Source organism: Hylobates moloch, unplaced genomic scaffold, assembly GCF_009828535.3.
Source record: "Hylobates moloch isolate HMO894 unplaced genomic scaffold, HMol_V3 SCAFFOLD_5, whole genome shotgun sequence".
Lineage (NCBI taxonomy): Eukaryota > Metazoa > Chordata > Mammalia > Primates > Hylobatidae > Hylobates > Hylobates moloch.
The window spans coordinates 90394941-90467029 of NW_026652280.1; the positions used below are offsets into that span (position 1 = coordinate 90394941).

A 72089-nucleotide genomic window follows, 5' to 3' on the forward strand; every position below is an offset into this window, starting at 1 on the left:
GAGGAGGAGGAGGAGGAGGAGGAGGAGGAGGAGGAGGAGGAGAAAGGGTTCTGGGAAAGGATGCGGTTCAAACTAAGTCCTCAAGCGCTGGTGGGAGGTTCAGCTACAGGGCAGTGGGAAAGTCCATCAGCGGAGCAGCAGGACACACGGGGTAGCACAGCGGGAGGCTCCGGGGCAGTTGGAGGGAGACCAGGGCTCTGGTTTCCACCAAACCTGCACCTGTCTCGGCGCTCCATCAGCAACCCCGGGGCTTGGTCCTCAGCAACCCCTGGTGGATTGGTCCACCAATCCCGGGCCCCGGTGGGTGGTGCCTCACAGTGGACAGTCCACTAGGTGCCCATGTTCTTCCAGCGCCCCTCCCCCACCTTTGCCCCCCTCCTGCCATCCCAAGGACAGTTCCTCTCTGGAACGTTTGCAGACCTTCTGATTTCTGGTCCTCCCCAACCCAGCACCCTGTCCCTGCTTCTGGGCTGCTCCTTCTTTCCTGAGCTCCCAGGGATCCTTATGGTCAGTCTTGGCTGCTTAACATAAAAAACAAATGATGGCAGGAGGGCGGAAGAAGCTCATACACGAAAAGAGTGGGAGGCTCCACAGCCCCTCTCAGCCATTCATATCCTAAGCGACAAAACACCAGTAGGATGCAGAAGGTGCCAACAGTAAACTGTCTCCATCACGTCCACGTAGCCATCCGTCCATCATCCTTGTATCTCGGGAACAACTGTTGGAGAGACATTCATTTTAAGCATGCATGGTACACTTACAAAAATTAACCCCACTTATTTTGTTCATCAAACAAATCTCAATGTATTTCATAGGACTCAAATCACGTAGCATGTTTCTGATCATATAATTGTGCCCAAAGTCAATGATAAAAAGCTAACCCAAAATTCTTATATGCTTGGAAATTCAAAGTGCCCTTCTAAGTAAGATATAAACCTAAGAAAGAATCCCAAATGAAACAAGACTGCCTTTGCACTCAATGATAGGATCATAACATGGCAATAAAATGTCTCCCTCTGGCCTGGGAATTCTACTTTGTGGCACAAGGTTGTGTGGTGTCAAATCAGCCGTAACTCAACTAGACATTTTAACATCTGAAATGGGCTGATGATGCCACTTATCTATGTCATCTTACTGCCTGTGAGCGTGGACTTTAAATTTTGAACCCTTATGAGGGGAAGGAAACCAAGTTGACTCTCATGGTTGACCTCCCAGGGATGTCCAAGGAATCTGTGCATTTCCAGAGACAACGTTCATCACTTTTCTCCTAGGGGATGTGGCCATAATACCCAGAGGGCTTGGTAGTGCTAGGAGTGATGGGTGGGGAGTGCCAAGCAGGTGGGCAGGACCCAGGGGCCCAGTGAACAGGAAAGACCCCCACTGGCCATCACCTTTCCTGGGCCTGTCCTCAGCTGAACTTCCCAAAGGCCTTCTTCTGCCTGATCACACAGACTGCTCAAACTCACTCGGGCCTGTGGCAGCTTAAAACCACTACTTTAAATCTCTTTACCATTTATTATGACACAGAGTTACTGTAAACAGGAAATATTCTATTGATGCTACCAGTGGAACGCCTATACCTTTACCATAAATAGAAAGAAACCCTAAGAAACAAGCAAAAGAAAAACAAAACAGGGACCACAGAACAATGGAATTGAATTCTATTTGTATGCTGTCGCCTGCATACAGAGCTCCAGATTTGGGTTGTCTTGATTGTAAAAGGAGAGACCAAGTAAGGGGTGGCTGAAGTCAGATTACCTTCCAAGTGAATGGCAGAGAGGACCGTGATGTCCATGAAGGGATCCCGGGGTCACCTTGGTTACAGCCCAAACAGAGACAGGCAAAGGAAGGAGATGTGAGCAGAGTTTGGGGCCTGAAACAGGGGAGGTGATTCCTGCAGCCCAGGAAAGGCTCCCCAAAGCCAGGGTCAAACTCCCTGGCAGGCAGGTCCCTCATGGAGGCAGTGCCAGGCACGATGGATTTGAGACCAGCTGTGCTGCTGACCTGCTGTGTGACCCTGGTCTCCTTCCATACAATAGGAGTGCCAATGGCTGCATGCAAAGACTGTCTGAGGATAGAAGGAAGCGATCCATTAAGCACCTGTGTACCTGAGTGTCATCACCTCCCAAGGGCATCTTTCCTTCCAGAGCTGGCACCTTGGAAGGTCTTGGCCACTAAAGACAGTGATGATGATGACATCAGTAAATCATGATTTACTGCTGCTGAGGGCGGGCCAGGAGGGTAGGGCTTCTAGGTCGTGGACAGGAATGAGGGTCTGGGCACTTCTGAGACAGCTAAGTGAGTCCTATAGGATGCATGGGTCGCCAGAGGCAGGTCCCTGTTCAGGGTTATTGGGCCTAGGCTGGGATGCTGAGGCAGCCACTGGAACCTCAGCAGCACAAGCAGGCACAGAGGCAGTGAATCCATCAGAGGTGGCAGGTTTGGGATGGTCTGGTGAGCAAGTAGAGTCACCAAGCCTGGCTGACCAGTACCCCCGACAGACGATAGCCTGTCCCTTGCCTCATGCTCCAGCAAGGCAGAGGCTGGCACCTGGGGCCTCATGGAGCATTCCTCTGACACCTCTGTGTCCTGGTCATTGAATGGGCACTTGAGTCACCTAGGGCCGTTGGAACAAGGAGGAAGAATCAGGCCCCGGGATGTTTTGGGAAAGTGTTTAGCACAGGCAAATGCACAGAACACATGCATGACACAGGGGCCCTGTTGGTGTGGGAGCCAATATTTGATGACCTCCAGCCACAATCTGAGTACTCTCACCTGTGCAATCAAAAAGGAACAGGGGACTTGCAGGAAAGATGATGCCTGGATTTAACTTAAAGGAACTACAATGTTGGAATTTGCACACTCCTGTTATCCTTCCAGATCAACTCTTCCAATGCTCCTAACCTCAGCGCTGTCACAGGGGGTAACTGAGGCAGCCAGGGATTGACTTACTCAATGTCATTCAGTCGATTCTGAGTTCACTGCTGATTACATCTGACCAAACTCCTTTTTCCGAAGTTTACGACGTTTAATCTTGCTGGTGATGATTTTGTGCAGCTCTGGGACAAACTCCACCTGGTTGAGGATAAAGCAAATCATGGTGACTTAGTCCTGCTGTCATTTCTTACCACGTCCCCAGTCTCCTCCTCTGTCCCCCCACAGTCTCCTGCACAGGCTGACACCATATGGTGGCCTTAACGGAGTCCAGCAAGGAATTCATGTTCTCCCCCGACCCCTTGAAAGTGGGTGTAGCCTTGGGATTTGCTTTGACCCAGATGTGAGTGGAAGTGAAATGTGTTGCCTCAAGGCAGAAGAGTTGGGAGCCATTGAGACTGGCCACCCTCTCCCCCATCTCTTAGAGCATCTGACAGATTCCACATGGAGGCTGCCCCTTTATCCTGGTGGCAGGATGAGGTGGTGTGGAGCCCAGGGCCCAGGAAAGCCTTGGTGGACGTGCAGCATGAGCAGGAAAGGAGCCTTCGGTCGTACTTTTCCATTTTCCATTTTCTGGGGCTGTTTGTTGCCTACAGTGGTATCTAGCCCATCCCAGCAGGCACGCACCATCTACTCCATGCTCTGTGAAGCAGACCAGCCACCATCAGAACACGAACTGGGTGTCAAACACACATAGGTTTCAGTTTCAGCTCTGCCTCTTACTGACTGCAACCTCAGGCATTTAACTTTCAGTCTCTGAGCCTCAGTTTCGTCTCTGTAGAATGAGAGTTGGCTATATTATCTTGGGCTGTGGAGAGGATTAAATGAAATAAAAATGCATGTAGAACATTGAGCCCAGGGCCTGGCACACACAGTGAGTCCTCAATCAATGTTAGCCATGTAGCTTCAGAATGCATATTGACTGTCAATACTCAGTGCAGCAAAGTATTACAAAAAAGGAAATGTTAATTTTTCTGCGTATATATTCCTTCAAACTCTGTTTTCAAACAGATAGGATACAACTGTGTATCTTCTTTCATAGCCAGTATTTTTCTCTTAATAGTATATTGTTAAAATATTTTTATCTCAAAAATAAAAAGATCATTTTTGAGATTATTTTAAATTACAAGATAATGTTCAATTTCATGAATAATTTAATTATTGCTATTGGACTTTTCTAGATTGCACAAAGCATTTAAAACAAATGAAGAATAAAAAATAAGACTGTATTACATGTTGTAAAATGAATACGATTTTGTTGATTCTTTTGTTCATATATAAAGAACATATCTATGTGTAATATAGAATGTATTTCTTATTATGAGCCATATTAAAAAAATAGTTGAGAAGCTGCTGATTAGGATTCCTTTTCAAATTTTGCAGGATTATAAATAACCTTTCTAAGTATTGCTGGGCACTTGTCTGGCTGTTTCTTTAGGGTAACATGCCAGCAATGATTCTTTTTGGGTTTCTGACACAAGATACTGATTTTCATCCAAATAAGTCAACTACTGCATCCCATCCCTCAGCCCCTTGTATGGAAGGAAAAAGGAGGAAAGGCCAGTACTGTGACTACCTAAGCATCCCGCAGCATGGCCACCCTATGAGACCTGGGGCAGCCAAGACGCGGGAACTGCTCCAGGGCACCAGGCCCCATCTGTCTGCACTCACTCACCTTCCTCGGGTGCTCGCATGGGGCTGCCACTGACTACGAGCTGCTGCAGCTCCTTGGTGATCTGGTCCTGGTCATGGGACAGGAACTGTAGGGTCAGGACCATAAGGAGCTTCACCACCTGTAGAATGGGAACAGAGGCTCATGATGAGTGGCAACCTATTTCATAATTTAAACCAATCGATTTGTTGAATGAATGGAGAAACAAGGTGAGGTTTGAGTCCACAGTGGTCAAGAGCATGGGGGCTTCAGAAAAGGGCAGGACCAAGTTCAAATCCCTACACTTCGAATTTCTACTTCATGCCATGCAAAATTACTTTACCCCTCCTAACCTCAATTTCCTTCTGTGTGAAATGGAAACAATCAACTTTCCCTCCTCATTCAGTTTCTTTTTTTTTGGGAGACGGAGTCTTGCTCTGTCGCCCAGGCTGGAGTGCAGTAGCGCGATCTCGGCTCACTGCAAGCTCCGCCTCCCAGGTTGACGCCATTCTCCTGCCTCAGCCTCCCAAGTAGCTGGGACTACAGGCGCCCGCCACCACGCCTGGCTAATTTTTTTTGTATTTTTAGTAGAGACGAGGTTTCACCATGTTGGCCAGGATGGTCTCGATCTCCTGGCCTTGTGATCCACCCGCCGTGGCCTCCCAAAGTGCTGGGATTACAGGCGTGAGCCACTGCACCCAGCCCCCTCCTCATTCAGTTTCTGTCAAGATTTCATGAGATAATACCTGGAAAATATCCAACCTGTTTACATGGATGATCATTTTTGTCATAATTAGTAGTGGGATCAATTTCACTGTTATTGTATATACAGTTCTGTGCCTCAAACCTACAAAAAAAAGTTAACTCTAAAAAGTACTAGTGGTTTATAATGCTTATATTATTAATCATAGCCTTATTTAATCGCACAGACCTTGTACACAGCAGGTGCTCAATAAACACCTGCTGAATCAATGAATGTGAGCTCTGGAGCCATGCCGTGTAGATTCTGTTCTGCCTCCACCACTTATTAGCTGTGTGATCTGGGCAAGTTAATTCACCTCTTTATGTCTCTGTTTCCTTTTCTGTAAAATCTATCTAATACGAATCCCTAGCTTATTAAGTTGTTGCAAGGGGTGAATGATTTGGCATATAGTGGGGGCTTGTTAAACATTAGCTGTGATTATCTCCTTCCAAATCTTCATTTTCAGAGCCACAACGAGGCCACAGTGCCACCTGGAGTGTAAGCACACGAGATCACCAACTATGTTCTCTTTCCACCATGGGTCCAAGGCTGGGTAGTGAAGGCCTGGAGGTTTCTCCTGCCTCTACCTTCTAAGTGCCCTCGTGGAGACTTTTGTATTTTCCTCTTTACATCACCACAGATAGGGTCCAGGTTGCCCGACACAGCTGGGCAATCCACAAGGCAGTGACCCCCTGTGCCAGCCCTATGAAGTAGCTGGAGGATCATTGTTCCTTCCTTCTCAGGCTCTGGGCAGATGCCATGGCTGGGGTGAACCACGCCCTCAAGTTTCTTACTTTGGAGAGTCACGTTTTCCCTTGGGAAGGAGGGTAAAGGGCAGAGGGAGCCAGAGACCTGTGACCTGCTTGTGCCATGAGCCCAAACTATAAGGAGCTGAAGACGCTACATTAAAAGTCCAAGGCTTGGGGGCTCCCCAGAGCTTCTCACCTCACGGCCTTTGCTGAGGGAGGATGAATGTTTTGCCCCCCAGAGCTTTGCAAGCTTGTAGCACGCAGCCTCCCCAGCACAACATCTCTTGGAAACCTCAGACTTTGTCTGAAAAATTCATGCAAATTTTGCATCTTATTTCCCATTATGTCAGCGTGTTTTAGAAAAAAACCTCAATTTTCCTGAATATACAAGAGAATTTGACGTTGTAGAACATTGTACCTTTAAAAAAAAAAGGTGTTATTTAAAAATTTTCCCCACCCACTTTCTGCCCCCCAAGACTGCCAAATCCTTGTTGAACAAATATTAGGAAATGCTTATTATGTGCCAGACATGATTCATGGTCTTGGGGATATAGCAGAAAACAAATACCTGGGTATGAAATAATCTGTACAATAAACCCCGGTGATGTGAGTTTACCAACATAACAAACCTACAACTGTGTCCCTGAACTTAAAAGTTAAAAAAAAAAAAAAAGCAGTGGTTTGGGGTCTGGGCCACACTCTATTCCCCCAGAGACCTTTAAGCCACAATGTTGCCCAGGCCCCACTCCAGGGATTCTCATTTAACTGGCCTGTGGCAACTTGGGTTTGGGAAATTCTAAATGCCATCCCCCCCAGGTGATTTTGCATGCAGCGGGGGTGAGAACAATTGATTCGGGGTAAAGAATACATTCACTGTAGCTGGTTTCCATGCATACTGATGGGATTTGCCACATAGGGGCTTGAAAAATAGCTCTTCCCTGTTAAAAATCAAAGGACACCTACAAGATGTACTTAGCTGTTTGGATAAATTGCTGCAGAAAAAAAAAAGTCTTCTCAGCAGACGTATCTTTAAGTCACTTGATTTCAGAGTAAGAGGTTGTTTCAGTCACAGTACTTTTAGTCAGTGTTGAAAATTATAAACAGCCTACAAATACCAAAAAGGAACGAAAGCATTTACAGACATATAGGATACATTCTGTTTTAAAATTGCTCCTCTGTTGTTGGGCTCTGATTTCCTAAAGTCATCTATCAGCCATTTCCCCCAAATTATTCCATGTCTTTCCAAGAAGCTTCTGCAATTTCTTGAGATGACTGATTATTCCCAATGGTAAACAGCACCATATGGGCCCAAATCTAAAAGGAATTCTGCCTCTATTGCAGAAGAGCCACTCTCCAGAACCTCGCAGGCCTCGGGAAGCTGCGTGAGCAGTGTGGTCTATGCAGGAGTAAGGGCTGCGGAGCCAAGCAGAGTTGATCCTGAGTACCAGCCCAGCTGCTTAGTAGCTGTGGGGCTTTGGGCAAGGTTCTTGACTTGGAGCAGTAATATAAACCTCTTCTGCAGGAAAGGGTAGAATAACACTGATTGCAGAAACAGCAGCAATTCTTCATTCCTCTCTGTATCTACGCTCTTCATTGTGTGCTCTTACAGGTCCTCCCATCAAGAGGCGGAATGTGTTTCCCAGACCTTGCATCTGGCTGGCACTATTTGCTCTGGCTACAGAAAACTGTTGTATTAGTTTGTTTTCACAGTGCTGATAAAGACATTCCTGAACATACGAACAAAAAGAGGTTTAATTGGACTTACCGTTCCACATTGCTGGGGAGGCCTCAGAATCATGACTGGAGGCAAAAGGCACTTCTTTCGTGGTGGCGGCAAGAGAAAAATGAGGAGGAAGCAAAAGTGGAAACCCCTGATAAGCCATCAGATCTCATGAGACTTATTCATTAACACGGAAATAGCATGAGAAAGACCCGCCCACATGATTCAATTACCCCCTCTCCCAGCTCCCTCCCACAACACTTGGGAATTCTGGGAGATACAATTCAAGTTGAGATTTGGCTGGGGACACAGCCAGACCGTATCAACTGCAAACGTGACAGCTTTTGTGCTAGTTTTGGGCCTAGGTTCAAAAGGTCTTAAATGCTTCTGTTTTTCTCAGAACCTTGCTATCTTTATGAGATCAAGCCATGTTAGCCAGCTGGAGGATGACGTACCATGGCGGGGAGAAGGAGGGTGCCACTGTTGATATCCATCTTATCCCCAGAAGCAGAGCCACCTAGTCAACCAGCAGCTGGCCATACATACATGAAGCAGTCCAGTTGTGACAAGAATAGCTCAGTTGAGTTCAGCGTAAATGGCTGATGAACTCAGTCATGAGCTATTAAGTTTTCGGTGGTTTGTTATGCAATAGCTAACTAATACATGCACCCAGGGCAGATAGAGTGCCAGGATTCAGTGAAAGGTGGATTCCTAGTTACCTGCAAGAAGAAAGCACTTTATAGGTACTAATTTTCCCCCCTTATTTAAAGTTGGATCTTTTGTAAGATAATGCTCCGTCACACAGGAATGCACGTACACATGTATATATGGGATTGGTGCTTTTACTCACACAGCACCCCCACCACAGGAAGAAACAGACAATCACAGATTGATCATTAGGGCTAAGGCCAAATAGCAAGATAAGTCTGCCTCTAGTCTATTTCCTCCATATCTAAATGTTGGAGGTCAAGGCTGTGGACAGATCTGAAGACGTGTTCTCTCCTCTTGGGGCCCCATTATTGATGGGCAGCAGTCCTCTACCCGTGGATATTTTCTTTTGCTGTCTCCTATGCTCTCTAGGATCACCATCTTGTCCACCCTTCGACCAGAGGAGAGATGTTTGTAGCAAGAGGCTGTTCCCTCGCCTCTGACTGAAAAGGGACATTCAGACCCTCCACTTCTTGACATAAGGGAGGTTAGACCTCAGAGCTGCACTTTAGTGTGGCAGCTATTGATCATGTGTGGCTATTGAATATCAGGAATACAGCTGGTCTGAACTGAAATGTGCTGAAAAGGTAAAATACAGAGCGAGCTTCAAAGATTTAGTGCCCCAAAATATATGCTTCCTTACCAATTATATATTGACCATATAGGAAAATGGTTACATATTGGGTTAAATTATTACAATCAACTTCACCTGTTTCTTAGTGCATTTTAAAATGTGGCTACTAGAAAATTTAAGATTCACACATGGCTCACATTTTAATTCTTAGAGGCTTGACTCCCTTTTGAAATTTCAGGCTGTCTGTTCAAAGGACCAAAAGCCAGGAAGGCCATAAAATATAAAAATTCAAAATGATTGTCATTATTTTCTTTCCATTGGTGAATAACATATATTTATTATTTATAAATGAACATAACCTCAGTCACAAGATGAAATGTAAATATCTTCTAGGTGGGGCCCGACAGCGCAGGCAGGAAGCCCTGCTCCAAAAGACCGCGGCCAGCACCTGTCCTTGCTCTCTCATTCGGCCCATTGTCTGATTACAGCTCCTGTCACTCAGGGCCTGAGGGGGCGGGGCGTGAGGCCCTATCCAGTCAGAGGAGCAGGGGCGGGGACTGTCCAATCAAGCACACGTCTGGAGAGGAGAGGACGGCTTCCGGGATCTGGCGGGGCCTTTGTCCGGACAGAGCTCTACTTCCTGTCCCCGCCGCTCTGTGTCCTCTGCTAACCGTTGGCCGTGTGACCCGCAGGCGCCGGGAGATCCAGAAGTGAAACGCCAGGCTCTCTGGAGGCCAGGAGATGGTGAGTGTAGGGGCCAGGCCTCCTGAGAGACACGGAGGGGCGGGCTGGAACCCGCGGTACCTGCCGGGGAGGAACCGGGCTGCCCGGGTGGGTTCCGGGCTCCGCGAACCCGAGGCCCCTCCAACTGCACCATGGCGGCCGGGCCCCGCGCGCCCCGGCGCATCCCTGCAGAGCGGCTTTGGCCCAAGCCCAGAGCCATCGCCCCCCGGCAGCTCTTCGCCCGCAGACCCGCGTCTCCGTGAGTCAGGAAGGGAGAATCCCGACTCCGTGGGTGGTTTGTGCATAAGAGGATGATCTGTAGCTCGTGGGGGCCCCAGTCCCTCCTTTCTCTCGAGGGAGTCCTTGCAAAAATGTGAAAGAGTTTTATTTGAGCAAAGAGCGATTCATGAATGGCAGAGGACCCAACCATGTTTTTTGGGTTTGGCGGTCCCACCAGCCGGCCTTGAAGGAAAGGCTTTTATCAGGTGCATGAGGAAGCAAACCACATTCATTAATTAGCTCGGTACAGTTACGTCATCTCCTGATTTGAGCCATCTAGGCTGAAATTTTCCGGTCCAGTAATCAGAGGTTAATTAGAGATTTGTGGTTGACGAAGCCTGAATTTTGTTTCTGCAAGATAGTCATTTGCAACAAACGCATTTGAGTTAGAATTTTTTTTAACGTAAGAACCCAGGGCACTAGAGCCACCTCAGTCGGATTGCCTGCTATTTAATTATTAGTATTATTTTTGAGATGGAGTCTCGCTCTGTCGCCCAGGCTAGAGTGCAGTGGCACGATCTCGGCTCACTGCAACCTCCGCCTCCGGGTTCAAGCGATTCTCCTGCCTCAGCCTCCGGAGTGGCTGGGATTACAACAGTGCGCCACCACACCCGGCTAATTTTTGTATTTTTAGTAGAGACAAGGTTTCACCATGTTGGTCAGGCTGGTCCCGAACTCTTGACCTCAGGTGATCCACCCGCCTCGGCCTCCCAAAGGGCTGGGATTACAGGTGTGAGCCACTCCGCTGGCCTATTTAATTATTTTAACACTCCAGAGAAAACTGGTTTTTCCCCTGCATTTTCCAAATGCATTTCAAGCAGGGTCTCAAAACCACCACCTTGTTCTTCAGGCCTAACTCTAGCCTGCAGTAAAATACTAAATTTCCTGTACCTTCCAGACTTTCCCAAATGCTAACTTCCCCTTTCTGAGTCACAACATTATTAACTATTCGTCCTTGGCTGTAATTTTAGACACAGTATTTTAATGAATCATTTTTTCACAATGCATTTGATGGCATTTTTTTCTTTTTTTTCTTTTTTTTTTTTTTTTTTTTTGAGACGGAGTCTTGCTCTATCGCCCAGGCTGGAGTGCAGTGGTGTGTTCTCCACTCACTGCAACCTCTGCTTCCCGGGTTCAAGCAATTATCCTGCCTCAGCCTCCCGAGTAGCTGGGATTACAGTCCTGCACCACCACACCCGGCTAATTTTTGTATTTTTATTAGAGACGGGGTTTCGCCATGTTGGCCAGGCTGATCTTGAACTCCTGACCTCATGTGATCCTCCTGCCTCGGCCTCTCAAAGTGCTGGGATTACAGTCATGAGCCACTGCGCCCAGCCTGGAGGGCACTTTTTGTAAGAGATTTGTTTTCTGTTTGTAATCATTCCACAAGACAGGAAAGCAGAGAATCACCCCCTGATGCTATTGTAAAAAATCTTTGTGCCTCTCCTCCTTTTTATTTTCCCTAGGCACAGACACCTTACCAGAATGTCTTTGGTTTGAGGTTCCACTTTGGAAACTTGACAGGGTGATTTGCTCTCAGCCACCCTCTGGACTTTTTGCTCAGTTTCAGTATTGTCTAGGGATAACACAGGATGCCCACCATGGCTGTGTCTGCTGGAGCATCTAGTGAATTTCAGGCCCTGGGTTATTTCTCAGGGGACAGCCTGAGGTATGAAGTGTGGCCTCTCCAGGGAGCAGCTGGATGCCCTGGGCTGAGAGAAATCTCCTGGTCTACTCTTCTCTAAAGAGGTAACCAGTTAGGACATTAAGATTGTCTTCACCCAACCCAACTTTCAATCCTTGGAAACACATGGCTGATCAGCCAGTCAGATGCCGCTGTCAGAAGGAAAAGACCAAAATCATTTCTGCCCTTTGGACTCTCTCAGATTTGTGAAGGGAGACAGGGTGTTTCAAAGGGCAAGAAAAACTCTCCCCCATGAGATGGTGCAAAAACCTGTAAAGCAAAATTCACCTGGGACACTCAGTGGGGCACAGTGCAGTGTATCATGTGGGGTGGCCAGTGAGCACTTCAGTGAACAGGATGGAGGTGAGAGAATCTCCCAAGGAATAGAATAGCCTGACTTGACACAAGTCATTAGCTGTGTCTGTGTTCCAGTTGGGCTACCACTCTCTATGTCTCCTTGAAATGATTTATTCACTTACTGCAACTTTGGATTTTTAATTGTAAATTTACATTTTATCAGTAGAGCTTGAAAGGTAAGAAAATACTTACAAAGGACATGAAATAGGTCAATTTCAGGAAAAAAGTTAAATATCTAGTCATACATACCTTTTTCTTCTCCAGAGTGATTAAGGGTAGAAAGTTACTTAGGTCTGTTCTTTTGTGGAAGATGATTTCCAACAGAATCCCATGGCTTAGCTTTGGGAATGCTACTAGGGAAAATAAAATGCTTCTTGGATGGCTGTGGAGAATGTTTACATTTTCTACAAAAAAATTATGGTAGATTACTTGGTAAATTACATAGATTCATCAGAACGTGAGCTCTTTTTGCAGGATAAATTTGTTGTCGTGAATATCTCTGTTTTATATCCTATTCTCTAGATGTCTGAGCTTAATGCCAAGTTGTAGGAGATGGAACTTAGCACTTCTAAAAGTGTTCACATATGATTGTTTACTATATGATTTGTTATGGAAATAGTTAAACAACAAGTTCATTGTCTGAAAGCAATAAATAATTTTGCTTTTTCTGTGGAGGTGAAAGTGTAAGTGCCTTACAGTTTCCTTTTCTTCTGTAAACTGAGTGATTTTGTTGGATGTTTCCAACACTGGATATTTTCTTATTTAAAACTAAGTGGATAACCCTGATTGGGAAGTTGAAGCCCAAGAACAGTCATTCCAAGCTAAGGCCAATATTGAGCCTGCAAAAGAAAGCAATCGAAGGCCTGGCTCAAGCTTGTCCAACCCACAGGCCTGGGCCACATGCTGTCCTGGGCTTTGAATGTGGTCCAACACAAATTCGTAAACTTTATTAAAACATTATGAGATTTTTTCGTGATTTGTTTTTTGGTTTTTTTTTTTTTTTTTCAGTTCATCAGCTATCGTTAGTGTATTTTATGTGTGGCTCGAGACAATTCTTCCAGTGTGGCCCAGGGAAACCAAGATTGGACAAGCACTGGCCTAGCTAGTGCTTCCCGAGGAGCCTCACCTGCGGGTGCCCCAGACTGCTCACAGAAACCATGGAAGGAGCCTTTCTACAGAGAGAAGCTACAGAGTCCGGGAGCACTGGGGACCTACAGGCAGATGCAGTTAGAGTTGGGATGGAAGGGACTTGGGGAGGACTTCCTGGGTATGGAATCATTATTATCCTGGGGCTGTTTCTAGACTTCATCAAATAAAATAAATTTAGCTTTAGGTAGGAAGTTATTGAACTCTAAAGGAGGATTGCAACAGGGAGAAGGTAGCAACTATCATACGTTTGAGGATCTCAAAAGTTAGGCAGACATGGGCTTTTTTGTGTTTTTACAGGGAGGAGGGAAGACAGGATAGAGGGTGGGAAAACCAGATTCTAGATCCCAGAATATTTTACTCTGAAATCAGTGTGTTCTTAGGAGGGGCAAGAAGAGGGGTCGTATGCTGGCTCAGACTGAGGGTAGTTCAAAATTCAGGGACTTGAGGGAAGGAGAGAGATTTTAGCAAATTTGGATAGAGAAGTATTTTGTTTTGACCACTGAAGACAGAATTGTTCAGCTGTTTGTGAGAAAAAAATGGGGATTTTCAAGAGTCTGTGTCTGGCTCTATGGTAGGTGACAAAGGGAGCATCATCCTGGTCATAATAGAAAGGGGTTTCTCTTCATTCAGCTGCTCCTGGAGAACACAAAGAGGGAGCAATTCTGCTGCTTGGGGCTTTTGACCAGAATCCCTTAAGCACTCCTCCTTCCACACCGTTTCCCTGGCTCTGTGAGGCTCTTCTGGTTAGTTCCACTATTGCTGATATGTATCTTTTGTAGTAAACCAGTAAATGTAAGTACAACGTTTTGCTGAGTTCTTTGAGTAGTTTTATCAAATTACTGAACTTGACAGGAGGCTATGGGAGTACCCAGTTTATAGGCAGTAAATATCAGAAATATAAGTATTAGAAGTATAAATGGGTACCCAGGCCTTGTGACTGGCATCTCTAGTGGAGCAGTGTTGTGGGACTGAGCCCTGAACTTGTGGGGTCTGGGCTGGCTCTAAGTGGTATCAGAATTAAAATATTAGACACTTGGCTGGGCACAGTGGCTCATACCTATAATCCTAGCACTTTGGGAGGCCGAGGCAGGTGGATCACTTGAGGCCAGGAGTTGGAGACCAGCCTGGCCAACATGGTGAAACCCCATCTCTACTAAAAATACACCACTGGGCATGGTGGCACATACCTGTAATCCTAGCTACTCACATCTGTAATCCCAGCCACCCGGGAGGCTGAGACATGAGAATTGCTTGAGCCTAGGAGGCAGAGGTTGCAGTAAGCCAAGATCGCAACACTGCACTCCAGCCTGGGTGACAGAGCAAGACTCTGTCTCAAAAAAGAAAAGAAAAGAAAAGAAAAAGTTAGACACTCAGTTGGTGTTGAAGAATTGCTTGGTGTTTAGCAAACACCACACATTTGGAGTCTGAAGAAAGACATCACAGGGGCCTGGGCTGGAGGGAGACTGGATGTCTGGGGAAGCAAGGCTATGTTCTGCACACAGGCCATCACATGGCACATTGTCCTGTGATTTCAGGTCCCTGAGGGTGAGAAGGAACTGATAACTTAGAAGGAAAAGTTCTTAGAGCAGACACCCTCCTCCCCAGCTGTCATCACATGATTCCCACCCACTTAGGAACATTGACTTGCCCGCGTCCCTTCAAAGACTAGGCATCCCCTTCAGGAATTCACTACAGCACCTTTGGTTTTAGATTTCCCCTCCCAAAACCCACACAAGTGCCTTCAGGACTCCTGGTGTATCCTCACCCCCAGAAACGGAATCTGCAGGAGCAGCTTCTGCCACCAACCCATGCCCCTGGATCACCCAGTTGTAATCTCTTCCGCCTGCAGCACACAGGGATCGGTCAGATCATAGCCCCACCTGGGCCACTGTCAGTCAGATCATAGCCCCACCTGGGCCGCTGTCAGTCAGATGATAGCCTCGTCTGGGCCGCTGTCAGTCCCATCATAGCCCCACCTGGGCTGCTGTCAGTCATATGATAGCCCTATCTGGGCCGCTGTTAGTTGGATTGTAGCCCCACCTGGGCCGCTGTCAGTCAGATCATAGCCCCACCTGGGCATAGCCCCACCTGGGCCGCTGTCAGTCAGATCATAGCCCCACCTGGGCCGCTGTCAGTCGGATCGTAGCCCCACCTGGGCCGCTGTCTGTAGCACAACCAGTTTTGCCGCCAACTTTGCACTCTGTCACCTGTGGATCCTTGAGAGCACCTTTCTCTCTTGAATTTTTTTGCCCACAAACCCCTTTTATGTGCACATGATGTGCCCAAGGCCACCCCTTCAGTGCCTGAATCCACTGCTTGCTGAAATTAAGATGTTCAGAATTTCAGGTCCATGGCCCTAGACCTGGCTTTTGCAGGAACAAATACAAATTAGAAATAAGAGGCTTAATTCTCTGACTTGAAAATAAGGAAAAAGATTGTTTTCTTCTCCCGTTTCTGAAAGAATTTACTTTAGGACACTTTAACATGTAAATGTTTTCTCTGCTGTTTTGAAATACATGTAAGTCATTTAAACAGCTAAATAAGTCTTTTGTCATTCTTTTTAATTCAGGATTGTCTTCATTTAGGACCTGAGAACCATTGCTTAGTTTTTGTTTTTAATTTGGCAAATATTTATTTTTTTCCATTTTCAGTCTTTTAAAGTAGACACAGATTTGCTTGGAATGAAGCTGATTTTAAGAGTACACAGCATAGGATTAAGCTCAGCGATACGGAAGGAGGAAGGGTAAAGGATGCCAAGTGCCTTTGACAGAAAGCCGGTCATCCAAGGTGATTGCTTCAGGTCTAGAGGCTGAAGGACGCACACTGCCAAAGCAAGGACAGCTCAGTGTGTCAGCTGGACCGTGGGGTTTGCAGCTATACCTTTCTTTCTATTTCTTACTTAGGCATAACTATCATAGTTATATGTCGTTTTTAGTAGACAACTTGCATCCATTTAAATTAAACAGTATTTTCTACAATAGTGTGAATATAAACGCACAGTATTTATTTCAGAAAAATCTCTTAAACAGTAATTTTAATACCAATGTTATTCATTCTTTTGAAATATGTGTTTTAACTGAATTAAAATTACAGAGAATTTTTAAATACCACATACATCATGACTAGTATATTAAAGTTTTCATACTGACATATTTATATTTAATATCCAAAGAAAATTCACTCCCAAATTTTTCCATTTTCTGCTCACAATCAGCCTGCGTCTCTCCTGCCTGGGTGGCCATAGAGGGCATCCGTGCAGGGTCACCAGGAACTCTCTAACCAGCGCCTGGTGTCTTTCGGACATTCAGGAGTGCACTGTGCAGACGGGGCTCAGGCTGACAAAACGGTCTATCTGTGCTTCTGTCGCAGAATAAGAGAAATGAGACACCCAGGGCTTGTTCCTCCCCTCAGAGAAGAAACCTCCTTGTTATCCACATGGGAATTACTCCAGTTTTCTGGTACTTGAGTAAACAACAAAAATGAGATCTGGAGATTCAAACTGATAAACTAATTGATTCCATCTTTTGTAGCCATTAGGAAAACAAAGAAGGCAGCCATGGTCCCTACAAGCCAGAAACTTTCCATTTCCAATAACTGGATAAATCACTGAATTCAGCATCTTGGGGTCAGCACAAAGAAGGGAGTGGTCAAAGGGACTTCGGCTTCATTTGGGCCATTTTCCTGATGTGGTTGTTGTGAGTTCTGATGTCACATTGAAGGGATATTCAGACAGAAAAGGTGGTGGTGGTATTATTTCTGTTGCTTTTGCCCGGCTAAAAATAAATATTTAGCTTCTACCATATATGTCCTAGAAAACCCTAATGGTTTTGGTTAAATTGCTTGTTATTTTATATTATAAAATAGACAGGGAAGTGGCTAACATAGATTAAAATTATACTAACCCTGGGATTTAAATTTTTGAGGGGGCAGTTTTAGGAAAAACAGAATTGTAAATACTCTCGTAGCATAGAGAGCAGAATCCTGCGAAGGCCCTCTCCCTGCCCAGACATGCCCAGACTCCCCTCCTCTGAGCCTCGTCCAGGTCTGGCCTCACCCTGGACTCTCCCCTGACAGAGTTAACTACAGAGTTAAATCAGAGTTTTGGGTTTAACTACAGAGTTAAATCAGAGTTTGGGGTTTAACTATAGAGTTAAATCAGAGTTTGACTCCTGCTGCCTCTCTGGAACTGATACACAGAATTTTCGGAAACCCCAAAGCAGATAAATGGGATCACAGAACTCTCTATTTTGGAGCCTTAATTTTTTTCTTTTTTACTAACACCAGTGCTTTTAGAGACATCGCATCCAGCAACCTGTTTCTCAGTCCTGTGGGTCTAATAGTTGGTTCACAAGCCACAAGAAAGTGAAGATAAACGCAACAATGGAAAGTGCCTCTGCACTATACTTCATCTTCTCTGTATCCCTTCCATTGGTCTGTATGGAGCTTTTATCACTACACTTTTAAAAAGTTAATGATAGGAAAATAGAAGAAGAACCACAAAGCCTGGGCCCTCCGTCTGTATCTTGAGAGTTGCAGGACACTTGGTTCCATCACCCAGGGTGTGATGAGGATTAACTCACATGACGTGAGGTGCCCAGCACAGTGCTGTCACATACTTCTGAGCACCCAGGGCCTGCTTAATCAACACTGCATTCATACATGTGTACACATTGTTTTCCAAATGCAGACAGACTCAGACATTGCTTCCTTCTCCAGCCCTGGAAAACTTTAAAGAGCCAGGAAATAATGTAATCTTTCAGAATAGAGATTGGCTGTCTCCATTTGCACCAGAAGAACTTATGTTGTGGTCAGAGGGTTGGGTGTAACAGACTGTGCTGGAGCTGCTTTCTTTAGCTGAGTGTTAATGATCACAAGTCTTGGGGGAGCAGCATCACCATTAATGGCAGAACTGTTAAAAATCCAACCCATGAACCCCTTTGAAATCTTCAGAATCTCATGACTCACAGTGGGGCCAAAATTACCAAAAGATTCATATGCACATTGAAGCTTGAGAAGCAAGGTTTAGCTAAATGGTTCTCAGCCTGGCTTCTAATTAAATCACATAGAGAACTCAAAAAAAGGCCCTCATCTTTGCCCCCACAGATTCTGCCTATTGGTTTGGGTGGAAGCACCAGTGCTGTTTAAATCACATGCCTCATGGGATTCTAAGATGTGGCCAGAATCAGTGATGGGGGTTTCAGATGCATTTGTATGATTGAGCTCAGCCTTGGTTCCAAAGGGAGGTCACAGGGCCTTCTTTGCCTAGGTTTCAGAGGCCAGCTCAGTGCAGCTTATACTCCAATTGCCGAAGCAGAATTGCTCTTGTTCAGCAGGGGAGGGAACCTGAGAGCAGGAAGAGAGAACACATTTTGATCTCCATGTAGAAGGTTACTTTTCCTGAATCTCTTTTTAAAGAACAGAAAAGCGTGGACTTTTTCTGTATTTCTAGGTCTTTCTGTTGATGGGTGTGGTGGTAGCAGGTGAAGGGGTTGTGCTGACACCTTTAAAGGCATATTCTCACGATGCAGGTGTGCTTTGTCCAGAGAATCTTTCCTAAGAGGAAATCCCAGAGAAGCAGGAGAAAGAGAAAGAAATGGCTGGTGCTCAGGTAAATGCATCTCAGGTCAGGGATTGTGTCCACTTTTGCTCTTGAAATGTCACGTGTTTAGAATTTGGAAGCCTTTACTTCTCTACTTGTGGTGTTTCTGCATAATAAGTTTGTTTCAACTACTTTTTTTTTCTTATAATAATGAAGCGTCTCTGAAAATATTTGTTTTCTATATACCAAAGCTGTCTCTCTGTCATCTTCACCTTGACTTCTTATATGCCATGAAGAATTCTCACCATGACTTTATGACCTGCGGTATTAAAAACATTCACTTCATGTCACTGAACGTGTGGATACCCAGGATTCCCCTTGAGGATGGGGTGCAGTTTTTGGATGTCAGCAAAGAAGGGAAACGTGCACTATTTAGGTTTCATCTGAATGCTCCATAAGCTGCATGCAGAACAGGACTAAGAAAATAAACATTTAAACCAGATGACATTTATTGCCCAGAATAACTCAGAGCATTCTGGAAAACAGAAAAATGAAGAGACACTTGCTTTTTAGAATGCTAAAGAAAGACTTTTAATACACTATTAGAGATTACTGCTGGGCACAGTGGCTCACGCCTGTAATCCTAACACTTTGGGAGGCCTAGGTGGGCAGATCACTTGAGACCAGGAGTTCGAGACCCACCTGGCCAACGTGGTGAAACCCTGTCTCTACTAAAAAAATAGAAAAATTAGCCAAGCGTAGTGGCCCATGTAGGTAGTTCCAGCTACTCCGGAGGCTGAGGGATGAGAATTGCCTTAACCAGGGAGGTAGAGGTAGCAGTGAGCCGAGATCGTGCCACTGCACTCCAGCCTGGGCTACAGAGTGAGACTCTGTCTCAAGACAAAAGAAAAGAGATTACAGAACCTGGGAGATATTTGTCAGAAGATGGGAGATATTTGTCAGAATTTGGGAGATATTTGTCAGAATCTGGGAGATATTTGTCAAAACCTGGGAGATATTTGTCAGAACCTGGGAGATGTTTATTTGTCAGAACCTGGGAGATGTTTATTTGTCAGAACCTGGGAGATGTTTATTTGTCAGAACCTGGGAGATTATTTGTCAGAACCTGGGAGATATTTGTCAGAACCTGGGAGATATTTATTTGTCAGAACCTGGGAGGTATTTGTCAGAACCTGGGAGATATTTGTCAAAACCTGGGAGATATTTGTCAGAACCTGGGAGATATTTGTCAGAACCTGGGTTTGGGAGACCCCCTAAAACTATTGCTACGGAATAAAAGATGAAATGCTCCTAATTATCATAAATACAAAATTGCATGCAGGATTGTGTAAAGACAATGCCAGGCTGGGCTGCTAGAATGAGCCAACAGTGTGTGCTTCCCCTTGCAGAGAGCCAATGAATGGGCATGCAGTCAGGGAGGTTTCACATCACCAAGATTCCTATCCCAGAAAAGCAGATGTTCATAGTTCTGGGAGTGGAATGCGACCCTTGTAGAGAGCCTATAAACGGACACATGAGGGGCGCCTGTTCATATGGACAAGATAGGGCTTGAAAGGCCCTTATCCTGCCACGGCTGTTCTAGGTCTCTTTAGGGTGAAGGCATACTCCCTTCTGAGAATTTCTGGTCTAACCAGTTGTCTAGTTTCACGTCCTGCTTCCATTGATTGTTTGCAGCCAGCTTCTGCTGCAATTATTACTGCTGATTAATATCTTGCTAATCATAGGTTATAGATAGACTGTGTTTCTGTTTTAAGGCTCTGTTAGAAATTGCTGATGCACACACTATATTGTAAATTCTTATCTCTGTATACTGTACTTCTACATACCGATGTTTTGTTAAAAGAATTACTTCATTCTCATGTGACCATGTCACCTCATAATCAAACAACCCTAAATCCCTCACTAACCTACCCCCACCCTCACTAAACTTAATAATTAATGCTGGTATATCCAGTGCATTGGCAGCATCGCAGGACCAGAAGGCGGTGACCCCCCTGGACCCAGCTTTCACTATCTTGTGTGTGTCTTTTATTTCTCGACCTGCCAATCTACCTGGGAAAGAGCCCCATTGCATTGTGGGCTGCTGGCCAGATCCCGCAATACCTGGGAGATATTTGTCAGAACCTGGGAGATATTTATTTGTCAGAACACGGGAGATGTTTATTTGTCTCTTGAACTTTGCATAACACTAAGGTTTCAGTATGATTCGATTCAGATTATAATTGACCTTTTGGCCAGTATCACACCAGTAATATGTCCTTCTCTGTGCATTGGCACGTGATAAAAATCTGTCCTATTACAGTTGATACTAGTTTTATTCAGTTGGTTAAAGAGCTCTCTGACAGATTTTCCAGTATAGAGTTTATTTTTTTCTCTTTAAGTACCTTGAGGAGATTTACTAATTAATGTGCATAAATAATCACATTTAATCTGAAAGGTCTTTGCTTCTTAGATTCTTTTTGCATATGCCTTGCTTTAGAAATGAAGAATCTCATCTCTCTTTATGGTTTAGAAAAACTGGGATAAACCCAGGCTCTGCCACTTACAGGATTTTTGACAAAATATTGTCCTTGGGCCCAAAGAACTGGCATCACTGGCAAGCGCGTTAGAAATTTGGAAACTCAGGCTTGACCTCCGATTTCCTGAAGCAAAATCTGCACAAGAGCTCTAGTTTATTGGACACATGAGAATTGGAGAGGCAGCTTCTAACTCACCATGACTTTTCCACCTGAGAAATATACACACCTTATTCATGTGATGTAAATGTAGCACTCAAAAATGGACATGACTTTGTTGATGCCCTTAATTTTATACTTTATCATCCAGAAAAGTATTGTATTGTACACTGCTTACATGGATCTTAGGCAATTCTCTTTCCTCAGAGAATATTCTTGTGCTAAAAATTACCTTATTGCATAATTCCAGTTGCTTGTATAAGTCAGAACCAGTTCTCTTCACTCGCTCATTTCACCTTGAATCAAGTTAAGAACTCTGCCCAAAGCCACTTGGTAACTATTGGTTATTGTTGTTTCTTCTTCAGACACTGTTGACATTCAGGGATGTGGCCATAGAATTCTCCCTGGAGGAGTGGAAATGCCTGGACCTTGCTCAGCAGAATTTGTACAGGGATGTGATGTTGGAGAACTACAGAAACTTGTTCTCCATTGGTGAGGATAACTTCAATATGTAGTTCCTCATATGCCCTAAAGAGTTCCTTTCGTTCCTTTGCAGAATGTTTTTTGGGAGTTTCTGCGTTGCATGAATGAGTTTCAGATCTCTGCTTTTAAGAAAAACATGGGGAATTGTTGATGTAGAAAAAAAAAAAAATCTTCAAAATGTGGTTCATCTTGACATAAACCTTCCTTTTTTTTCAGCTGACCTGTATCTTTCACTCTAGTGATAATTCCAGAAATTCAGTGGCATGAAATATTGTTGCCCACAACTTAAAGTCAAATTTCCACCACCAGTTTTTTATTTCAGCAGTACTGACTGGTGAAACTAAGAACCCACAGGTTTAAAATACTTACTGAATATTCTAAAGGTTATGTCAGGAAGCATAATTTTGGGATTAATTTTCTAGAATCTTCTATAATGTTCACTCTACTAAGCATAGTACAAGGTTGGTAATTGGAGAATTTCAGCAAGAGTAATGTCACTTTTTTCTAATAAAACAGGTCTCACTGTCTCTAAGCCAGGCCTGATCACCTGCTTGGAGCAAAGAAAAGAGCCTTGGAATGTGAAGAGACAGGAGGCAGTAGACGGACATCCAGGTGGGTGGGAGTGAATGAAGCAGGTAACCCAGGTGAGAGGTCCAGAGGTCGGGGAGGAAGCCAGACCTTAAAATGTGGTTTGGGAAGCTCTGCCCTAGTGGAGATGGTTTCTGAGAGCCTGGGTGTCTTTCTCTTGCTGTCTCCTAGGAGTGTCTTCTGTCTCATTCTCTTAAATTTTCTATAGACTCTGCTTCCTGTTTAGTGATCTTCCTTTATAAGGGTGACAGTAAAAATCAGAGTCCTCCTCCTGATGAGTAAGGGCCTGTGTGGTCTCATGGCATGCTCTGCCACTGCTTTTGGGAACATGCCCGTACCTGCCTATTTTTGAGGAACTCTGTTAAATGTCTTTTGATTTCCTTTGCATCATGTCTGAAGTGTGCGAGAGGCGTGGTGATGGTGTTTGGTTCAGAAATCCCAGAAGTCCTGTAAACAGATGTTGTCTGCTTTCTGCTTTATGATTTCGTATCCTACAGAGGTTTCAGATGGGAGTCTACAGAAATGTATACTCAGCAGTTTTCTCCGAACACTAGGATCTGCCCAAATATCAGATAATCTAGTGTTATTTTACTTCAAAATTTTATTTTTTTTTTTAGTATGAGCTGAGGTTGGTCATTTAAACTTTATATTCCCTAACTCCCAACTGTAATAGTTATAATATTATCATTTTATAATTTCTTCTTTTTTAGTATGAGGCTTATCAGGATTGTGTCATTCATATGTATGTATTTATGTATGTGTATGTATATATGTGTGTATATATGTGTGTGTATATATCATATATGTGTGTATATATCATATATCAACATCCTTTTGAAACGATAAGATTTCATTCTTTTTTATGCTGGATTAATATTCTGTTGTCTATTTAAATCATATTTTCTTTATCCATTCATATATACACACACACATATATAATGTGTCTATATGGGCATATGTGTAACAGATTATTTTAGAAATAAAAATTGTGTATCTATTGTGTACAATGTAATAATTTGATATGTGTATACATTGTGAAATAATTAGTGCAATCACATCGAGGAACAAATCTATCACTTCACGTAATTACCTTTTCTTGTAGTGAGAACAGTTAATGTCTACTGTTGGCAAATTTTAAGCATACAAAAGATTATTAATAGTATTCATAAAGCTACTCATTAGATTCCCCAAACTTACTCATCTTACAATTGAAAGTTTGTAACTTTTGAACAACAGCTCATTATCCCCAACTCCAGGCCCTGGCAACTGCCATTGTCCTCTGCTCCTGTGAGTTCAGCCATGACAGATTCCACATCTGAGGGGGAACGTGCAGTCTCTGTCTTTGGGGCCTGGCTGAGTTTATTTAGCATCATGTCCTTCAGGGTCATCCATGTTGTTGAATGACAGAATTTCATTCCTTTTTTATGGCTGAGTAATATTCTATCGTCTATTTATATCACATTTTCTTCATCCATTCGGCATCCACAAACGTTTAGCTTGTCTTTATATCTTGACAATTGTGAATAATGCTGCAGTGAACATGAGGGAGCAGATAATTCTTCAAGATGCTGCTTTTATTCCCTTCAGTTATTATATACACAGAAGTGGGATTGCTGTGTTGTAGGGTAGGCTTATCTTTTTTTAACTTTTAAATAATGCCCCCCTGCCCTGGTTTTCATAATGACTCTACCAGTTGAGAACTCTGAGTGTTCAGAATTGTTTTTTCTTTACATCCTTATCAACATTGTTATTAGGTTGGCACAAAAGTAAGAATATTTCTGACTATTTAGAAGGCAAAAACCACAATTACTTTTGCACAGCCCTAATATATTACTTATTTTTGATATTAGCCATCCTAGTATCCAAAAGTTTGATTGTAAATTGTCTTTGGCATCAGAAGCTTTTTAGCTTAATGCACTCCAGTTTGTTTATATTTACTTTTGTTGCTGTACTTTTGGTGTTGTATCTAAAAAATGATTGCCAAGACCAATATCAAAGAGGTTTTCTCTCAGAGTTTTTAAGGGTACATATTTTACATTTAAGGCTTGATTTCAAGTTAATTTTTGAGTATGGTGTAAGAAAAATGGGTATTTCATTATTTTTATTGCAGATATTCTGTTTCTCCAGGACCAAGCGTTGAAGAGACTATACTGTCTGTATTGTATATTCTTCGTGCACTTGTGAAAGATTAGTTAAGTGGATATGCATGAGTTTCATTCTGGGCTGTCCGTTCTGTCCCATTGGTCTCTGTGGCAGTTTTCTTCTCTGTTCACATACCATCCTGTTCTTACTACTGTAGTCTTAAAATGTCGCTTGAAATCAGAAAATATTATGCCTCTTGCCTTGTTCTTTTTCCTATAGATTGCTTTGGCTATGCCAAGTCTATTGTAATTCCATATAAATTTTAGAATTCTATTTTCATTACTGTGAAAAAGGCTACTGGAATTTGATAAGAAGTTTATTGAATCTATAGTCTTGGTCTTTAGCAGAATTTTACAACCCCCTCCCTGGATTACAAAGCTCTCTCAAAGGCATTTTTTTGAGATGAGGTCTCTCTGTCACCCAGGCTGGTTCTGAACTTCTGGCTTGAAGTGAGCCTCTCACCCCGAGGTCCTGAATAGTTGGGATTATAGGCATGAGCTGTGGTGCCTGATTCTCTTGGAAAGGCATTTTTGTACACAGAAGACTGACACATTTTTGTTGCCATGGGGGCATATATAACCCAGGGTCCACCTATGTCGCCATTTTTCTATGTCACTTTCCTGTACATTTTCACTTTCTTTTTTGTTCCATTTCAAATTTATCTCTTATTTCAAATTCTAATATGCAGAACAATATGCTAGAATTAACATGTCTGAATTAAATTATGTACTAAGCGCTATTTTTTTGTTTGTTTATTTTGAGATAGAATTTTGCTCTTGTTACCCAGGCTGGAGTGCAATGGCGTGATCTCGGCTCACTGCAACCTCCGCCTCCCAGGTTCAAGCGATTCTCCTGCCTCAGCCTCCGAGTAGCTGTGATTTACACACAGGCATGCACCACCACGCCTGGCTAATTCTTTGTATTTTTAGTAGAGACAGGGTTTGTCCACGTTGGTCAGGCTGGCCTCGAACTCCCAGCCTCGGGTGATCTGCCCGCCTCAGCCTCCCGAAGTGTCAGGATTACAGGCATGAACCACCGTGCCTGGCAAGCACTCCATATTTATTAAATTATCCTATTTCTTCAATCTGTATATAAATAGTAATATGATTTATTCCCAGATACTTATTTTATATATGTGACTTACCATATTTTACATAATTTATATTTTTCTCTTTATTTAGAAATATAAGGCTATTCCTTGCTTCTAAAAGTTGGATGGCAGCATTTTTATTTTGCATAAGAATAGCATCAGTATAGTAAACATATGATAAAAATTATCTTCAGTATCTCTTAGTCATTAAAATGTTCTCAGTAGAGTCTTTTATTAATGATTGTAGTGCATTTTCTGTGAAATTTTACTGCCGTACACTGCATGCCAGTGATTGAAAATACCTATTTTTCATGATTACACAGTCATAGTTGAATATTGTAGTTATCTAGGCAAATTCTTTTATAATGGTACATCAGTGTTTCATAGCAGATTTTATGACTAACATCTCAGTGTTTTGTAATTCCATGTTACTGTTTTTATGGTTGAATAACATTCCTTGTATGTATATACCACATCTTTTGTGTGTGTTCATCACTTGAGGCTTCTCTCATTTGACTTTTCTGAATAGTGGTACAATAAACATGGGTGTGCAAATATCTCTTCTAAGTCCTGAGTTGCTTTGTATACTTTTGATATAGATCCAGAAATGGGATTGCTGGATCATATAATTCCATTTTTAATTTTTTGAAGAACATTTATGCTTTTTTTTTTTTTTTTTTTTTTTTAAACAGAGTTTCACTCTATCACCCAGGCTGTAGTGCAGTGGTGCCATCTCAGCTCACTGCAACCTCTGCCTCCTGGGCTTGAGCCTTCTTCCCACTTCAGCCTCCCGAGGACCTGGAACTACAGGTGCACACCACCACACCTGGCTAACTTTTATGTTTTTAATAGAGACAGGGTTTTGCCATGTTGTCCAGGCTGGTCTCAGACTACTGGGCTCAAGTGATCCACCCACCTCAGTCTCCCAAAGTGCTGGAGTTCCAGGTGTGAGCCAGCACGCCCGGCCTATGCTATCTTTCATCATGGCTGTATCCTTTCTTTCCTACCAGCAGGTTACGTGGTTTTCAATGTCTTCACATCCTTGACAGATCTGAATTTTTTTTTTTTTTACAGTGGCATTCTAATAGGTGTGAGGAAATATCTTAATTGTGATTTTGTTTTGCATTTCTCTACAAATTAGTAATTTGAGCATTCATTCAAGGCTTGTTGGGCGTTTCCATATCTTTTTTGGAGAGATTTCAGTTAGTCCTTCATCTATTTTTAAATCAAGTTACTCAATTTTTGCTGTTTAGTTGTAAAAGCTCCTTATATACTCCGAATAGTAAGTCCTATCAAATGTGTGATTTTTACCCATTTCTTAGGTGGTATTTTCACTTCACTCATTGTTTTCTTTGATTTGCAGAAAGTTTGAAGTTTGATGTAGTTCAGTTTTTCTGTTCTTTTGTTGCTTATGCATTTGCTCTCCTATATTTTCTTCTAAGGGTTTTATTCTTTTTTTTTTTTTTTTTTTTTTTTTGAGATGGAGTCTCGCTCTGTCACCCAGGCTGGAGTGCAGTGGCGCGATCTCTGCTCACTGCAAGCTCCACCTCCTGGGTTCATGCCATTCTCCTGCCTCAGCCTCCTGAGTAGCTGGGACTACAGGCACCCGCCACCACAACTGGCTCATTTTTTGTATTTTTTTTAGTAGAGATGGGGTTTCACCATGTTGGCCAGGATGGTCTCGATCTCCTGACCTCGTGATCCACCTGCCTCGGCCTCCCAAAGTGCTGGGATTACAGGCAGGAGCCACCATGCCTGGCCTATTCTATTTTTATGTTTTTCATTTAAAATATTTTTGTATATGGTGCAAGGAAAAGATATCACTTCATTTTTCCATGTAGATATCTAGTTTTTAACATCATTTGTTGAAAGGACTCTTTTCTCCATTGTGTGGTCATGGATACCTTGTGGAAAATTACTTGATTTTATCCACAAGTGTTTATTTTGGGCTCTCTGCTTTGTTTCATCATTTAGTTATCTGTCTTTGTATCATTACCACATTGTTTTTATTTTCGTAGCTCTTTATATGTTTTAAAATCACAAAGTGTAATGCCTCTTTGTTCTTTTCAAAGAATTTTGACTAGTTATTGTTCTTAAACTAATTTTAGGATTAAAAAATCAAAAAGTAGCTTTGGGAATTTGATAGAGATTACATTGAATGTGTACATTAGTGTGGGCAGTATTGACATCTTTAAAAAACTAAATTATCTGACCGTTGAGCAAGAATGTGTATGTTCAAGGGTGTTTAATTTCCATACATTTTTGGCATTGCCAGTTTTACTTTTGCTTTTGATTTCTAGTTTTATTACATTTTGGTTAGAAAACATGTCATGAGACTTTTATCTTTAAGAGTTGTTACTTGTTGTAACAGAATGCACTATGTGTATTTGAGAATATTGTGTATTCTGCTTCTTTGGACTGGAGAGTTCTATACATGTCTGTTAAGTTGATTTGGTCTGTAATGTTGCCCAAGCTTTCTTATTGATCTTCTGTGTAATTTTCTATTCTGTATTGAAAATGGGGTCTTAGAGTCGATAATTATTGTATTGCTGTGTACGTCTTGCTTCACTTCTCTCCATATTTGCTTTATATATCTGGCAGCCCTGATGTTAGACATAAATATAGATGGATAAACAGTTACAGGTTCCTGGTTAATGGACGCATTTTGCCATTACATGCTATTAATCTTTATCTCCTGTGACAGTTTTGACTTACAGTGTATTGTGTCTAATATAAGGATAACCACCCCACCACCTGATTGTGGTTACTAATTGCATGGAATTTTTTTTTATTCTTACTTTCAGCCTATTTTACTATTTAAGGCTAGAGTCTTTTGTAGCTAGCATATTGTTCTCAATCAGTTCAGCTATTTTATTTCTGTTCAGTAAGTAGGTTAATTTATATTTTAAATAATTTCTGAAGGAAATGAAGTTACTATTACCATCTTGATTGTTACTGTTTTCTGTGTTTCTTGTAGATATGTTATCCCTCATTTCCTCTTTGACTGTCTTCATCGTTGGTTTTGTTGATTTTGTGTGGACATGCTCTCATTCTTTTCTCATTGTGTTTTGCAGACCTTATATAGGTATTTTCTTTGTGATCACCTTGAAAACTGGAGAGTACGTAAAACACCTGAAAGTTATAAATACAGATTTTAATCTCACAACTTCATTGAATACAAAAACTGTAACACCCTCCAGTGTGCTGTTAATGTAACAAATTATTATATATTTTGTGTCTGATAGCAAAGATTTATGCAGATATTTTTTCAGATATTATAGCAGAATTTTGAATTTTTTACACCATCATTATGATAGTAAAGTATTATATAGCTGCTTATATGCCTTTAATGGAGAGTTTTATATTTTCATATGGTTTTATAATGCTGTCTAGCATCATTGTCTTTTTTAAGACAATGAAGTCTTTTGAGTATTTTTTCTGTATTTCGTAGAGATTGGGTCTTGCTATGTTGACCAGGCTAATTCCTAACTCCTGACCTCAAGTAATCCTCCTGCCTTGGCCCACCCAAAGCTGGTATTATGGGCATGAGCCACCATGCTTACCCAACCTTTAGCATTTCTTGTAGAACTGTACTAGTGGTGGTGAACACCCTCATCTTCTTATTTATTTTGGAAAGTATTTATTTTCCCCTTGTTCTTTTGGAGTGAAATTATTCTAGATCAAGTGTTCTTGGTTAGTAACATTTTTATGATACTGAAATTTGGAAAGTTAACAACCTTTTTTTCTTCAAATAATGCCTCTACTGCTTTTCTGCTATGTATTTTTTGTAAGACTTCTTTCATGAATATATTGGTTTAGATCATGGTGTTCAATAAATCCCATATTTTAGCTATTATATTTGTCTTACAGTTTTATTTTTCTGTGTTTTATTTTTAAATCTGTGCTACATTCTGTTTTATTGGTCTATTTGTCTGCCTTTATACCAGTACCAAACTGTTTTAATTATGGTCGCATTGTAATGTGTTTTGAAATCAGTGTGATATCTCCAACATTGTTCCTCTGTTTGAAAATTGTTGGGTGCTTTACAGTCCCTTGAGATGTCTTAGGATTTTTAGGTTGTTGCTTTTATTTCTGCAAAAAGAGGATTCAAAATCTGAAAGAGATTGCATGGAGTTTGTAGATTGCATTGAACAGCGTGAATATCTTTGCAATATTAAGTATTTCAACCTTTGAACAAGAGCATGCTCAAATGTGTTGTTTAATTTCCATATATTTGTGAATTTTTTTTGTTTTTCTTTGTTATTTCCAGTTTCATTTCATTTTGGTCATATATAGTAATGCAGAAGGCTTCAATTTTTTGAAATTTGTTAAGACTTATTTATTTGTTTGACAGGTGGCCTGTCCTGGAGAATGTTTTCTGAGCTCTTGGGAAGACTGTGTCTCCTGCTGTGTTGTGTGGAGTGTTCTCTCTATGTCTGTGAGGTGGAATTGTTTTGTAGTGCTTTCAAGTCCTCTCTACAATTATTAAGTCTTGCTTTATTATTCATTACTAAAAGTAGGTTGTAGAAGTATGCCACTATTATATTGCTGTTTCTTGCTTTGATGCTATAATTATTTGTTTATAAAGAACTTTCAAAATTGAAGCAAGAAACGGCAATATAATAGGAAGTTACTTCAATACCTAAATATATATATGAATATGCACCCACGCTTGACATAGGTTCCCAGTTCGTTCTCCCTTCTGTTATTGTTTTTTGTTCTTGTTTTTTGTTCTTGTTTTTTGTGAGCTCTGACTTAAAGTATGTTTTATGAAGTATGACATTTTTTGACTTAAGATGTATTTTGCATAATATAATTGTAACCTCTTCTGCTCTCGTTTCATTAACATTTGCATGAAATGTCTATTTCCATCTTGCCACTTTCAGTCTCTTTTTGTCATTGATCTCAAGTGAATCTCTTGTACGTCAGCTATAGTTTGATCTTGGTTTGGTTTTAAATTATTTAGCATATGCCTTTTGATTGAGTAGTTTAGTTCCTAAGTAAGCAATTTACTGAAATGAAAAGATGTACTTTAGCCATTGTGTTTTTTTTACTTGATTCTTGTAGCTTTTTCTTTCTCTCTTTCTTTTTTGTGTCTTGTACTTTGTGTAATAAGCTTTGACTCTTTTTTAATTTTCTTTTGTGTGTCTTATAGATATTTTCTTTGTGGTTACCATGGAAATTATATAAAACATCTTAAAGTTACAAGATATTTCACACTGGTAAATACTTAACTTTAGTTGTATACAAAAATTCTTTCTTATTAAATCTGCCCTCAACTTTGTTGCTGATATCACTAAGTCATTTAATGTTGTATATCCATTAACAGATATTTATGATTATTTTTCTACTTTCATCTTTCAAATTTTAGATAATAATTAAAAGTGATTTCTGCACCATCATTATAGTACCACAGAATTTTATTTTTCTGTATATGTATATCTTTTCCATATATTTATTTTGATATGATTATATATTATTTTCTAGCATCGCATTATTTTCGACAGAAAGGATTCCTTTTACCATTTCTTATTTGACATGTGTAGTGGTAATATAGCCCTTGGTTGTGTTAAAAAGTCTTTATTTTTTATGATTTTGTAGGACACTGGTTGTATTATTCTTGCTTGGAAGTTTTGTGTTCAACAATTAGACTATCTCATCCGATAATTCCCTTCTTGCTTCAGGTTATACTTTTTGAGACAGGGATTTACTCTGTCACTCAGGCTGGAGTGCAGTGGTGTGATCACGGCTCACTGCAGCCTCAACTTCCCAGGCTCAGGTGATTCTCCCACCCCAGCCTTCTGTGTAGTTGGGACTACAAGTGCGCAACAGCGTACACAGCTAATTTTTTTGTATTTTTTGTAGAGATGGGATTTCACCATGCTACTCAGGCTTGTCTCGAACTCCTGCGCTCAAGCGATCTGCCCACCTCAGCCTCCCAAAGTGCTGGGATTACAGGTGTGAACCACCGTGGCCAGCCTAGCCTCAAGGTTTCTGTGGACAAATTCACTGGTAATCTCCTAAGAGCATGTACCTTGCTTTTCACTTGCTGCTTTCAGGATTGTTTTCTCCTTTGACTTTGGAAACTGTGGGTATAATGTGTCTTATGTCTCTTTTTGTTTATACTAGTTGATGTGTTGAGCTTCTTGATTTTTTTATCCTTTTTTCTTTTGAGAATTTCTCAGTAATTATTTCCTTTCATACCTCAGTTTCTCAGTCTGTTTCTCATACTTTGTCTTTTTACTGGTATCCTTATTTTCCTAATTTTACTTAGTTTTCTGTTTTCTCATTTTTACTCATTGAGCATTATTCAAGTGGTAATTTTATTTTTTTCAGTTAATTTATGCATCTCCGTCGTTTTAGGGTGATTTCTGAACTTTTTTTTTATTTCTTTGATTGCACCATGTGACCCTAATACTTTGTACATGTCATCTTTGACTGAGATTCAGGCATTAACAAAAAGCCTCCTATCACAACCTTTATAATGTGGCTTTCTCCTGGGGTTGTCTAAAACAAATTGGCCCAGATTCTAGAGGCCTCTTAAGCCTGTTCTGGGATGTGTCTTGTGTGGAATTGTGTGTGTATTTTTCAATTAAAGAGGGTTTGTCAGGTTTCTTCGTAGTGCCCTGTAATCACACAGTACACTTGTTGCCTGATGCTGCTGCTGCAGCCTTCCTACTGCTATCACGGGTATTTCCTTTCAGTCTCAGCAGACCCAACCTGTCACTCAGAGTACCACCATTTCTGTCAGCACTCTGTGTCATGGGGGGCAGAAACCAGTCTTTGCCAAAGTTTAAAAAGGCCAAAAGTAAAAACACTTGTGCCAGTACTTTCTTTCTCTTTTGAAGGAGAAGCCAGGAGTTGAGGGTATACTTTTGAAGCCATTATGCTATACTGTGGAGGAGCAGGGGCTGTAGTGGGTAAATGTAACAAACTTTTTTTCTTCTTATGTGGCTCTTAGCATTGTGCTCACCTGGGGTGCTGCAAAGTGTGAAGTGGTTTTTAGAGTTCAGATGCATTTTCTCACTAGGTATTGTTACATTTTTATGTTTATACAGAAATTAAGGCCTGTGGTATTTTTATGCCATTTTGCTAAGGTACTTGGCATTATTTTATAGATTAGATTCATAAAATATATTCATCTGTGTCTAGTAAGTCAGTTAACTTTTACTTATTTTTTTTCAGCTATGTCTTCTCATTTTACCCAAGACGTTTTGCCAGAGCAGGGCATACAAGATGCATTCCCAAAAACAATACTGAGAGGATATGGAAATTGTGGCCTTGATAATTCACATTTAAGGAAAGACTGGAGAAGTTTAGATGAGTATAAGTTGCAAAAAGATTATAATGGACTTAACCAATGTTCATCAACTACCCATAGCAAAATCTTTCAATGTAATAAATATGTTAAAATCTTTGATAACTTTTCAAATGTACATAGACATAATATAAGTAATACTGGAGAGAAACGTTTCAAATGTCAAGAATGTGGCAAATCCTTTCAAATGTTCTCATTCCTAACTGAACATCAGAAAATTCATGCTGGAAAAAAATTCCAAAAATGTGGAGAATGTGGCAAAACCTTTATCCAGTGCTCACACTTTACTGAACATGAGAACACTGACATTGGAGAGAAACCTTACAAGTGTCAAGAATGTGACAACGTCGTTAAAACTTGCTCAGTCCTTACTAAAAATAGAATTTACACCGGAGGGGAACATTACAGATGTGAAGAATTTGGCAAAGTATTTAACCAGTGCTCCCACCTTACTGAACATGAACATGGTGCTGAGGAAAAACCCTGCAAATATGAAGAGTGCAGCAGTGTCTTTATCTCTTGCTCAAGCCTTTCTAATCAACAGATGATTCTTGCTGGAGAGAAACTCTCCAAATGTGAAACATGGTACAAGGGTTTTAACCACGGCCCAAATCCTTCCAAACACCAGAGAAGTGAGATTGGAGGGAAACCTTTCAAATGTGAGGAATGTGACAGCATCTTCAAATGGTTCTCAGACCTTACTAAGCATAAGAGAATTCACACTGGTGAGAAACCATACAAATGTGACGAATGTGGGAAAGCCTATACGCAGTCCTCACACCTCAGTGAACACAGGAGGATTCACACCGGAGAGAAACCCTACCAATGTGAAGAATGTGGGAAAGTCTTCAGAACTTGCTCAAGCCTTTCTAACCATAAGAGAACTCATTCTGAAGAAAAACCCTACACGTGTGAAGAATGTGGCAACATCTTTAAGCAGTTATCAGACCTCACTAAGCATAAGAAAACCCATACTGGAGAGAAACCCTACAAATGTGACGAATGTGGAAAAAACTTTACCCAGTCCTCCAACCTTATTGTACACAAGAGAATTCATACTGGAGAGAAACCCTACAAATGTGAAGAATGTGGCAGAGTCTTTATGTGGTTCTCAGACATTACCAAGCATAAGAAAACCCATACTGGAGAGAAACCGTACAAATGTGAAGAATGTGGAAAGAACTTTACCCAGTCCTCAAACCTTATTGTACATAAAAGAATTCATACTGGAGAGAAACCCTACAAGTGTGATAAGTGTGGCAAAGCCTTCACCCAGTTCTCACACCTGACCGTACATGAAAGCATTCATACTTGAGAAAAAAATTAACAAATATAAAAATAGGCAAAGCTGTTAGTATCCGCTCACATCCTACTTTACATCAGAGTTCAGACTTAATAAAGTTACTATAAATGTAATGACTGTTGAAAGACCTTTCATGAAATACAAGTCTCCAGAGCACACAAGTGTATTTCTTCTGAAAAAAAGTTACAATTATATTTTATACTAGATGGAGGACTTGCATCAGTTGCTTAAACTTTCAGAAAATTTGTAGAGAAACTCAACAAATGTCATAAATATGAAATAACATTTGTTCAAAAATGATAGCTTAGAAAACACTAGAGTTCTTACTAAAAGATATTTTGCAAATACAGTAAATGGGAAAAAAAGCAAAATCCAATTTAAGTAAACATTGGAGGATTTGAAGGAGAAAGGAATAGAGCACGGACACATTCGGAAATGACACTGAATCCCTGTGTTGAGTCTACAGAGACATCTCGACTTAAAACAGATCATTCATATTTAAGTTTAAAAGGAGGATGAGACAGTTTTTGTAGAGTTATAATTACATTCAAAATATACTTTTTTTGCATTGAAAAAATGTTAAATTTTTGAAAAGCGAATATTGATGTCATTCAATTCTCAAATCAGTTGATGCTGTGTCTTCATTTCTAGTGTGTTGTGAAAACACATGGTCAATTGTTGCGGCATCAGAGATATGAGAAATTCCTTTCTATTAGGTGTGCATCACTGATATGCTTGTCCATGAAAGGTGAAAGATGCTGAAATGTAAGATGCGTGAGTAAAATCTTGGTAGAGAGGCTCTTTGTGGTTGTTTTATATACTTGTAAGTGAATTATGAGATAGGTATTTAGAATAATACTCTTCTGTTAGGGTCACCCTGATCAGACCGTTCCCTTCCCCTCCCACAGGCCTTACAATACAGTCCCTTGCACTCTCCGCACAGCTACCCCAGGGCAAAAGACAAACCCCCCTTCACTGACCCCTCCAGTTACAGGATGCGGTTAACATGTCTGTTCACCTCGCGTAACAAAGCTGGCAAAAAACATCTCCAGGATGCAGACAAGACACCTGCACCCCTGACTCAGCTCCCCCACCCTGACCCAGTTCTCCTGCACCCCCAACTCAGCTCCCCCACCCCGACCTGGTTCTGGCCCTATAAAAACCTGCTATAGTCTGTAAGCGGGGCTGCCTCCTCTAACTGTGGCGGAGCAGCCAAGCAGCCCAATAAAGCATGCTTGCCTGACTTTGGGTCTGCTCATCCTTTCTCTCGGCTGACCTTACATTTCTGGTGCCAAAACCCGGAAAGGTGGTAGAGTTCGGCCTCCCTTTCTCCCTTTCTCTTTCCCTCCCTCCTTCCCCTGGCTGAACTCCCCCTTCCAGAACCTGCTAGAGACCCAAGGATCTCATACATACTTTCCATTGCTGGCGAACACATCCAACACCAGGGCCACCTCAGGGGTGAGTAAAGGAGACTTTTGCCTTGTGTCTGGAACCCTTGTCTGCTCTTTCCTGCCCAAAAGACCCAGCACTGGGCCAAGGGTTTCCTCCTCCCGGCCTCCAGGAGGCCCTCATATCTCCCTATCAAGGATGCCTGAACCGGGGATTATCGCACTTCTCCGACTTGAACCATGGGACAAGGGACGCCTTCTCCCACCATTCTAGTCTCCGGCCAAGTCTCCCATCTCTACCCCTCCCTTTCTCATTCCACTATGGGAGCCTCCCAATCCCCTCCCTCAAAGACATCCCCGCTTCAGGTGTCTCCCCCGTAACCTTAACACCCTTAGCCTCCATTCCGAAATTCAGCCAAAAAGAAACTCATCTTGTATTGTAACACTACCTGGCCACAATATAAACTAAACAATGGCTCCCAATGGCCTGAAAACAGCACTTTAAATTTCAACATTCTCAGGTACCTAGACAACTTCTGCCATCGCAATGGAAGGTGGTCAGAGATGCCCTATGTTCCGGCTTTCATTTGCCCTCCATAGCCATCCCTCCCTCTGTCAGTCCTGCTCTACTTTCCAAATCCTCTCCTGCTCCAAACCTGACCCATCCTCAGACCCCCCACCCCCGTCACCGCTCCTCCCGACGATTCTTCCTCCTTTGACCCTGCCAAATTTTCCCCAACAGCACCGTAATCCTCCCCCAAATCATCACAGTCCTCCACCATACACTCCCGCTCCTGCCTTCGTTCTCTTCCTCTGTCCAACCACCCAGCTTCTGATTCTGTTCCTCCCCATCTCCACCTCATACCTGCTCTCAGACTCAGCATGCCCAACACTCGGCCACCTTACTTCCCCTCTGAGAGGTGGCTGGGGCTAAAGGAGTCATTCGTGTCCACATTCCCTTCTCCCTCTCTAACCTTTCCCAAATTAAGAAAAGTCTCAGGTCCTTTTCCTCCAAACCTGACACTTATATCAAAAAGCCCAAATACCTCACCCAATCATACAAACTCACTTGGCATCATCTCTATAATATCCTCTCTTATACTCTCCTCCCAGAAAAAAAAAAAAAGAGTGGCTTGCAGCTCTGGCATGCCAATGATCTTCATCCGCAAGACTGTACTAAGCTCATAGGGGCTGCTGCAGTTCCCTGGGAAAAACCCTCCTGGGAGTACCAACTCACAGACCCCAGCCGGGCATCTCGTAACCACATGATCACTTGCCTTATTGCAGGCCTTAACAAAGCTGCCCATAAGGCTGTAACTTTGAAAAACTCAAAAAAATCTCCCAAAGGGCCAACAAAAATCCCACCAAATTTCTTTCCCGCCTTACAGAGGCCCTCCAAAAATACACCCATGTTAACCCCACCTCCCGGGAAGGAACTATTGTCCTTAATACCCATTTCATCTCTCAGTCTGCTCCTGACATACGGCGCAAGCTCAAAAAGGTAGAAGACAGCCCTCAAACCCCTCAACGAGACCTCCCTTAACCTAGCCTTTAAGGTCTTCAGCAACAGAGATGAGCAAAATAAATTAGATAAAGCCCAAGGAGATCGTGCCAAATACCAGCTCCTAGCAGCAGCTATTCGTCAGCCTACTCAGGCTGCCCAGGGGCACAAAAGACCCCATAGCAGTGACCATCCCGGGCCCTGTTTTAAGTGCTGCAAAGAAGGCCATTGGGCCCGAGCATGCCGTAACCCGCGAATGCCAAAAACTCCTTGCCCAGCCTGCCAACAAACTGGTCACTGGAAGTCTGATTGTCCTCTTAACAAGCAAACTAACAGGCCGGTTCCTCAAGGCCCTGGCAAAATGAAGAGTGAAGAGTCACACTCCCACAGCTCCTTGTCCTGGCCACTGAAGATTGACAGAGCCCAGGGCCCCTGGCCCCATCTGCCATCACTGCATCAGAGCCCAGGGTAACTCTGCTAATAGCAGGTAAGCCAATCTCTTTCTTAATTGATAATAGGGCCACCTACTCAAATTTTACCTGAATTTTTAGGACCCACTTACCCTTCCCAGGTCTCTGTTGTGGGGGTTGACAGACTGGTCTCGTGTCCACATGCTACTGAATTATTTATTCCCTGTTTAATACTGTTTTTTCACACTCCTTCCTTATCATGCCTCATTGCCCCACCCCAATCCTAGGCCAAGACATTTTAACCAAATTCAAAGCTTCTATCACCTTTTCCTGTCCCCCTCAACCAGAGTCCCTCCTGCTCCTCTCTGCTAGTCTGGCCCCTGACCCCCGCTCCCCAGCACCCGCTACCCGCCTCCCTCATTAACCCAGTAGTGTGGGACACCATCACCCCTTCCATAGCTGCTCACCAGGACCCCATCAAAATCCAGTTAAAAGACCCCTCTAAATTTCCCGACATTCCCCAATACCCCATTTCCCTAACACACCAAAGGGCTTACAACCCATCATAAACAAGCTCTGCTCACGCAGTCTTCTTAGACCAACACACTGTCCATATAACAACCCCATCCTCCCTATTAAAAAATCTGACGGCTCATACCAACTTGTTCAGGACCTCCAAGTTATCAATCAGGCTGTCCTCCCTATTCATCCTGTAGTCCCTAACCCCTATACACTTCTCTCTCTCATCCCCTCCAACACCACCCACTACACCACAATTGACCTGAAAAATGCCTTCTTCACCATTCCCCTACACCCTGATTCCCAAAACCTCTTTGCTTTCACCCAGACTGACCCCAACACCCTCAGTCACAACAACTCACATGGACTGTCCTCTCTCAGGGCTTCCAGGATAGCCTTCTTTTCTTCGGGCAAGCCCTAGCCCAAGACCTTGCCTCCTTGGATCTTTCCCCCAGCCGCCTTCTTCAATATGTAGATGACCTCCTTCTCTGTAGCCCCTCCCTAAAAAACTCCCAAACTCACACTGCACCCTTCTCAATTTCCTTACTAGTAAAGGCTATAGGGTCTCCCCATCTAAAGAACAGCTTTCCACCCCTACCGGGACCTACTTAGGTCCATAAACACCCAAAGGTGGGGATCACTGGGGGCCCAAATACTTGCCCCATACCCTTCCAGGCTTTAGCACCAGATGCAGAAACTACAGCCCACACCAATTATTTAGCCAGTTTGCATCCTGGCCTAAGCTCAGTTCTCTGTAATCCATCCCTTTAAATATATGTGTGCGTATCTTACTGAATCATCTTTGACCAAACCCTAAATGGCCCCACTGGACTGGCTTCAGCAGAGCATTAGGACACAACTCCAGATCTTTTAGAGGTTCAGATTGAAGAGCAAATTAACTGAGTTTGGCTAAACTAAGAAGGAGGATACAAGAAGGTTATTCTGCCTTCCTTGTGGAAACAGTTACAATGCCCCGTGGAGGCTGTGGAACATTTTTGTAGTTTTCCGGGATAGAGAAGTGAAAGAGCTTTAGGAAATGTTGCTATCACATGGAGATCTACATAAGCCTTACTGTCTCTCCAGCCCTCCCGGAAAAGCTGTGGTCCTGCTTTGCCTTGTCCCAGCCTTTCCACATACAAAGAAAGGCTAGAACTCATTTTGCAAGAAAGGCTAGAATCCATTTCCCCTGGGCAGACCTCAGGTAGACACAAGCTGCTTCACAGCACCCTACTGCCCCAGGTATAAATAGAGCTTAGCTTTAACTGTGGTATAGAAGGCTACTGTGAGTCAGCGAGGCCTTATTCCAAATGCTTTAAATCTACCTGAATGTTGTTTTTTATTATTATTTTTGTTGAGATGGAGTCTCGTGCTACTATCCAGGCTAGAGTGCAGTGGTGCAATTTTGGCTCACTGCAACCTCCGCCTCCCAAGTTCAAGCAATTCTCCTGCCTCAGACTCCTGAGTAGCTGGGATTACAGGTGCCCACTATCATGTCTGTCTAATTTTTGTATTTTTAGTAGACACAGGGTTTCACTTGTTGGCCAGGCTAGTCTCAAGCTCTTGACCTAAGGTGATGCACCTGCCTTGGCCTCCAAAAGTGCTGGGATTACAGGCATGAGCCACTGCGCCTGGCCGTGAATCTACCTGGATGTTTTGATGCATAGTGTATGCAGGACAGAGAGAATATGGCTTCAGATGGATTCTGCCTGAGGAAAATGGACCTGAAGAAGCCAGCCTGTGGCTGCCACGTGTCTGGAGGGAGTGACTCAGACCTGCCATCACCTGTCCTGCCTTCCTGGAGTTTTGTTCTTATCTTATTGGACAGGAAGCTGGCTGTAACTAAGTGGTGGGGTTGTCACATTCACCTTCACCTGGGCCTTATGGAGATGATCTAAGTCAGTAGGGTCACCCCACTCAGAAGATTTCCACACCCTGCACCATGAAGTCAGTCAGGCGTGGGAGGGCGTCGCTGTTTCTGGAGGGAATGTGCCACGGCTTCTCCCTGCTGGTTCCATTCCACTTGGTCAGTTGTCCTACATGTAGGCTTATCAGGGGACAAGTCCTCTATGGGAAGGGACAAATGTGACCGTCCTGAGCAATGTCATGTCAGGTCCCTGCACGCTTAAATCCTGATGAGCCATTTTCCATGCTCTCCCTGGCCAAAAACAAAGTAAACAAAACAAACATGGGAAACGCTTTGTCTGGTCACTGATAGAGGCAAGGCACCTCTGAGTTCAATGTCATGCTCAAGGTGAGCCTTCCTTCCCGGCCATGTCAGAACGCATAGCAGGGAAGGTGCATGGAAAGCTGATGATGCTGGCGTGTTGCAGCCCAGATGGCCCAGCCAGGTGGCATGAGGAAAACCACTCTTGCCCGCAGGGGATGTTCCCAATCACAGGGCGGGTCTGCAGCCCACGGGTTTCTGCCGCTCACCGGCTGGCTCTGGGAACATCGGTATCCCTGTGCCATGCCACGGAAGGTACCATTCCATGTGCCATGTGGAAGCCGGATGCCCTTGTTAGGAATAACGCTTAAACTTTTAAGGAAATTGGATACTTGAACAAACGATTTTTAGCAAAGCAATTTTATTTTTGCACAGAGGGGTGCCTCATTTGCCAGTCACCATGAGAGCTCACCTGAACAAAGGGGCATGAAAGTCTTCATTTTTGACCAAGTCTTGCCTTTGTACTCTTTTTCTATTAGCTGGGATTGGGTTGTACAATATAAAATAATCGTGGTTGGCTAAACATTTTATTTTTTTTTTAAGATAAGGTGGGCACATAAAAGAAAGCAGAGAGGAAAGGGGAAAGGGTGTCTGTAATTAGCTAGAAAGTTAGTTTTTTTTTTTTTAATAAGAAAAGGAATGTGAGCTGGTATTGATAATGCCTGGTATTGTGGCATGCCTGGGCATCTAACAAAGGCAGAAAGGAAAAAAAGGAGAAAAGGGAAAAAAGGAGGGAGGGGGGTACTATGAACTAAAGAATAAAAGATTGATCAGGTTATTTGAAGAGAAACCTCATCATATCCCACACCCTCTCCATCACTCATTCATTTTTGCTGCGGTTCATTTGGTCCCAGTTCAGGTGCAAAGAGGCATAACTGATGCTGAGGCAACTAGGGTTTCTCAAATTGTAAATTTTGTAAGTGGACCCTGCAGTTCATTCCCTTCTCTAAGACTCTGACCATAAACAAACTGTCCTGGAAACTTGCGGACAAAAATCTTTGGTTGGGTTTGGCCCAGTTGCCAGATGAACGAGTTCATGTGTTAGGTGCTAATTTGGTGGTTTTGCCTTTACAGAAAATCAGTCACTTAGTGGAAGCCCAATATTGTTTTCTTAGATTGTCCAGAATAGAAAGTCCACAGCCCAGGAAGGGGCAGGTCCTTACTGACAGGTTTCTGGGACCTGTCGTCTTCTGCTCTTTAGCTGTCAGGGTTGGAACTGCAAACTCTCCGCCTCCGTCCTCTGTCTCACGGATGGAGACCATTCCAGCTGCTGTTGGTTGAAGACTGCATGGGGACGGTGCACCCCAGAGCGCCACCCTGACCAGCTCCAAGAAGCTGACTGGAATGTGTCGGCAGCTGCATGGTGGAGCAGCCCCAAAGCCAAGGGCTTGCCTGTGTTACTTCAATTAATTCTCAAAGCAACCCCATGGCGTTGGCGTTACCCTCCTTCTGTAGATACGGAAAGCAGAGATTTTATAGGTTAGGAATGTTCTAGAAGTCTTGCAAGCAGGGAGAGATGGAGCTGGGATCTAATTCATGTCTGTCTGTCTGTCTGTCTGTCTGTCTGTCTGTCTGTCTCAGATCTGAGTCTGTCACTTACACTGATGCTGGGCCAGTGGCCTGTCACTCACAGACACCGCAATGACCATGAAGGGGCAATGCCCTGTTTCTTTATCTCCTCCACCCATGAGCTTCCATGCTAACCACCCCCACAGTCTGTGCTAGATTTTTATGGCAACTGGAGCAAATCTGTCACAGTTTGTCATCAAACATGACATTGTGATTTTTTGGATTATCTTTTTGCCCCATAAACTATAAGCCACATAAAGACAGAGATGGTGTCTTCACGTGTCCAGCACTAGAGTCCTCATTCCTCACATAGTGCCTTGCACATGGGAGGTGCTTCTACTAAATCTTTGTTGATCGAGAGCTGAGATCTAAAAGAAATGGGTGAGGCAGAGGCCTCTACCTGAACACCCTCAATGCTTCTTCTTTTTTGTAGTTAGGGGAAGCCCAGACAGAAAGCTGATAAATCCTTTATCTGAACTCAGCAGGTGAGGGGCAGGCCAGGCCTGGACTGAAGGTTCCCCTGGGCTCCCCTGACCTTGGACAGCCTGAGCAGGAGAGAAATGGCCCTGGGGTGTGCAGAAGGGCTCTGAGGTAGGGAGCACCCACATTTGCCAGGCTCTGCGGGAATGGCTTTACTTAGCACAGAAACCTGGAGTGGAGATCGTGTTCCCATTTCACAAAATCAAGGTTGGGAAAAGAGAAAGAGAGGGAGGAGGAGAATCAGAGAGGGACAAAGCACAAGTAGGATTTATTTGTATTTGTTGATTTTCCGTCCTTCTTATCATTGTATTATACACCCTTTCACTCTTTTTTTTTTGGAAAATACAATATGTTGTTATTAACTAGAGTCACCATGTTGCACAATAAGTCTGTTGAATTTATTCCTCCTGTTCAACTGAAATTTTCTATCTGTTGACCGACATCTCCTCAACCTCTCACCCCATGCCCCAGACCTCAGCCTCTGGTAAACACTTCTAGGAGAGCAAAAGTAAGTCCTAGGATCAGCGCATGTCTGCAGTGCCCTCATCGCCTGATGAGCCTGGGGTTTTCCCAGGTGTGCCCCAGACGCCGCGCTTACTCACCCTCTTCCGTGCAGGTGAGGCTAGGTCTTCCTTTTACATGCTTCTGTCAGCGCCTTGGCTCTGCTTCCTCCAAACCTGGCCCCATCAATCGGCTCTGGACGAGCGATTTCTACCCTGCCAGGTCTGTGCATGGATGAGACGAGATATTCCAGGTGAGGCTCTCCGCAAGGCCCCCAGTGCCACCTCCTTCCAGGAGTGTTGGCTCTGGTGCCTGCTTCCACGTGAGTTTCCATCCATCACTTGTGAAGGGAGTGCTGGTGGAGAACATGGCGCACTTGAGCAGCCTGAGAGCCGCTCTCATTGGGAGGAAACGTTCTCCTCTACAATCTTAGCTTCAAATGTTTGGGGTCTGCAAATGAACTGACAATAGAAAGGTGGACAGAAGAGAGCGGGTCCATCTACTTGTGCTCATGCACACTTGTGAGGGCTCAGGAATGAGGAAAAGGCGTACATACCAACGAACACAGTAAAGGAGGAACTCAGGGCTTCTGGAGGAGCGTGGAAGGTCCATGTGAGGGCTCAGGAATGAGGAAAAGGCGTACATACCAATGAACACTGTAACAGGAGGAACTCAGGGCTTCTGGAAGAGTGTGGAAGGTCCATGTGAGGGCTCAGGAATGAAGAAACGGCGTACATACCAACGAACACGGTAACAGGAGGAACTCAGGGCTTCCGGAAGAGTGTGGAAGGTCGTTTCCTAGTCTTGATGCTAATGGGCAGCTGAACTGCGCATCTCGGTGAGGGTTCAACCCTCTTCCAAGCAGGAAGTCCCCCCAGAGGGCATCAATGGCAGCTGCCTCTGTGTTCTGGGGCTGCTGCTTACGCAGAGGCAGTGTTTCTTTTTGCAGTTGCTGACTGTTGAGGAGTTTTCCATTTAAAGTAATTTCTGTCCCTTCATTCTCAACTTGAGCACGCACCAGCATCGCCTGCAGGGCTTAGAAGACAGAGATCATCCAGCCCAGCCCCAGGTGTCTGAGTCAGCAGGTCAAGGGAAGCGCCTGTGTGTGGACAGCCACTGCTCACCGGCCGTACCCTTACATCTGCCAAGCAAAGATACAGCCTGAGAAATTCATAGTGAATGTTTGTCCAAATGAAAAGAAGCTCAACATCACTGATCATTAGAGAAATGCAAATCAAAACCACAATGAGATACCATCTCATGCCAGTCAGAATGGCAATGATTAAAAAGTCAAAAAACAACAGATGCGGCCAGGTGCACTGGCTCACACTTGTAATCCCAGCACTTTGGGAGGCCAAGGTGGGCACATCACCAGGTCAGGAGTTCGAGACCAGCCTGACCAACATGGTGAAACACTGTCTCTACCAAAAATACAAAAGTGTGCACCTGTAATCCCAGCTACTCAGGAGGCTGAGGTAGGAGAATCACTTGAACCCAGGAGGCAGAGGTTGCAGTGAGCTGAGATTGCGCCACTGCATTCCAGCCTGGGTGACAGAGAGAGACTCCATCTTAAAAAAACAAAACAAAACAAACAAACAAAAACAGATGCTGGCGAGGTTGTGGAGAAAAAGGAACACTTTCACACTGTTGGTGGGCATGTAAATTACTTCAACTATTGTGGAAAGACAGTGTGGCGATTCCTCAAAGACCTAGAGAAAAAAATACCATTTGAACCAGCAATCCCATTACTAGGTATATATCCAAAGGAATATAAATCATTATATTATAAAGATAGATGCACACTTATGTTCATTGCAGCACTATTCACAATAGCAAAGACATATCAACCTAAATACCTATCAATGATAGACTGGATCAAGAAAATGTGGTATGTATATACCATGGAATACTATGCAGCCATAAAAAGGAACAAGATCATTTCCTTTGCAGGGACATGGATGGAGCTAAAGGCCGTTATCCTCAGCAAACTAACACGGGAACAGAAAACCAAATACTGCATGTTCTCACTTGTAAATGGGAGCTGAATGATGAGAACTCATGGACACATGGAGCAGGGCGAACAGCACACACTGGGGCTGTTGGGTGAGTGGGGAGGAGGAAGAGCAACAGGAAGAATAGCTAGAAGATGCTGTTTCTCATCCTTAATGCAAACAAGGCTTACACATTTGGGGGATGTTAAAAGATAAATTTAGGCACATTAAAAATTTAATGAGTTTATCTGAGCTGACAGCAATTCATGAATCCGACAGCAACAAAGCTCAAGTGAAAGCTCCACAAGAGGGCAGGAGAGACAACGTTTACAACGTTTACAAGGTGTTCCCGGAAGTAAGACAAAGAAAACATGTGATTGGTTGAAGTGGAAAGTCCCCAGCTAGAGGTTAGTTAGTGGTTTCTAATTGGTAAAGTCTCCACTTAGAGGGCGCTTGGCAGTTTCTGATTGGTTGAGCTTAAGTTCCATTTTATTGTTTGAGTTGGGTTTTAGTTTGCTTGTGTAGGAACCCAAGGCCCTGGAATGTCTCAGCCCAATGGCTAACCAACTAATTATTTGAACAATATGAAAATGTCCTCAGTCCTTAGTTTTATGTTCTTATGCCCACCCAATTTTATTTCTTCTTCTTCAGCCTCTGTAGCCTGGGAAATAATTAATTACCCTCCCTCCCCATCCTAACCTCTTCTACCTCCAGCCTCAGAAATTCTACCTCAGGCTCAATTGAGAGAATCTGAATCAAGAAGTTTGACTACTACATTCTTTCTGCCATTATTATCCTGTCAATCTATGCAGAGACTATAAAATATAAGCACACAAATCTTGAACTGCTCTCATAAATAAAGCTCAACTGTGCACCATACAAAAGAGGGTGACATATTTGTGCAGCGTGTTGAAGGGCGTCCCTCTGAAATGAAATCTCAGATTCTCTGCCAGTTCCTCACCTTTGTCAGATGATTTGTTCACTAATAATTAAAAAAGAGAAAAAAAGCATGGAGACTAAGCTATGTTCTGAAGGGATTTACTTGGCTATATTCTTTATGTCACGGAACAATGGGGTGACTCTGATTGGAGTTTAAAAAGAAACATCTGTTTGGGTGAGAAAAGCGCTCAGCTGAGCTTAACCATAAAAAATGAGTTAACAGAAATGCCCCCGGGAGACAAGATTAAGCTGTTCTTCAGGATCTGTTCGGAGCTGTGTCCTTGGGGAGGTCATTTAGTTTATCAATGCCTCAGGTTAGCGTCTCAAGAAATTTACCTCTCAGAATTGTTATAAAGCTAAATAATTTAGCATCTGTAAAATCCTATGAGATGAAAGGCACCATACAAATGCAAATTATTATTTTGTTATGAGACACCATCAATAGGACAGAAAGTAAAATACTCTCTTTGATCGAAGTCCAGTTCCATTGACTGATGGCCTTGTGTGTCCATCTCAGAAATGGACGATATTTAACTGCAACAGATAATTGCCTGCTGTCCTACGCTATTTCATCTGTTCTCCTTAAGAATTATCTTTGGTGGTTATTTTTTCAGGGGTTAACCCTGTCATTTCATCCTGACATTCCTCAGCAAATTGAATAAAATAGTTGCCATAAATCTCCAATGAGAAGCAATGCATCTTCATTACAATAATTATGTTTTATGTGGAGGCTTTTTATAAAGAGGTGTCAAAGTTTTAATTTAAGTTCAAAGGATGGTAAATTGCTCGTGGTAATAACGTTAGCTAAAGCCTAGTTGTTAAATGGAGAAATTTGTTTTTTAACTGAGAAGAATGTTTCCAGTAGGCTCCCTGTCTGGTAAAACAAAAAGGGTGGTCTTACTGTTTCACCTCCAAGATCAGAACCAGGAAATGCAATCCCTCCAGCTAGGAGACCGGCAGCCATCCCTCTCTGATGTAGGGAGCAAGTTGGTTCCGTAGCAAAATGTCCGGCTTCTTTCTGGTTTCTTCAATGGAGCACCTGGGGAGCTGTGGGGGTAGGGGGGTGTTAGAGGGAACCTGGCTTCTCATCCAGGCTCTGTCACTACAGCCTCCCATCTGGCCAAGGTCCACAGCCTCCAGTCAGCCAGTTATCCAAATGCAGGGAAAACCGAAGTGCTCTGTCATTTTAGGAACAGGGGGAAATGGGAAGGAATTGGACAACGTGTGAGGCTTATAATTCTCACATCCATTGTGAATCATCCCATTTTCTTTAACCCAAATCTGGAAGATGGAGTGACAAAGAATCTTGGTGATATTTCCTGTACAAGGTAGTCTAGGAAAGATAATTTTTTAAATTAGATTTCTGGATTATTTTTATTTATTTGGACAAGCAGCAAAATGTTTAGATTTAGGACTATTTGGAGGGGGAAATAGTCCCATATGTAAAACAATCCTAGAGGGGAAAAAAAGATGAAGGTAACTGACAAACCAACTGAATAATACAAATGCTATGGCATTGTACACAAAGGTGCTATTTTAAAATAAAATGACATTCATTCTGGATTTTGTAATCAATATATGATCATATATTTAAATTTAACTTTACATGCATAAGATCACAGCCAAGGAGATTAAGCATAATTTCAAATTTTATCACAAGTCACTTGTGTTATTTTATCACGTTTGAAAATATTCACTTTTATTTACTTTAAACAGTGATCTATAAATTTGTTTAGACAGTAACAGTTAAGGATCTTTTCTTCTTCAGGATAATTTTTAAAATTAAATGATGTATCAAACATACTACCGAAGAATCTTTCCTTTTCGATTATGGCCTCTACATTGAAGATCTGTAGGAATTTTTTCTAAGTAATTTTCAAATCTTCCCATGACCTCGCTGTTCAAAGAAATATCATCTTTGAAATAATTTTTGTGAATACTTTACAAATCAAAAATTTATTCACAAAACCATATTACCATAATCACTCATTTTAACAGTTCCCTAAATATTTTCTGTGTCACTTTTCTTGATTATAAAATGTCAGTAATATGGACACGCTCTTATTGAACAGAATAATTACATCAGTTACCCACCAACCTTCCAAGGCCGTTTAATATTTATACTAGCCATTTCCACAGATTGGTAACAGGCTCTCCACTAATGGCTCCCATGGTTTCCACGGCCTCATTTTTCTTGCCAGACTTAGTTCATGTTCAGCCTGAAGAATCACCTCTTCTATTTGACCACCTTGAAGTTGGTCTTCTAATCTTTTAACATCTGGTTCCACTTTAACCACAACCAGCTTCTCATTTGTAATCTGCTCTATGTACTTTCTATATGCTCCATTTTTAGGGATTTGCTCAAGAACATCAAGAATCTCTGTGTACAATATGCTTAGCCTCTCATGTGGACTCTGAATATAGCCAGTCCCACAAGGGCAGTAGTCTTCTTCAGCACACCCTCGAAGTCACTATTTTAAATACCCACTTAGGCCAGGTGCAGTGACTCACCTCTGTAATCCCAGCACTTTAGGAGGCCGAGGCGGGTGGATCACTTGACATCGGGAGTTTGAGACCAGCCTGGCCAACCCTGTCTCTACTAAAAATACAAAAATTAACTGGGCGTGGTGGCACGCCCCTGTAGTCCCAGCTATTCGGGAGGCTGAGGCAAGAGAGTCGCTTGAACCCGGGAGGTGAAGGTTGCAGTGAGCCGAGATCACGCCACTGCATTCCAGCCTGGGCGACAGAATGAGTCTCCGTCTCAAAAAATAAAAAAATTAAAAATTAAATAGCTACTTATTTCTAGTCTCGGGAGTCAGCGTGCTTGAAGGAAGGCACCTCTGGCTTCTGATCTGTGCTCTGCCACTCACCAGGATAGGAGGCGGGTGAGGGACAGGAGCTCTCTATGCCTCGGTTTCCTCATTGCATTGTTGAAAGAAAAACTTTAGACAAATTAAGTTTAACAGAGTTTATCTGAGCAAAGAATGGGTCACAAATTAGGGAGCCCCCTTGAACCAGAATAGGTTCTGAGCAATTCTGGGGCTGTCTTGGGTTTGCAGAGAAAACTGACATAAGGGGAATGGAAGTAAGGCATAGAAATAGCAGGATTGGTTCCAGCTCGACGTTTGCCATTTTTTTTTTTTTTTTTTTTTTTTGACAGGATCTCACCCTGTTGCCCAGGCTGGAGTGCAATGGCACGGTCTCGGCTCACTGCAGCTTCTGGCTCCCGAGTTCAAGAGATCCTCCCACCTCAGCCTCCCAAGTAACTGAGATCACAGGCGCATGCCACCACTCCTGGCTAATTTTTGTATTTTTAGTAGAGACAAGGTTTCACCATGTAGGCCAGGCTGGTCTCAAACTCCTGACCTCAAGTGATCTGCCCACCTCAGCCTCCCAAAGTGCTGGGATTACAGGAGTCACCACCGGGCCCGGCCACATTTGCCTTTTATGAACAACGTGAACAGGGGCCGCTGTGAGTGGTTGAGAGATGGCTCCTGGAATTGGCTGAGATTTGGCTACTTGTTACAAGAGCAGGTGACGGCTTGTGGACGTACCCAGGTAGGTTACACTTCACTATGTATGGAGAAACCTTTAGGCTGAATTTAAAATCTGTAAGGAGGCAGGTTTAGGCTAAAGTTAACAGCATTATCTCTGCAGTCACATATGTAAGTTACATGCACAGAAGGGTATCTGGCACCAAATAATATTCAATAAATGCTACTTCCTGCTTCCATTTCTTTCAGCACATAGAGAAGGAAAAACCTAAAGACATTGGTGAATAAGGTATGAATTATTTTAATGAGGGAGATTTTGAAATTGAATGGCTTATAACTTATCACAGGTCACATTAGTCTGAAGCAACAGAGTGAATTTGTTTTAGGCATTTCTGAAGATGAAGGTTTATGATCCTCTAGAGGAAAAGTTATAAAAGTAATTGCCAGATATAGTACTTCATTAAGAAAGTTGGTTTTTGAACTAACACTATTTGTAATCGGGTAACAAAAGAGAGAAAGTGCCAGGAAATTCAAGTTCTGGTCTTTGCTTATTTTGTATAATATTTAAAATATCTTGCATCTCAATACTTTATACTTACAGTACAAAAATATACTTTTAAAACACCTTATATTTTTACATTTCCTAAGTACTTCAGTGCATATTATCTTATTTTACCCTAACAACAACCTTATGATCTAAAGAAAGGGGAGTTTTCTTCTTCCCATGTTTGGGGTGAAGAAACTTAGACTCAGGGAGGTAAATGGGTGTTTAAGAATCAACCAAAAAGTGGAGGCAAATCGATCCTTAGAAGGATCAGTGTGCCCAGGGCTAGGAAGTCCGTGACCGAAAGAGCCAGAATTCTTTTTTTTTTTTTTTTTTTTGAGACAGAGTCTCGCTCTGTGGCCCAGGCTGGAGTGCAGTGGCGCAATCTCGGCTCACTGCAAGCTCCGCCTCCCAGGTTCAAGCAATTCTCCTGCCTGAGCCTCTCCGAGTAGCTGGGACTACAGGCGCCCGCCACCACGCCCGGCTAATTTTTTTGTATTTTTAGTAGAGACGGGGTTTCACCTTGGTCTCGATCTCCTGACCTCGTGATCCGCCCGCCTCGGCCTCCCAAAGTGCTGGGATTACAAGCGTGAGCCACCGCGCCCGGCCTCAGAATTCTTATGTAGCTCTTTCGGACTCTGCTTCTCTCCTGAGCAACACTCTCCTTATTATCAGCCAGAATACAGGGCCTCACATTGTGAGACTGGTACAGCGCCCGCTGCGTGAAAAATCAAAGCTGCTGTGGCCACTTCACCAACCAGAGGTTACCACCCTGTGATCAGCCTGCTTCTGGGCACCAAATAGCGGTTCCAAAGACGGTGAGAAATAATAAACGCTTGTTGTGTGTGCAGGCTGGTAGTGTGGCTTTAGCTCGGTTTGCACAAGGGACATACGTTATGGGAGACCTGGTCACATGGCAGATCTGTCACTGTGTCCTTCGGGATTTCATTGCACTGGAGAATCACAGGCTTTGAGCTGGAGCCCTCCTGACATGCAAGCATGGAGGCGTTTCACTGCAGTCAGCAGAAAGCCCTGGCACCTGCTTTTCTCTTTCAGAGAACACCTGCTCCAATCCAGGCAGCCCCGCACCTGTGCACGGAGCCTTGGCAAGACATACGGAGCTCCCAGGGAAAGAATGGATTTCCCTTGGTGACTCCCGTAGAGGAGGCATCTGATGGGCGTGGGCTGTCGTCAGGATGTGCCTGGCCTCAGGGAGGCTGGCAGGAGCACAGCGGGGAATGGCAATCCCTGTTCTGAGCACCCTGGCCTTCCTGAGGACCAGCCGGCTGCCCCCACAGGCTGGCCTGTGAGCGGACGACATTTCACACGCTCTCCTCACTGGTGGAAAAAGAAGCCCTCAGAGCCTGGAGTGCACCCCACTGGCTGGGGTGTCTCCAAGTACACAGGCCTTCTTTCCAGAGCCACTGTAAGCTGGGCATTGCTGTTTTACATAGAAGAAGAAAGGTTACCGTTTTCAGAAAGAAATATCATGAACAGCAGAAATATTTAAAAAGTATGCATTTTCATCTACTTTAAGATGAACTGTGGTTGCTTTTACTATTTCCCACTAAGGAGTGATCAACTGCATATCTATCGAATGCCTCAAAGGTGCTTCTCATCTTGACCTGATTTCCGCACAGGTGTGCTTTTGTTGCTTGTGTAAATCCACACCTGCACCTGCACCAGCACCAGCGATTCTGAGACTCCTGCATGGAATCAGGAAAGGTCCATGGTTCTTGGCCTAGGGGCAGGTGAACGTTCAGGGAGATGGCAGACCCCACAGAGCGTGGTCCACTGAGCAGCTCTTGGGGAGGATGAAGATAGGGAACAAACAAAAGCAGTCTGACGTCGCGCACCTGCACCTGCCCGTGAGAGCTCTGAGCAAAGGAGGTCCCCATCGCACCCCCAATTTAGTCACTGGCCCAGCCCCTCTCAGGACCAGGTGGATTATTGCAGATGACAGCGGGCTGCTGTAAACGCCACCAAATGATAGTTCCAATCGCACCTGTCCAGTATGGCAGCTTTACTGGAAGAGTTTCTGGCATTTGTACACAAGACAAAAAAAAATGTACGGTTGTCACCTTCAGCCCAAAGACAGCGTCCAGAGAAGCATCCTGCGCATTGGCTACGCTTCCTGCAAAACACCGGGTCATCAGCTCTGTGGCTGGAGGCAAGGACGCACTTGGACTCCTGGGCCACAGTGAAGACTCAGCCGTCTGGTCCGGGTCCAGGAGGGAGAAGTGTTGCATCTTCCCAGGTTGAGGCCTGTCCAGGAGGGTGTTCATTCTCTGGCTGAAATCAGGCAGCCATCCTTACCTGAGGGCTCACAGTGTGTCTGACTTACCCACGTGGCCTAGGACAACTTTATGGAGATGGAGATGCAACAGGGGGCCCACACCATTCATCTGCCAGCCCCACTCTTTGGGTGGCGCAGAAGCGGTCAGCTGGATGCACGTCAGAACCTCAGGAGGAGAGGAGGAAGGTGGGTGAATGCTATTTATTATGTGATGCCTCAGACCGACAGCTGCAGAAGCGATCTTACCTCATCCTTCTCACTCTCCTGCTGTCTCCTGTTGGGTGGATGATTATGAGAGGCCACCTCCTTGAAAGGTCGGTAATGCAGCAGAGCAGACCAACATGGGTGTGCATTGACTTGAGCAGCTCTGCACACTCCACAGGCTGTGGCTGCAGACGGCGCCTCCTCCCTGCGGGTGGAGACCCCTCCCCCCACCCGCCCCATTGCAGATCTCCTGTGGAATGTGACTGCATCTATTTTTTTTATTTATAAAATATTCTAAAACTTTTTAAAAAAATAAATGCACAGAAGGACCAGTTGAAGGCAGAGTGGTAGCCTCTGGTGGCCGGCCAGTGCATGGACCAAGCCTACCATGACCTCACATGTCCTGTGCTCACTGGCAAAGGGGAGTAGGGGGCGGGGTCCCGATCAGTCCTAGAGCACACAACAGCCCACGTGGGAAGGGGTGCCTCATTTTCCACCTCGGCCCCCTCAAAACTCCCCAGGACAGGACCCACACACAGACACTGCAGCGGCTACTGTAGCAGGGGGCACTGGGAACAGGAGCGACACTGCCACTCAGCCTCAGGCACCTGAGGGACACCCTGGAGCCTCCAGAGGCACCGTGTAGGTCCAGGCAAGGCCCACCCTGGTGCGACTGGGGAAGGGCAATGAGATGGCCCCCACTGCAGGGGAGACAGGGCACCCACAAGGCAACAACCATAGGAGACGAGCAAGGGGTGCCTGCTGTGAGCAAAAGAGGACCACCCAACCCCCCCGAGGTCACAAGGCAGAGGGCAGGGCAACCAGGTTAGATTCCGCACCCCAGCCTCCCACCACCGCCCACAGGCAGGAAGAAGAGGGAGAGAGGGAGGGGCCCACAGGCAGAACAAGAATGACCGTCCCTCATGTGTCCCCACTCAGGCCACCAAGGAAAATGTGATGTCACCACGTCAATGACTGCATCTAAAGGGTAATTAAGGGTAGAGGAGGCCATCAGGGTGGGCCCTAATCCAATCTGCCTGAAGTTCTCCTTAAGAGGAAATTAGGGGACCTGGGCAAGACGGCCGAATAGGAACATCTCCCGTCTGCAGCTCCAAGTGAGATCTATGCAGAAGGCGGGTCATTTCTGCATTTCCAATTTAGGTACCCAGCTCATCACACTGGGACTGGTTAGACAGTGGGTGCAGCCCACAGAGGGTGTGCCAAAGCAGGGTGGGGCGTTGCCTCACCCGGGAAGTGCAAGGGGATTGGGGAACTCCCTCCCCTAGCCAAGGGAAGCCATGAGGGACTGTGTCGTGAGGAACGCTGCATTCTGTCCCAGATACTACACTTTTTTCCACAGTCTTTGCAACCCACGGACCAGGAGATTCCCTCGCATGCCTACACCCCAGGGCCCTGGGTTTCAAGCACAAAACTGGGCAGCTGCTTGGGCAGACACCAAGCTAGCTGCAGGGTTTTTTTTTTCATACCCCACTGGTGCCTGGAACACCAGCAAGACAGAACCATTCACTCCCCTGGAAAGGGGGCTGAAGCCAGGGATCTGAGTGGTCTAGCTCAGTGGATCCCACCCCCATGGAGCCCAGCAAGCTAAGATCCACTGGCTTGAAATTCTTATGGCCAGCACAGCAGTCTGAAGTCTGAAGTTGACCTGGGATGCTCAAGCTTGGTGGGGGGAGGGGCGTCCGCCATTACTGAGGCTTGAGTAGGTGTTTTTCCCCTCACAGTGTAAACAAAGCCCAGGGGAAGTTCAAACTCGGTGGAGCCCACTGCAGCTCAGCAAAGCCTCTGTAGCCAGACTGCCTCTCTAGATTCCTCCTCTCTGGGCAGGGTAGCTCTGAAAAAAAGGCAGCAGCCCTAGTCAGGGGCTTATAGATAAAACTCCCATCTCCTTGGGACAGAGCACCTGGGGGAAGGGTCAGCTGTGGGTGCAGCTTCAGCAGACTTAAATGTTCCTGTCTGCCAGCTCTGAAGAGAGCAGCAGATCTCCCAGCACAGTGCTTGAGCTCTGCTAAGGGACAGACTGCCTCCTCAAGTGGCTCCCTGACCCCCATGCCTCCTGACTGGGAGACACCTCCCAGCAGGGATCGACAGACGCCTCATAAAGGAGAGCTCAGGCTGGCATCTGGTGGGTTCCCCTCTGGGATGAAGCTTCCAGAGGAAGGAGCAGGCAGCAATCTTTGCTGTTCTGCAGCCTCCACTGGTGATGCCCAGGCAAACAGAGTTTGGAGTGGACCCCCAGCAAACTCCAGCAGACTTGCAGCAGAGGGGCCTGACAGAAGGAAAACTAACAAACAGAAAGGAATAGCGTCAACATCTGCAAAAATGATGTGCACACAAAAACCCCATCCAAATGTCACCAACATTAAAGACCAAAGGTGGATAAATCCATGAAGATGAGGAAAAACCAGTGTGAAAAGGCTGAAAAGTCCAAAAACCAGAAAGCCTCTTCTTCTCCAAAGGTTCACAACTCCTCGCCAGCAAGGGAACAAAACTGGACAGAGAATGAGTTGGACGAATTGACAGAAGTAGGCTTCAGAAGGTGGGTAATCACAAATTCCTCTGAGCTAAAGGAGCATGTTCTAATCCAATGCAAGGAAGCTAAGAACCTTGAAAAAAGGTTAGAAGAATTGCTAACTAGAATAACCAGCGTAGAATAACATAAATGACCTGATGGAGCTGAAAAACACAGCACGAGAACTTTGTGAAGCGTACACAAGTATCAATAGCCAAATAGATCAAGTGGAAGAAAGGATATCAGAGATTGAAGATCAACTTAATGAAATAAAGCATGAAGACAGGATTAGAGAAAAAAGAATGAAAAGGAACGAACAAAGCTCCAAGAAATATGGGACTATGTGAAAAGACCAAACCTATGTTTGATTGGTGTACCTGAAACTGACGGGAGGAATGGAACCAAGTTGGAAAACACTCTTCAGGATATTACCCAGGAGAACTTCCCCACCCTAGCAAGATAGGCCAACATTCAAATTCAGGAAATACAGAGAACACCACAAAGATACTCCTTGAGAAGAGCAACCCCAAGACACATAATCGTCAGATTCACCAAGGTTGAAATAAAGGAAAAATGTTAAGGGCAGCCAGAGAGAAAGGTTGGGTTACCCACAAAGGGAAGCCCATCAGACTAACAGCAGATCTCTCTGCAGAAACCCTACAAGCCAGAAGAGAGTGGGGGCCAATATTCAACATTCTTAAAGAAAACAATTTTCAACCCAGAATTTCATATCCAGCCAAACTAAGCTTCATAAGCGAAGGAGAAATAAAATCCTTTACAGACAAGCAAATGCTGAGAGATTTTGTCACCACCAGGCTGCCTTACAAGAGCTCCTGAAGGAAGCACTAAACATGGAAAGGAAAAACCGGTACCAGCCACTGCAAAAACATATCAAATTGTAAAGACCATCGACACTATGAAGAAACTACATCAACTAACGGGCAAAATAACCAGCTAGCATCATCATGATACGATCAAATTCACACAAAATAATATTAATATTAATTCCCTTATTGCCTTATACATTTTTACATATCTGGGCTGTGAGTGTGGCCTGCAGCCACGTACCTGTGCCTAGCCCATGTTTCTCATCGTCCAAGCTTAGGGGGAGCTGGTGAGCTGAGGTTTTCAGTCCCCCGGAGGTGAGAAGGGTCTTCATTCTGCAGCTCACTCTCCCCGCCTCTCCATCACCCTCTCCTTTTTCTGGCTCTGGTTATTCTGGCTGTGGAAGGGACAGGAAGGGCTGAGAGGTTGACCACATAAAGGAGGTTTGATTGGAACTGTTATGGTTGGGTTTCCTGGAAAAAGACTCTGAGGCAGAGGCTACGGGGCAGGCTCTGAGGAACCCCTCCTGGGGAGGAAGACAGTACCTGCAAGCGGTCCTGACAGCTCCCATGGGGGCTCAGGACTGAGCGGGCACTTCAGAGCAACCCCACTGAAACAAAGGTGTGGGGCTTGTGCCCCTAGACCCAGTGGTACCTGGGTGGGGCTCCCCTGCAGGGCCACCCCAGGCACTGCACAGAGGCTCACTGTGGGCCTCAGCCACCCACACTCCCTCGAGCTGGACACAGGGTATCTGGTTCCTAATGGGCACCACCTTGTCTGGCACAGGAGGGGACAACATCTCAAGGCATTGATGGGCATCACACCGATGCTGCCGTGAAAGCCATGGCTCCTCGGAGCCCCACACACAAGACAAGGGCCACAGCTCCTCGGCACTGTCATCTAGGACTGCACAGTGTGGGTTGGGACTCACAGAGGTTTCTCTTCAATGGGCACTGCCAGTCTTTAGGCACCGTTGAGATCTTGCTCTTGATTTAGCTCTTACAAGATGCAAGCCAGGCAGAGGTGTCTGTAGGGAGTTGGCATGACTGGTGTGATTGGCAAGGTCCACGTGACTGGTGAGGTCAGTGTGCATCCTAGGAGAGAACCAGAGGGGAGCATCCCTTATGCTCTACCCAGAGCCATGCACTGCTATGCCAGGATGGCGTCCTACAGCCCAGCACAGGACCACAGGTAGGATGCAAGTAGGACTCATGTAGGATGCAGGTGGGAGGCAGGTGGGACTCAGGTATGATGCAGGTGGGAGGCAGGTGGGACTCAGGTAGGACTCAGGTAGGATGCAGGTGGGACTCAGGTGGGATGCAGGTGGGACTCAGGTGGGACTCAGGTGGGACGCAGGTGGGACTCAGGTGGGATGCAGGTGGGACTCAGGTGGGATGCAGGTGGGACTCAGGTGGGATGCAGGTGGGACTCAGGTAGGACTCAGGTGGGATGCAGGTAGGATGCAGGTAGGATGAGGATGGGATCGGGTACAAGGATTCAGGTGGATGCAGATGGGATCAGGGGGAAAGGTAGGATGCAGGTGGGATGCAGGTGGGACTCAGGTAGGACTCAGGTGGGATGCAGGTAGGATGCAGGTGGGACTCAGGCGGGATGCAGGTAGGATGCAGGTGGGATTCAGGTGGAAGTCAGGTGGGACTCAGGCGGGACTCAGGTAGGATTCAGGCGAGATGTAGGTAGGATGCAGGTGGGACTCAGGCAGGATGCAGGTAGGATGTAGGTGGGATGCAGGTAGGATGCAGGTAGGATGCAGGTGGGATGCAGGTAGGATGCAGGTGGGATGCAGGTGGGATGATGCAGGTGGGACTCAGGTGGGATGCAGGTACAGAGTGCAGGTGTGTGCACTCAGCTATGTCGATAGTACACCCTGGACCTTAGCACCATGCCTGGAGTGCCAGAATACAATGGGTCCCAGAGGGAGGGTAGCATTCAAATGAAGACTGTGAATGTCCACACGTGCTTAGCCTGTGTGCCTGGAAAATCCCCTAGTGTCCTGCACCAGTTGGCCCGGGAGGGAAGAACAGGCAGCTCTGCAAGCTGCACTTGGGGACCGAGGTACCTGTGAATGAATCCACGTGGATGTCGGAGAGACTGAGCCTTGAGCCCGAAGCCCAGCTCCTTCACTGGCCTGTTGGGCAGCTTTGTGCCCTTTCCTCAATCTCTCTGGGCCTTAGTTCTGTCCTTATAAGCAATGTGTCGGTGCAATAATAATTCCTGCCTTGATGGTCCTGGAACGATTGAATAAGATCTAGTTCCTAGAGTCACCCGATTAGGTTTCCTTCCCTTCCTTTTCCTTCCTAATCTCAGAAAGAAAGGGATGGGAAAAGCAAGAGGAAGGAAAATGCTGGCAAAGCAAACATAAGTGTGTGGCACCTGGCACCCTCGCAGCGAGCATGGCTATGGCTTGCAGCAGCAAGGAGCCGCACGGCCATGCCCAGCTCCGGGAGAGGGGCCAGACTGGGACCTGGGCTCTGAGCTCCAGTGGCTAGCACAGCACCTGCACTCCTTGATATGCTCAGGACACCTCAGCATGGGGGGGAGTCGCACTGTGCCCCCCACCACCGCCATCCTGTCAGCCCAGCAGACTCTAGGGACTGAGCCTGACCTTGCCCAGCAGCGCGGGAAACCCAGAGGCAGCCTCCTCCTCCCCAACACGATGCCTGTGCACGAGGGCCTGGGTCCAGGATGCAGACGTGGCCACTGCTGTACCCTGCAGCGGTGCGGACGGACGGGGAGCAGCTGCCTAGTGGCTCCTGCAGGGGGTCGGTCTTAAGCCAACTCGTCCCTCTTCCTCTTGTTCAACTTCCTGCCAGGAAGCTTGGAGGGCAGCTGTTATTCACAACTAAACATCTTAAAAAGGAATGACTTGGTTCTTAGTCCTACCCCAAATGGGTCAGGGTTTTCTTTCCTCCTTTGAAATGGAAAGGAAACGAATGGCTTTGGCGTTATAAGCGCCTTTCTTATCTGATTGTTGCATTAATATGATCCTTGAAAATTGTCCGAAGGAGAATGAGGATAAATGTTTTGTACCAAAAAAGCACTAATTTCAGTTGAGATAGGATTTTAAGTTTTAGAGGAGAGAGGAAGGGAAAATAGATAATATAAAAAACGAAAATGTGAATAAAGATTTAATCCCAGTGAGGCTGGAATGTGCAGGGCTTGGCCTTGAAAGAGGCTCAGCTGCGTGCTGACTCACCAGAGGGGCGGGCGGATCCTCCCAGGCCTCTGTTGAGGAGTGTTGTGGGTGGAGGCTCCACTCTGGGGGAGTTTGCCTTTCTTGTTGTCAGCATGGCCTCAGGGCCCTGAAGAAGCAGGGCTCCCAGGGCCCCCAGCCAACGTAAATGTTAACACAATTGTAGGGATTATAGCCGCTGGTTTTCAATCGTGCTTTTTTTTTTTTTTTTTTTGGAGCAGTGGGGCGATCTCGGCTCACTGCAAGCTCCACCTCCCGGGTTCACGCCATTCTCCTGCCTCAGCCTCCCGAGTAACTGGGACTACAGGCGCCCGGCTAATTTTTTGTGTTTGTGGTAGAGACGGGGTTTCACTGTGTTAGCCAAGATGGTCTCGATCTCCTGACCTCCTGATCCGCCCGCCTCAGCCTCCCAAAGTGCTGGGATTACAGGCGTGAGCCACCGCGCCCGGCTCAATCGTGCTTTTACAAACACTCTGGATGCTTTCGAAGTTCATTTGAATTCTATCCCTCAGATAAATGGACTCTCCTGAGAAAGACAGTTTCCTAGGCTCACTAGCAACAGCACAGTCCTCGGGTTGTTGTTGTTATTGTTGTTGTTTGTTTTAATATTTACCTAAGGTCACAGTCACATCTTATAACTTATTGTATCTGAATTATTTAGAGTGATTATAAACTGATCTCAGGGCTTAATGTTAATGAATGCTTCGGGGAAATGAACAGAATGATAAATTCAGGCCAATGCAGACACCTCCCCACTTTTATGGGAAGAAAGGCCCCACACTTGTGCTCTACGCCCGGGAGGAGGCCTGACCCATCGAATCGCTTCCCATCCTCGTGTCATTACAGATTTCTGCCTGGCTCCTCACACAATAACAAAAGAGATGGCTGAAACGCTGCCTTCTGGGCGTTTATAAACCATGGTCGCTGCCTATTTTCAGGCGGAAACGCTCCAGGAGCTGAGAGGGCTGTGCTGCTCTGTGAGGCTCCCATCCTCTTAGTCACCAGCCGGCCGTCTCCACTGGGGACCACACGCTGTGCAAATCCGCCATCCATCCATTACCGTCTACACGCTGTGCAAATCCACCATCCATCCATTATGGCCCATTATCAGATGAAAGGCTTCCAGTCCCCTGGTGAGAAGCCAGAGAGCACTAATGTCCACATGGGGACAAAATTATTGACCATGAACTGAGGAAATGTATTTTTTTTTTTTGCCTCTTCCCACTTTGACCGGAATTGCTAACTTGATCAACATGAAATTAAAATGAAACACTTGGGGAAGAATCTCTTGAAGTGCATTTTTTTATCGCTGGGCTGAGACTATATTATGCACTCAAAATGCCAGGTTATTTCAACTTAGCCAAATTAATGAATCTAACTCAGTCTTTGGCTATATTATTCATCTGTTTTAGGATATTATGAGAGAAAGTATGTGTGACTTTTTCACCAAGTTACACATTAGAAAATCAAGACAAGATGTCCAAGTTCACAGTCATCTCATCATGATGGAACAGAGGGATAATCACAGGAAAATGTACTTGCTTCCCCAGAACACTGAATTTCTATGTAATCAGGTAAAATTAGGCCATCTCGGTTGTCACCTTCCTGCACAGGATGTGGAAATAGCTGTCATTTATAAAGAAGGGGCCATGCGGAGGGGCAGAAGCCACTGGAGAGCAGCTGTGGCTGGTGCTCACTTCTGGACTCCTGGCAGGGTCTGAGCTGGGTGCTAAGTGCAGCAGTGGAAAATGGCCTGGACTCCTCGCCGGGGGCTCCGACCTCTTCCCCAGCTTGGCTATCATCCTGAGTCAACACCGCTGGGCCTCAGTTGCAGGTCCTGTTGGAATTTGGAATTGGGGACTGGAAAGGACTCAGGTGTTTATACTGTTGCACTGGTTTATAAGAAGTGTTGACAGCTAGAAGGAGGATCTAAGTTCAGGGACACCACACAGCTGTGTGGAGTCTCACCTCCTGGTGCCCTGAGCAGGGTTTCCCACTCCAGAGACTGTGGTAGTGCCATGCCTGCCAGGGATATGGCTGCTCTATCGTCTGGGTGCTCAGTCCCACCCTTGGAGCCTCTCCATGTGATGTTTCAAACCAGCCCAGCAGTGGTCCTGGGTCCTGAAGAGTCTTTGTCAATAATAGGCAACCTGTTTGGGATATTGGGCTGCCCAGACCAGGTAGTTTCTTTCCAGAGGCAACGTGGCTTCGTCCTCACTGAGCGTGGGAAGTCCAGCCCTGCCATTCTTTAACTCGGCGACCTTGGGGATGTTGCTGGCTGCTCTGAGCCTTGGGTCTCCATTGGTTTCTTCAGTGAGAATCAACACAGATAGCTGTATTCAAGGCATTTGGTAACCAGGAAAGGTGTAAATAAATATCTGTTATTATTATGACTCCAGAGGCAATTATTTCTGCTGCAAAGATGGAGATGTTTATTAACTTGGATCACAACTGGCTTTCTGAGATTTTATAATCATTGTAACTATATCACTTTTAAAAATATAGCATTCCTCACTCAGCTTATTGCTTGATGGGTCCCATTTAATGTCATTTTATATTTACAAAATTCTATTACCTATGTGCTCTCATGTAATCCCCATGGCAACACTATGAAGACGTGCCACCACTTCTATTTGCAGAGGAACATGATGCCCATGAGGTTTAAGGTTGTATCCAAGGTCTCACAGCAGCAGAGCTAGGGACAAATGCAGGACTCCCAAATTCCAGGCCAGTGACCTCTATGGCAAACCCCCAGACCTTAACTTCCTCAGACCAGAAGATTCCCGTGGGCATTTGCTGCTTTACCTTGAGTGATCTTTGGCAAGTCACTGCAAGCTGAGGACTAGGCAAGCTGGGGTTCAAGGGATGCAAAAGTTCTCTCCAGATCTAAACTTCTGAACTTCTCTGTTGTCGTGTTTGTAGATTTTGCTTTTGCCAGTGCTTTATAGGGCCGTGCCTTCCTGCTGTGCCAGAAATAAAAAGAAGGACAAGAGCTGAGTCTTGGACACATTCTGTTGCACGCCTTTTCACCCAGGGTAGGCTACACACAATATGCCTCTTTTTTATTATTAATTTTAAAGGCAAGAGGCTTATTACTTATTAGCCATTCTGAGACAGTTTATTTTGAGCCATTATTGCCTATTTTACAAACACTCATTAGCGATATGTACATATATTGAAGTGTGTGACCCTGCAAATAACAGTTTATTATCTTCAAATGCTCACACTGCCTGTAGAAAAAAGTGACATTAATAGCTTACATTTTCCTTCCCTGTGGCTACTGCTAAACCAGCAATCTGTGTTAACCATTTGCTGACATTCTCACAGGGAGGAAGAAAAAGGACCTCTTACGCTTCTTGTGAGTAAGAAAAATGGCAGAAAGTTGAAGGAAAGGTAAACAGTTAAGGTTTTAGGGCTTTTTTCATTTTCAGATGAGCATGTTAGAAATAAATTTTTGGTGCCAAAAAAGAAATAGCACTCAAACATAAATTTAATTTTCTCAGCAAGGCAATTTTACTTCTATGGAAAGGTGTGACTCGCAGATGGAGCAATGGCAAGAGCACACCTGAACAAGGGAGGGGAAGGTGTTCTTATCCCTGATGCAGGCAGCCCCTACTGCTGTGTCATTCCCCTATTGGCTAGGGTTGGACCACACTGTCTAAGCTAATTCCGATTGGCTATTTTAAAGAGAGCGGGGGTACGAGTCAGAGTAGTGGGGTGAGTAATTTGGCGGGAAGGACAGTTACAGAACAGGTGACTCAGGATGACTCAGGTCAGAGCAGGAAACCAGGGGTGACTCAGGATGAAGCAGGTGACCAGGGGTGACTAAGGTCAGAGCAGATGATAGAGGCTAGGAGGGGGTTGTTTACTGAAACTAGGGGCAAGGAGACAAAGAGAATGAGGAAGTTAAATTTTAAAATGAAGAACAAAGAACAGGGAAGCTGAACACACTAATGCATTGGTTCTTTGGAGAGGATCTCAGAACTCATTGTACTTCACAATTTACAGGCTAAAACCTTTGAAGAGGAATTTATTATATCCTACATGCAGAACCCTCGTGAAAATTCTTGCTGGGCACAAGAGTGGGAGTAACCACACTTTGGAGTGCTGGGTCTGATTTTACACAAACTTATCTTATTGCCCAAACTCGGCTTTGACATGGGATGTCCAGACATGTGTTAGAAATGCAAAATGCCTGTTCCTCGATGGCACTAGAACATAAATTTAATTTTCTCAGCAAGGCAATTTTTACTTTCTGCAGAAAGGGTGCTCCTCACAGATGGAACAATGACGAGAGCACACCTGGACAGGGGAGGGGAAGGAGTTCTTATTCCTGACACAGGTAGCCCCTACTACTGTGTCGTTTCCCTATTGGCTAGGGTTGGACTGCACAGTCTAAGCTAATTCCAATTGGCTGTTTTAAAAAGAGCAGGAGTACGAGCCAGAGTAGCGGGGTGAGTAGTCTGGCAGGAAGGATGGTTAGGAGCAGGTAACTAAAGGTGATTTAGGTCAGAGCAGGTGACCAGGGGTGACTCAGGTCAAAGCAGGTGACCAGGATGAGTCAGAATGGGGCAGGTGACCAGGAGAACAGATGTGAACTACTGATTAAAACTGGTGGAAAATGTTGTTTACTGAAACTAGAAGCAAGAGGGTGAGGAGAACCAGGAAGATAAACTTTAAAGTGGAGAATCAAAGAATAAGAGAGCTGAACATACTGGCATACTGATTTTTTGAAAAGAAACTTAGGGTTCACTGTATTTAACACATGGACATGAAAAACCATCTGCTGAGAAGTGCAAACCCAGAGTCTACTAAACACCAGCAATTGCCCTGCCCAGGTCGTTCTGAGCTCTCTGCGGCTGAGTAATGCCAGTCAAGGAAATGAGAGGCTATCCAGCCACCAGACCTTCTAGAAAGATTATGGAGTGACTTACCAATCTTGAAGTGGGTCAGGGGTTTTGGGGAAAGGTCACATGTAAAGCCTGTAGCATTGAAGAGGCTGGGCTTAGAATCTCACAGCTCAGGCAACTAGACTTGGAATCTCAGAGAGATGTTGTAGAAAGTAGAAAAGTTCCTCTTCAAAGTTCATCTTGGTTTAAAAATAAAATGACAGACACTAGGAATAATAGCTCCTTATTCTAAAGCCTCCTATCAACTGTTAGTTCTTACACTTTAGCCCAGTTAGTCACTTTGGCTTACTTAGGCATGTCTGGACAGGCCCAGGCAAGTCTTAGCTCATAGCTTATGCCCATTCCTTATTTGGAAATGTTATTGCTTCCTTAAACCTTTCATAAGCACTTCCTCTCCTTCTTTGTTCTCCTTTGCACTTACCTATTTAGGAAAGTTTTAGGTTATTAGCAAATCAGGTATCAGTTTAAGACTGTGAGGTCCAGCTCCAGCCAATGGATGCAGGACATAGCATTAAGGACGACCCAAATGCATAAGGGATAAATATGTCTGTTTTACTTTGTTCAGGTGTGCTCTCACCATTGTTCCACCTGTGATGGGCACCCTTTCTGCAGAAAGTAAAAATCGCCTTGCTGAGATGATTAAATTTATGCTCAAGTGCTATTTCTTTGTGGCACTGAGGAACAAGCATTTTGCATTTCTAACAGATGTAGGTACAGTAGATAAAGTAATAGGCAAAAAGAGATTTTCCTGGGCTCCTGTCCTGGTTCAACTCAGCCAGTGAGTGGACTTGGTCACTTTATCTCTTTGAGCCATGGTTAGTGCATTCAGTAAGTGGGGTTGGCACAGCCAGCTTGTCCAGCCCCTCCATTCTACAGATCAGGAGACTGTAGCTGACTTGCTCAAATTTACTTAGTGGAATAGTCAGAACAAGGGCTACAACCCACGTTTTCTCACATGCAGGCCAGGACACCTCCTAGGACCTGATATTGTTTAATTTCAGTGATTCTCCATTAGATTTTTTATACCCCTTTGGAGGCTTTTCTGTTGCTTCAGAGAGTCTACTTTTAATGCATTTTGTATTTAACTAAAGAGGCATTACTGGGGACAACCACAATAAGAGTTAATACAAGAGGAGTGGTTTGGGAGCTGTGAAAGAAAAATATCTTGGGCCCCCAAAATCACTAAGGAAAACTCAAGCTGGAAACTGCTGAGGGCAAACCTGCCTCCCATTCTAGTCAAAGTCACTCCTCTGCTCATTGAATTGCATATCTGATTTGCCTCCTTTGGAGAAGCTAATCAGAAACTCAAAAGAATGTAACCATTTGTGTATCACTTATCTGTGACCTGGAAGCTCTCTCCCTTTGAGTCTTCCTGCCTTTGCTTCAAGTTGTCCCACTTTTCCAGACCAAACCAATGTACTTCTTACATATATTGATTGATGTCTCATGTCTCCCTAAATGTATAAAACCAAGCTGTGCCTTGACCACCTTGAGGACGTGTTGTCAGGACGTCCTGAGTCTGTGTCACAGGCGCACGTCCTCAACCCTGGAAAAATAAACTTTCTAAATTAACGGAGACCTGTCTCAGATTTTCTGGGTTCACAGAGGCCTTGACATGAATCATGACCATTACTCTTTGTTGGGGGCTGAATTGTGCCCTCCAAATTCGTATCTCAAAGTCCTGACCCCAGTACTTCAGAAGGTAATCTTGTTTAGAAACAGGGTCATTGCCGATGGAATTAGTTAAGATGAGGTCATAGTTGAGTAGGGTAGGGGTCTAATTGGATATGACTGGTGTCCTTATAAAAAGGGAAATTTGGACACAGAACACACACACAGGAAGAAGACCATGTGAAGATGAAGGCAGAGACTCAGAGGTTGGGATAATGCTTCCACAAGCCACAGGACATCAGAGATTGCCAGCAAACCGCCAGATGCTGGGAGAAAAGCAGAACGGATTCTCCCTCACAGCCCTCAGAAGGAAGTGTTGACTTAAATAAGCAGGAGGCTGTTGGCCTGAGGCTTTCTCCATACTTAGGGTTCCTAGGCAGACAGACACAGCCTAACTTGAGTATATTATTTTTGTTAAAAAAAAAAAAAAAAAAAGAGCCACATTTCAGCCAGTCAAAAGCAGCCAATGGATCACACCATGCCCAAATAAGGCAAATGCCTAGCTGCAGCCAATCAGGTGATTTCTCTACTTTACTTCCTTTGGCCTATAAAAGCTCTCTGTTCACACTACTGGGTGGGACTGTCTGACCTTATTCTGATGGCTGCCCTATTCATGAGTCATTCCTTTTTTTTTTTTTTTTTTTTTTCAGACAGAGTCTCCCTCTGTTGCCCAGGCTGGAGTGCAGTGGCATGATCTTGGCTCACTGCAAGCTCCGCCTCCTGGGTTCACACCATTCGCCTGCCTCAGCCTCCCGAGTAGCTGGGATTACAGGTGTCCGCCACCACGCCCAGCTAATTTTTTTGTAATTTTAGTAGAGATGGGGTTTCACTGTATTAGCCAGGATGGTCTCAATCTCCTGACCTCGTGATCCGCCCACCTTGGCCTCCCAAAGTGCTGGGATTACAGGCGTGAGCCACCATGCCCGGCCTCATGAGTCATTCTTTGCACAAGTAAACTGCTAAATTTAATGCAATTGAAGTTTATCTTTTAACAGAAGAAACCCTACCAAACTTATATTTTGACTTCCAGCCTCCAAAACTGTGAGTCCGTAAATGTCTGTTGTTTAAGCCTTCGCACTCTGGTACTTTGTAACAGTGGCCCTGGCAAACTAATGCACTCCCGTTATTCCATGCTCTTCTCAGGGGAGCCCCTCACTGGTTGTTTACTGTATTGTTTTCTTCAGCTATTTTCTCACCCAAATATTTAATGCTCTCTAATTTTTTTTATACTGAAAAGAGCTTGCTAACATGCCAACAAAAAGAAAAAAAGAAAAAAGAAAGAAAAAGTCAACAGCCCATTTAATTTTCAGACTTTTAGTTTTATTTTAGCGGGATTTTTTTTTAGATGCTGAAAACACAAAAACTCTTTCTGAAGCAATGCGTTGGACAATTTTTCTCAGGGGCTTTATTGGCATTCTACTATTGAGGTGAATAACCTAGGGTTATTTACTCCCCAATCCAGTCCTGAAGTTGTTATTGCCTCGAGATTTGTGTCAAACTCTGCCTCACAGGGAACATGCTCTTTTTCTTCTGCCTAAATATTCCCTACTTCCTAAGCACATCAGAAGGGCTGCCGTAGCACCAGGCTGGCTGGTTCTGTGTAGCAGCTACTGAGGGGTCCTGCTTAATGTCGTGAGTCTTTCTGAGGTCCACTCTCCTCACTGTGCCTTTAGTTGGTGCTGACCACTCAGGAACCATGTCACGGAGAGCCTGGCTGCCCCTCAGGCCCCCACAGAGGCAGTGCAAGCATGTGACGTCACATACTTAAGGGTTATCTGTGGCTTTGTAGGGCCTGAAGCATAATGTTGTCTACTCACCCAGAACTCTTCCAGTTGTGTCTTGCTAACAAACATCTTCAGAGAAGGATAGTAAGGCTGGATGTCAAGAGACGTGTATCTTTCCAGGGAACGGGGTCCCCATGTTCCTAGCACAGTGCTGCTCATGCTTAGTAAGGGTGGAATTAGAACCGAGGGAGCTCGTACCCCTGAGAACGTCATGATCACATCTGTCTCTCAAAGCCAGTAAGTCCTCAGAACACTTGCTGAATTACAGTTGTTGAACTCCATGCAGACCACTTCAATCAATTGCCAAAGCTCTTTCAGACAGGTCAAATACGATTCAGTTACAGCCTTCCTCTAGATTAACTTTATACTTAACTATACAAAGTTGCCATGTTTGTGGGTCCAAAACAGCCCAATATTGACAATTTTATAAGTTCAACCTAATCGCTTTTTTTTGAGTTTCTATTTTAAATTAATTAAGCCAGCAAAAAGTGGTAAAAACAGTACAGAGAGTCCATGTACCCATCACCCATCTTCCCCCAATGGTGGCATCTGATATAATATGGTATAGTAATAAAAAAACAGGCCTTGCTTGATGTTACTAACCTAACAGCTTTTGGGAGCTACCTCCTAGTTACTAGACACCTCCTAGTTACTAGCTACCTCCTAGTTACTAGACACATTTAACAATCTTTTAAGGTGTGTTTATTTAACAGATGAGAGATCATTCATTTTATTTTTAAGTTTTTGCAAACATTATATTCTCTAGATAAAAAATTCAATTGATATAATTGTGTATAAATAAAAGAAGAAAGTTTCCTTACTCTTCTCTCTCATGCTGTGGAAGTAGCTGTTGTTGAAAATTTGATGTAAGTATCTCTTTACCTTCTCCCGTGGATACATATATAGAGAGTTACACGTCATTTCTTTTACAAAACAATCATGTTTTATAACCTTTTTCTCACTAGTATGTTTTGAACATTTTAAATGTTGCTGTTTTCATTAATTACCACAGTTTTCATTAATTAATATTTGATTTTTATTTGTTTTACTGAGTGAAAGATTCAGGGTTTTTTTGTTTGTTTGTTTGTTTGTTTGTTTGTTTGTTTTTGTCAGAGCCTTGCTCTGTTGCCCAGGCTGGAGTGCAATGGTGCTTGGCTCACTGCAATCTCTGCCTCCCAGGTTCAAGTGATTCTCCTGCCTCAGCCTCTCAAGTAGCTGGGAATACAGGCGCCTGCCACCTTGCCCGGCTAATTTTTGTATTTTTGTAGAGATGGGGTTTCACCATGTTGGCCAGGCTGGTCTCAAACTCCTGACCTCAAGTGATCCTCCCACCATGGCCTCCTGAAATGTTGGGAATACAGGCGTGAGCCACCATGCCTGGCCCAAATATTAAGTTCTGAGAGTGATTTTCTCTGCCCTAGGAGGTGACACTTCCAGCTTGAACTCTCTCCTTGAATCCAGCCTCCATGCTGCAGATGGGAGTGTCTTCCCAGTGAGATACTCTGACTCTTTGTCATTCCATTTTCCCAAAATGATTCCAGTATTCTCTACCAGGATCTGAATTTCTCATGTGGCCTCTGTAGCTTCTGGGTGGGCCCACCCGCCCCACTCACCCTCTCCATCCCCCACCCCACTCACCCTCTCCATCCTGGTCAGCCAGGTTTGCTGACTGATCTGTGATCTCCTTCAAAACCCACCATGTTTACTACCTAGGAGTTCTTCTTTGTCAGATCCTTGTCTCTTCCAATATTGTTTAATTTGGGGCATGGTTATTACATCTCTATTGGCTTCTCTTTTCTCACATGTAAAAGGATCGCCTCTAGCGCTACAGGGTCTAGCATAGGAGGGGGTCAACTTTTTCTGTGAAGGTCCAGAGAAGTCGTCAGGCATGGTGGCTCATGCCTGTAATTCCAGATATTTCGGAGGCTCAGGTGGAAGGTAGATGGCTTGAAGCCAGGAGTCCAAGACCAGCCTGGGCAACATAGTGAGACCCCTATCTCTATCTAAAAAAAAAAATTCTAGAGAAGTAAATACTTTAGACTTTGCCGGCCATATAGTTTTTGATGCGGTCACTTAGCTCTACCATTGTTGCACAAGAGTAGCCATAGATAATATGTAAATAAATAGACAGGGCTGTGTTCCAATAAAGCTTTATTTATGGACACTGAAATTTGAATTTCATATTGTTTTCACAAGCTACAAATTATTATTTTTTTCTCAACTTTTAAAAAATGCAAAAAACATTCTTGACTCACAAGCGGTCCCAAAATAAAGGTGGTGGGGAGCACTTAGCCACTAGGCTGTGCTTTACCAACCCCTGGTCTGGTAGAAAGAGCCTGGATTTTGGGGTCAGATAAAAGAAGATTTGAATTGCTTTTGTCACTTGCTACCTTGTGTGACCTTGGGTGGGTTATATACCACTCTTAAACTTCCGATCTTGAAGAGCTGCTATTAGAAGTAACTTGGGTAAAGTGTCTGACATGCAGAGGGCAGTCAATAAACATGAGTTCCTTTTCTTTTTGCCTGAGGATATTTCCAGAAGCAGAATTCAGTAACCCAGAGCACAGAGTCCCTTTATGTAGTGAAGTCTTTGAGGGTGAAAAAAAGACTGAGAGGTGTAGTATATAAATATACTGGTTTCAGTAAACTTAACATATACTTTGCCCTGATTGCAAATGTCCACTTCACAGCACTTTATGATTTTTTTTTTTTTGAGACAAAATCTGTTGCCCAGGCTGAAGTGCAGTGGTGTGATCTCTGCTCACTGCAACTTCCACCTTCCAAGTTCAAGTGATTCTCCTGCCTCAGCCTCCTGAGTAGCTGGGACTATAGGCACATGCCACCATGCCAGCTAATTTTTGTATTTTTAGTAGAGATGGAGTTTCACCACGTTAGTCAGGCTGGTCTTGAACTCCTGACCTCAGGTGATCCACCTGCCTTGGCCTCCCAAAGTGCTGGGATTACAGGCATGAGCTATGGTATATTTTTTGAATCAGGAAGTTTCCATCAAATTTTTAAAAATTATATGTATTATATATCCTGTGAAAGAAACACTTCAGTAACTCAAAACTCCTATTTTCTCCAAGTGTCCTGCCACGAAAGTATGGGGGTTACAGCCCCTAGATGAAGCATCTTTTCAGTCCCCTTCTGCACTTACCCACTTTCCTGTCCAGACAGGCCCCATTCTGGTACATTTCAACCCATTGTAGAATTTAAAGTGATTTTCATGTTGTCATAGGGCATTCTGCATTGCTGTAACAAAACATCTGAGACCGGGTACTCCATAAAGAACAGAAATTTGCTGGGTGCAGTGGTTCACATCTGTAGTCTCAGCCACTTGGAAGGCTGAGGCAGGAGGATCACTTGAGTCCAGGAGGGAGGATTGATGTAATGTGCTATACCGATTGGGTATCACACTAAGTTCAGCATCAAATGGGGACCTCCCGGGAGTGGGGGGTCCATCAGGTGCCTAAGGTGGGGTGAACTGGCCCAGGTCAGAAGTGAAGCAGGTCAAACCTTCCATACTGATCAGTAGTGGGACTGTGCCTGTGAATAGCCACTGCACTCCAATCTAGGCAACATAGCAAGATCCTTTCTCTATTTAAAAACATAAATAAATGTATTTCTCACCGTTCTGGAGGCTAGGAAGATCAAGATGCAGCCTCTGGTGGGGGCTGCTCTCTTCTTCCAAGATGGCACCTGCACTGTGTCCTCCAAAGCATAGAAATGCTGTGTCCTCACATGGCAGAAGAGCCAAAGAGAATGAACCCACTGCCAAAAGCCCATTTTATAAGTGCATTAATTCACTCATGAGGGTAGAGACCTTGGGACCTGAGCACCTCCCAAAGTCCCCACCTCCCAACATGGTTGCATTGGAGATTACGTTTTCAATGCACAAATTTTGCAGAGACATTCACACCATGGCACATGTATTATTTTATTTGACATTCAGGACTGGTTTTATTAGCATATTTGTATATGATGAAACAGACTCAGAGAGGTGAAAACACTTACCAACATCTCACTGGAAGAGAGACTCAAAGGCAGGTTCTGGACTCCTGGTCTAGTGCCCTGTTCAGAGTGCAGCCTGCTTCCAACCCAAGTTCTAAGCCTTACATTTGGTCCATTTTGTTTCTTCATTATCTGGTTTTTAAAGATGTGGTCTGTGTCTCTTTTGTGTTATGTGAGAGATCCTAAACAGCTTTACATAATGCAGTTTTTAATTAGTATTCAATAAATACAGATGCGTCTCTACTCAAAATGAGTTTATGTCTGGATAAGCCCACCATCAGCTGAAAATATCTAAGTCAAAAGTCATGATATTTTCAACTTCTGATGGATTTAGCTGAAGTATCTTCATAAGCCAAATATTGTACTGCATGCGTATTGCTTTCACACCATTATAAAGTCAAAAAATAATAAGTGGAACCATTGTAAGTCAGGAACCTGCTGTATTCCTTTATCTATTCACACATCAGCCACAGCCCTTCAGCCACTGCCCTTCAGTTAGGTGGTCGTAAGCATTTGCTGAGCACTTCTGTGAACTCAGGGAAGATACACAAATGCTTTAGGGGATACCCAGGAGTCAGGCTGTGTCTGCCAGGGGTTTTCTAAAGTGGTCATGGTTTTAAGAGCAACATCCTCAGTCCTTAAACTGACTTAGATCTAG

At 44.2% G+C, this 72089-nt stretch overlaps 1 protein-coding gene across 8 annotated transcripts; it reads left to right on the top strand.

The window, feature by feature from the left end:
- The first annotated feature begins 9659 nt into the window (after nucleotides 1–9659).
- ZNF195 (zinc finger protein 195) lies at nucleotides 9660–35762 on the top strand. 8 transcript variants are annotated; one of them, XM_058439060.1, is made up of 8 exons: nucleotides 9660–9822; nucleotides 16801–16965; nucleotides 17555–17701; nucleotides 18799–18878; nucleotides 21871–21997; nucleotides 22505–22600; nucleotides 31674–31820; nucleotides 32994–35760. In XM_058439060.1, the coding sequence occupies exons 4-8, from the start codon at nucleotides 18864–18866 to the stop codon at nucleotides 34439–34441; spliced, it is 1833 nt and encodes a 610-aa protein (XP_058295043.1). In that variant the 5' UTR covers nucleotides 9660–9822; nucleotides 16801–16965; nucleotides 17555–17701; nucleotides 18799–18863; the 3' UTR covers nucleotides 34442–35760. The 8 variants fall into 8 exon arrangements, with proteins under 8 accessions (XP_058295043.1, XP_058295042.1, XP_058295046.1 ...); XM_058439059.1 differs by having other exon boundaries at nucleotides 16801–17701; XM_058439061.1 differs by lacking the exon at nucleotides 9660–9822 and adding an exon at nucleotides 15356–16057 and having other exon boundaries at nucleotides 16801–17701.
- Nucleotides 35763–72089: the final 36327 nt, after the last annotated feature.

Excerpts from the sequence above, each read along its gene's own strand:
- ZNF195 (XM_058439059.1), top strand. Across the intron at positions 22,601-31,673 it reads GGCAGTAGACGGACATCCAG|AGATGGGATTTCACCATGCT; the intron begins GTGGGTGGGAGT and ends TATTTTTTGTAG. Across the intron at positions 31,821-32,993 it reads TTCTGTGGACAAATTCACTG|CTATGTCTTCTCATTTTACC; the intron begins GTAATCTCCTAA and ends ATTTTTTTTCAG.